Source organism: Budorcas taxicolor, chromosome 18, assembly GCF_023091745.1.
Source record: "Budorcas taxicolor isolate Tak-1 chromosome 18, Takin1.1, whole genome shotgun sequence".
NCBI classification, from domain to species: domain Eukaryota; kingdom Metazoa; phylum Chordata; class Mammalia; order Artiodactyla; family Bovidae; genus Budorcas; species Budorcas taxicolor.
In genome coordinates, this window is record NC_068927.1 from 46488788 (window position 1) to 46560876 (window position 72089).

The 72089-nt window shown below is 41.2% G+C and overlaps 2 protein-coding genes across 2 annotated transcripts; both read left to right on the top strand.

The window, feature by feature from the left end:
- Positions 1-2274: 2274 nt before the first annotated feature.
- Positions 2275-4326, top strand: LOC128064142 (major allergen I polypeptide chain 2-like). Its single transcript, XM_052656931.1, has 3 exons — positions 2275-2344; positions 2859-3040; positions 4258-4326. The coding sequence occupies exons 1-3, from the start codon at positions 2275-2277 to the stop codon at positions 4324-4326; spliced, it is 321 nt and encodes a 106-aa protein (XP_052512891.1).
- A 37213-nt stretch (positions 4327-41539) lies between these two features.
- Positions 41540-43571, top strand: LOC128063803 (secretoglobin family 2B member 2-like). Its single transcript, XM_052656619.1, has 3 exons — positions 41540-41609; positions 42105-42286; positions 43470-43571. The coding sequence occupies exons 1-3, from the start codon at positions 41540-41542 to the stop codon at positions 43569-43571; spliced, it is 354 nt and encodes a 117-aa protein (XP_052512579.1).
- Positions 43572-72089: the final 28518 nt, after the last annotated feature.

Consider the following 72089-nt stretch of genomic DNA (forward strand, 5'->3'; position numbering starts at 1 on the left):
TGCATCCTGTGCCTCTTGTCCTTCAGAAGACACTGTCCCCAATACCCTCTGCAGCTCTGTGAGGAGAGGAGTCAGGGCCTGGGTGCTGAGTAACAGAGGTGGCTGCAGTGGATCCAGCCCAGTGCCCTTCTGAGGGTGCTACAGGTTCCTCTGAGACATTTCTGTATCATGAGGACTTTTGGTGACATCAGGGTGAAGAGCTGGGCAAGGTCAATGGAGGAATGCACCGCATGTAGCCCTTTTCTAATGCATGTTGTTTTTAAAATAAAAATTTAACTTGGCATTATTGTAGATTTATAGAAAAGTTGCAAATATTTCTCACAGTGAGAAACAACATTGGAGCATTACTACTAACTAAACCTCACCCACTATTTGGATTTTACCAGGCTGTCCATTAATGTCTCTTTGGGTCCCAGCATCCAGTCCATAAGCTACACACGCTGCATTCATCGTCATGTGTCCCCAGTGTCTTCTGCTCTGTGGATTACTCATTCTCTTCTGGTCTGTCGTGGCCTTCACAGTCTTGAGGAGGACTGATCAGGGATGCTTAAGGACTGCCCAAAGCTTAGTTTGGCTGCTGTACTCATAATGTCGAATGTGGTTCAGACTTTGGATTTTGAGGAAGACACCACACAGGTGAGTCGCCCTTCCTGTTTCCTCACTCGGGGTACACAGGACAGCTGTGTGTCTTACCACTGGGGATATCAGCCTTGATTAGTTGATTATGTTGTGTTTGCCAGGTTTCTGCACTGTTTTCCCCTTCCCTACCTCTTCTCTTTGAAAATAAGCTACTCTATCTAGCCCACACTTGGGAGGGGAAGGGCTGTCAGTTAACCCTCCTGGAGCAGATGATTTCTGTCTGTTATTCGGGATGTTTCTATAAGGAATGTTTATCTCCTCTCCCACATCACTTCAGGTTAGTTTAGGGGTGCTGGGTCTTTGTCTTGCTGTGTTGGCTCTATGTTTCAGCACGAGGACCTTCTGTTTTCAGAGCACATTCTCTCTAGTTGGTGTGTGAGGGTTATAGTTGTCCCAGGGCATGTGGATTCTTAGTTTCCCTGACCAGGGCTTGAACCAGTGTCCACTGGTTCCACTGCATTGAATGGTGGGTTCTTAACCACTGGACCAGCCAGGAGAGTCTCTGTTTATTTGATCATTTATTTATGTCAGTATGGACTCAGAGGTATTAATTTATGCTTTGGGTTATCATCTAATACTCTGTTATTTATTTTGTTTCTCAAACAGTTTCCAGTTTGGCTGTTGGGGAGCTTTCTCAGACTTCCTTCAAGAATTTTTAAGGACCATCTCATCTTGTTTGAGCCAACAAACTGCTTTCCTAGCCTGAAAGGTTGAGTTTGACTTTTGAGAGAGTTTTCACACACGGAGAGCCACCTCTGGTGGACTTAGCTCTCTGGGCCTTAGAACTCCAGTCCCCATTGTCCTTTAGGGCTGTAGACCTCAGGGTCTCTGCCCCAGGAGCAGACCCCCAACCCCACAGATGCTCCCTGATGTTCCTGGATAGACTGTGCAGTGCAAGCACCTCCCAAGACCAGGCTCACTGTGGAGGAGGAAGGAGAGCCAGCAGAAGGGGCAAGGCTGGGCCCTGCTCAGGAGCTCGTTCCCTTAAGGGCCTGAGGAAAGCTGGTGGTATGATCCGAAACTACAGAATTACCAGTGCCTGATAAAACCCACGTGGCCTCAAGTCCTGCGAGTTCCCAGGTTGAAATGATTTGGAGCCCAAGGCTGCTGTCCACTAGTCCTCAGCCGTTTAGATATTTGGGGGCTTCAGTAAGGCCCAGCTCCACATTCTTATCTCCAGAACTTAAACTTGGGGGGAAAAGGAAGGATTTTCAATGACCTTTTTTCTTCCTGAGAGTAGTGTAGATCTGTCCTTGGCCCTCCTGTGATTCTATCCGCTCATTTTGGGACAGTGCTGACCTCAGAGCCAGGATAGGCTCGGGGAAGGTTGCCAGGAAAACAGAGGATGGTTGGGGCTGGGACAACAGAGCATTTGGCTCCAAATGGAATCGCTTGGAAATGTCAACTCCACTTGATCTTTGGCAAAGGTACTTCCACATTTTCTCCAGGAGCTCTGCTCTCAGAGCAGGAAATGCTTCCCACAGTAAACACCTCGAGGCCCCAGGGAGCCAACCGTGCCAGGTGCCTGGCCACAAGCCTGTGGTCCTCTTGAGAAGGTGTGGGCTGGGCTTGGGGAGCTAGTAGCGTATAAAGCAATAGATACCCTGTCCTGAGCAGCACACTCCAGCCACCGCCATGATGAAGGGAGCACTGCTTGTGCTGATCTTGATGGTGACCAGAGAGCTAATGTTCCAGACGAGTGAGGGTAAGAAGGAGGGAGCGAGGGGCCCTTCTAATCCTTGCCTGATGCCGTCTCACTGCGTCTTCCCCAGTCTTGTCCAAGCCGCTTCTAGGGTCTGATTCAGAGGGCAGCTGTTTGATCAGTGCCCAGGAGTCCTGCACAGACTGCCTTAGGCTTTCATTCTTTGTAGAGGGGATGGTGTGGAGCAGGAAGGGTCATTAGCTGTGCACACCCTTGGGGATAGTTCCCTCACGTTAGTGGTGCTTAATGGAAAAAGAGAAGCAGGCTGATGTTCTTGAGGGCAGTGGTCAAGGGTAGAGGGGTCTCCAGGCCCAGCCCCTCCTGCTGCTCCCTATGCTGGGAGTGCCTCATAGAGAAGGTTTTCTGTCTGGGATGTAAGCAGTCCAGGGAGAGGGTAGGTCTCTGGGGGAGGTGAGTTTGGAAGTTTTGGATGTGTGAGTTCCTATCAAGTGGTGGGAAAACAGCAACCTTCTGACATGGTGATCCTGTTGATAGGTGTTTTCTGTTGTGCCTTCAGCGGAAGCCTGCCCTATTTTTTATGAAGTGTTTGGCACAGTGAGCCTTGGAAGCAAAATGTTGTTGAATGCAACACTTGATTTGGTTGCTGCTACTGGTGAGGAAAAAGCAGCTCTAGGAAAAATCCAGGATTGCTACAATGAGGCGGGAGTTGATGGCAAGTTTTTGGATCTGCTCCTCATGGTAATTTACCCCTCCTTAACCCCCACCCTGAGAATTCACATGCAGGATAGTGTAATGTGCCATACGTAATAGATCATGCTGTCATGGGATATGCGACAGAGAAGACCTATGAACAAAGAAGCACAATAAAACCTTTGCTCCAGTGTGCATCACCTATAATATGCAAGCACAATCCACCTGCACATCCAGCATCCTGTTACCAAACCTGTTCATATCATGCCAATTAACTCACACCAAGTAGGGGACTGATATCAATGTAATATGCCAAGGGTGTTGACTTGTGTGATTTTTTTTTTTCTAGTGTGAGAGATGCTAGCATTGGAGGACTAGAATTTTAATCTTTGGCAGAAAACCAGCCATTTAATATACACATGTGTAGGAGTCATGTCAGCTCTATTTAAGGAATATTGAAATGGAGCCCCTGCCTTAAAAGTCTTTTTCCAGGATGAGATTCTTTGGGTTTGTAAGGTTTATGACTTATCGCCAATTCACTTCATCTTGTGCCCACTCTATTGGCCGTTGCTCTGGCTCAGACCCCCATTTCCACTGACATGGTCTCAGTGTCTACAAGCCTGATTTTCCACTGTGGTGTTTTGGTGCCTGAGGCTCCTGAGGAGGCTTCTGGGTACCTGTGGCTGCTCACCTGAGCTAGCAATGTATCTCCTAATGGCCTATCTCTTCTTTCTTGTTCTTGTCATACAGTATTGGAGATTGTGAATAGTCTGTCTCAGCATATTTTTCTCAAATTGTTAATTGTTCAAAATGAGAGGTTTTCAAGAACCGAAGTTTCATGCACTAAAGGAGGTCACAGGGCACATGGGGTTGTTTACAACACCTGTATGTACATTTTGTCCACCCAGCACACCTGACAGAAGAGGCTCAGGTGCAGAATATGTGACCCAAACCCAGACACCAGCACTTTGCTCCTCCATCAAGACCAACCCTGGCTGTGCCCTGCTAACCCCTGTCATCTTCTCCCCTCCCTGGTGTGGCTGGCGACTCTGTCTCCATCCTGACACCTGTGCCTTGGGCTATTAGGGAGCCATCTTCCCCCTGGTGCCTGATGGCAGCCCCCCTCCAGGGGTGGGTCTGTGGGCAGAGGTTCTTGCTGGGGATGGGGCTGAATCCCTGAGGGTGAGGGGTGATGTGATCCTGGGGAGACAGGATAGCCTGGCTGTGGGCTCAGATCCTGTCCCTCTCCTCCTACTCCCTTCCAGGTTTCCATCAACTTGAGTACGGATTGCATCAAACATTCAGTCTCCTCAGTGGTGAATTCCATTTTATGAGCCATACTCAGTGTGCTCTCTTTGTTGACATAGACTTTGCCAGGGATGCCTCATCTGCACTTGATCTTCCTGCCCTTTTTCCTTCTCAACTGAAGTTGGAATCTAGACACCTGTCTCCCCTGATGTGGTCTTTATCAGGTTGACTCTAATAAAATAACTGCAGCTTTGCCCAGTGTGACCAGTGTCTGTGTGCTGAGGGGAGGATGTGAGGCAGGAGATCTTGGATGATGGTGGGGAGAAGTGGCCCATATTGTCATTGAGAGCATGGGGACTGGGGTCAAATAGCGAAGGAGTAAACCTAGGCCCTGTCACTGGCAAGCTGAAGGAGCATGGGCAAGTTTGTTGTAAATTTCTCAAGTCAGTTTGTCATCTGTAAATAGGGATTATGTGTGAAGATTAAGCAAAATAGCAGATATGTAACCCCGACATATCTTGAAAGGATAAAATTGTTTTTTTTGTGGCCACAGATAGCTTATCTCCCACTCTGTCCTTTAGCATAGTGGCAGAGCCTCCAGTCCTTTAAATGTCCCTCTGGTTACTGACAGGAGACTCAGGAGATGACCTGAGCAGGCTCATCAGAGGTCCCCTCTTTGTCCCAGTGGCATTCACCATTTTCTGCTTCTTAGGTGGGTGACTTGAGGAGCCAGACCTTTTCTTAGGGACACTAAGTACCTCTGCTGTCTTTGGGTTCTTCCACAGGGACCAGTACCCACATTAAGTCTTAGACCAGGAGGAAGGGAGTAGATAGAAGAAGCTACCCCAGTGGGAATGTTGTTTCTATGGAAACATCTCATGCTGTGAAGTATAAATTGTAGTATTGCCACATGGGCACGTGTCCTGAACCCTCCAGCCTCCTTCTGAAATTATGAAATGTGTATTTTGCATTACCATAGAAGACTTGGAAGGATAGGACTAGGTTTTATCCCTGTTTCCCAGGGTCAAGGGTATTGTCAGACTACTGTCAGCATGGCCCACAAAAAGAGTGGCAAAACTGGTAAAATGTCTCAAACTTCAGGCCAGGCAGGCATAAGGTCACATCAGTTCAGTTCAGTTCAGTTCAGTTGCTTGGTTGTGACCAACTCTTTGCGACCCCATGAACCACAGCACATCAGGCCTCCCTGTCCATCACCAACTCCCGGAGTCCACCCAGACCCATATTCATTGTGTCAGTGATGCCATCCAACCATCTCAGCCTCTGTTGTCCCCTTCTCCTCCTGTCTTCAATCTTTCCCAGCATCAGGGTCTTTGCAAATGAGTCAGCGCTCCGCATCAGGTGGGCAGAGTATTGGAGTTTCAGCTTTAACATCAGTCCCTCCAGTGAACACCCAGGACTGATCTCCTTTAGAATGGACTGGTTGGATCTCCTTGCAGTCCAGGGGACTCTCAAGAGTCTTCTTCAGCACCACAGTTCAAAAGCATCAATTCTTCTGTGCTCAGCTTTCTTTATAGTCCAACTCTCACATCCATACATGACTGCTGGAAAAACCATAGCCTTGACTAGATGGACCTTTGTTGGCAAAGTAATGTCTCTGCTTTTTAATATGCTGTCTAGGTTGGTCATAACTTTTCTTCTAAGGAGTAAGCGTCTTTTAATTTCATGGCTGAGATCACCATCTGCAGTGATTTTGGAGCCCAGAAAAATAAAGTCTGACACTGTTTCCACTGTTTCCCTATCTATTTGCCATGAAGTGATGATGCCATGATCTTCGTTTTCTGAATGTTGAGCTTTAAGCCAACTTTTTCACTCTCCTCTCACTTTCATCAAGAGGCTCTTTAGTTTTCTTCTTCACTTTCTGCCATAAGGGTGGTATCATCTGCATATCTGAGGTTATTGATATTTCTCCAGCAATCTTGATTCCAGCTTGTGCTTCCTCCAGCCAAGCATTTCTCATGATGTACTCTGCATAGAAGTTAAATAAGCAGGGTGACAATATACAGCCTTGACATACTCCTTTTCCTATTTGGAACCAGTCTCTTGTTCCATGCCCAGTTCTAACAGTTGCTTCCTGACCTGCATACAGGTTTCTCAAGAGGCTGGTCAGGTGGTCTGGTATTCCCATCTCTTGAAGAATTTTCCACAGTTTATTGTGATCCACACAGTCAAAGGCCTTGGCATAGTCAATAAAGCAGAAATAGATGTTTTTCTGGAACCCTCTTGTTTTTTCAATGATCCAGCAGATGTTGGCAATTTGATCTCTGGTTCCTCTGCCTTTTCTAAAACTAGCTTGAACATCTGGAAGTTAGCTGTGCCCGTATTGCTGAAACCTGGCTTGGAAAATTTTGAGCACTAATTTACTAGCATGTGAAATGAGTGCAATTGTGGGGTAGTTTGAGCATTCTTTGGCATTGCCTTTCTTTGGGATTGGAATCAAAACTGACCTTCTCCAGTCCTGTGGCCACTGCTGAGTTTTCCAAATTTGCTGGCATATTGAGTGCAGCACTTTCACAGCATCATCTTTCAGGATTTGAAATAGTTCCACTGGAATTCCATCACCTCCACGAGCTTTGTTCATACTGATGCTTTCTAAGGGCCACTTGAATTCACATTCTAGGATGTCTGGCTCTAGGTGAGTGATCACACTATTGTGATTATCTTGGTCATGAAGATCTTTTTTGTACAGTTCTTCTGTGTATTCTTGCCACCTCTTCTTAATATCTTCTGCTTCTGTTAGGTCCATACCATTTCTGTCCTTTATTGAGTCCATCTTTGCATGAAGTGTTCCCTTGGTATCTCTAATTTTCTTGAAGAGATCTCTAGTCTTTCCCATTCTGTTGTTTTTCTCTATTTCTTTGCATTGATGGCTGAGGAAGGCTTTCTTATTTCTCCTTGCTATTCTTCGGAACTCTGCATTCAAATGGGTATATCTTTCCTTTGCTCCTTTGCTTTTCACTTCCCTTCTTTACATAGCTATATATAAGGCCTCCTCAGACAGCCATTTTGCTTTTTTGCATTTCTTTTTCTTGGGGATGGTCTTGATTCCTGTCTCCTGTACAATGTCATGAACCTCTGTCCACAGTTCATCAGATACTCTATCAGATCTAGTCCCTTAAATCTACTTGTCACTTCCACTGTATAGTCATAAGAGATTTGATTTAGGTCATACCTGAATGGTCTAATGGTTATCCCCACTTTCTTCAATTTAAGTCTGAATTTGCCAATAAGGGATTGGATCATGGTGGAAAGGTCTGACAGAATGTGGTCCACTGGAGAAGGGAGTGGCAAACCACTTCAGTATTCTTGCCTTGAGAAACCCATGAACAGTATGAAAGGGAAAACAGATAGGACACTGAAAGATGAACTCCCCAGGTCGGTAGGTGCCCAGTATGCCACTGGAGATCAGTGGAGAAATAATTTCAGAAAGAATGAAGGGATGGAGCCAAAGCAAAAACAACACCCAATTGTGGATTGTACTGGTGATAGAAGCAAGGTTCAATGCTGTAAAGAGCAATATTGAATAGGAACCTGGAATGTTAGGTCCATGAATCAAGGCAAATTGGAAGTGGTCAAACAGGAGACGGCAAGAGTGAGCATTGGCATTCTAGGAGTCAGCGAACTAAAATGGACTGGAATGGGTGAATTTAATTCATATGACCATTATATCTACTACTGTGGGCAAGAGTCCCTTAGAAGAGATGTAGTAGCCATCATGGTCAATAAAAGAGTCTGAAATGCAGTACTTGGATGCAATCTCAAAAACGACAGGATGATCTCTTTTCGTTTCCAAGGCAAACCATTCAATATCACAGTAATCCAAGTCTATGCCCCAACCAGTAACGCTGAAGAAGCTGAAGTTGAACGGTTCTACGAAGACCTACAAGACCTTCTAGAACTAACACCCAAAAAAAGATGTCCTTTTCATTATAGGGGACTGGAATGCAAAAGTAGGAAGTCAAGAAATACCTGGAGTAACAGGCAAATTTGCCCTTGGAATATAGAATGAAGCAGGGCAAAGACTAATAGAGTTTTGTCAAGAAAATTCACTGGTCGTAGCAAACACCCTCCTCCAACCACATAAGAGAAGACTCTACACATGGACATCACCAGATGGTCAACACCAAAATCAGATTGATTATATTCTATGCAGCCAAAGATGGAGAAGCTCTATACAGTTAGCAAAAACAAGACCAGGAGCTGACTACTGTGGGCTTGAAGTCCTTGAAGATCTTGAAGTCCTTATTGCCAAATTCTGACTAAAGGTTACATACTAGGAGCTAAACTTGGGACTTGGGGCTAAGTGGTAAGGGCTTTGAGTCCTGGCTCTTCTTTAACCTGCTACCTGAATTTGGGCCTTTAAATTCACTGATTCACTCTTTCTACACCTTGATTGTATGTGTGCCAAGTTATGTATGCTCTGCTAGAGTTAGTATTAAGTGTTCAGGTCATACTAAAGAGGTCTAAAATTTTGTTGAAAAGTACACAGTAAAAATCGAACAGATTAATGGCTAAATCGTATTCTTGTATGAGATGAACCGACCTGTAGAAATGTCAAATATTCCCAGATCCATCTCAATTAACCTTTGTTATAATGAAGATTATCTTAATGTTTACCCTGAAAACTAAATTCTCGAGCTCAACCAAAAAAAACTGAGATAAATAGGAACTATATGGAGGATTGTTCTCTCTAGGTACTACAACAGAAGTATTAGTCTCTATCAATAGTCTAGTTTTAGTAGAGGAATGAATACATGGTCACTGTAAGAGAATAACAGGTTTTTGATTATTGATGAAGGAATGGATTTTTTTTTTAAATGATGTTGCCAATGATAGCCCAGTTTATTTTTCTCCTGCTTTACTGGAAAATCCTCAGGTCCTCAAGGTTGTATCTTATAGCAATGATCTTTCTCTTTGCATCTCTTCTCTTTCTTATATATACTCACTTTCTCAGTGATAACATGTAGCTTCATCTTCACTTTATAAGTTTCAAATTTAAATCTTCAAGCCCATTACTAAAACATTACAAAGCACAGAATTGACCCCACTAAACATTTGTTAAATTAATGAATACATTTTTTAAAAAAAGCTCTAAAGTTTTCTTGGGGGACAAATGCCCACAAAATTTAAATAAATCAGTAGACTCTTCAAGGGAAATCTTCAATGGAATAAAAATATCATTTCCCTTTACAGTTAGTTTAATGTAATCTCAATGAAAGTTTTCTTGAAGAGATCTCTAGTCTTTCCCATTCTATTGTTTTCTTCTATTTCTTTGCATTTATCGCTGAGGAAGGCTTTCTTATCTCTCCTTGCTCTTCTTTGGAACTCTGCATTCAAATGGGTATATCTTTCCTTTTCTCCTTTGCTTTTTGCTTCCCTTCTTTTCAAAGCTATTTGTAAGGCCTCCTCAGACAGTCATTTTGCTTTTTTGCATTTCTTTTTCTTGGGGATGATCTTGATTCCTGTCTCCTGTTCAATGTCATGAACCTCTGTCCATAGTTCATCAGGCACTCTGACTATGCCAAAGCCTTTGACTGTGTGGATCACAATAAACAGTGGAAAATTCTGAAAGAGATGGGCATACCAGACCACCTGACTGGCCTCTTGAGAAACCTGAATGCAGGTCAGGAAGCAACTGTTAGAACTGGACATGGAACAGCAGGCTGATTCCAAATAGGAAAAGGAGTATGTCAAGGCTGTATATTGTCACCCTGCTTATTTAACTTCTATGCAGAGTACATCATGAGAAATGCTTGGCTGGAGGAAGCACAAGCTGGAATCAAGATTGCTGGAGAAATATCAATAACCTCAGATATGCAGATGATACCACCCTTATGGCAGAAAGTGAAGAAGAAAACTAAAGAGCCTCTTGATGAAAGTGAGAGGAGAGTGAAGAAGTTGGCTTAAAGCTCAACATTCAGAAAACGAAGATCATGGCATCCGGTCCCATCACTTCATGGCAAATAGATAGGGAAACAGTGGAAACAGTGACTGACTTTATTTTTCTGGGCTCCAAAATCACTGCAGATGGTGATCTCAGCCATGAAATTAAAAGACACTTACTCCTTGGAAGGAAAGCTATGACCAACCTAGACAGCATATTAAAAAGCAGAGACATTACTTTGCCAACAAAGGTCCATCTAGTCAAGGCTATGGTTTTTCCAGCAGTCATGTATGGATGTGAGAGTTGGACTATAAAGAAAGCTGAGCACAGAAGAATTGATGCTTTTGAACTGTGGTGCTGAAGAAGACTCTTGAGAGTCCCCTGGACTGCAAGGAGATCCAACCAGTCCATCCTAAAGGAGATCAGTCCTGGGTGTTCATTGGAAGGACTGATGTTGAAGCTGAAACTCCAATATTTGGCCACCTGATGCGGAGCACTGACTCATTTGCAAAGACCCTGATGCTGGGAAAGATTGAGGGCAGAAGGGGACAACAGAGGCTGAGATGGTTGGATGGCATCACCGACTCAATGGACATGGGTTTGGTTGGACTCAGGGAGTTGGTGATGGACAGGGAGGCCTGATGTGCTGCAGTTCATGGGATCGCAAAGAGTTGGTCACGACTGAGAGACTGAACTGAAGTGAACTGAACGATGAAAATAACAAGAGCATTTTTTGAAAGTTATTTTATTCTTATAAAATGAATCTTAACCATTATCATATGATCCAAAAATCTCCTTTCTAGGTTTACACTTGAAAGGAATGAAAATTTATGTTCACATAAAAACTTGCTCACCACTATTTATTGCAACTTTATTCAGTTTATCAAATCTGGAAAGCTACTTAAATGTCCTTCAACTAGTGAATAGATAAACAAAGCATGCCACATTCCTACAATTGAATCTACTCAGCAATTAAAAGGAAGAAGCAGGAAAAAACCCCTTGGAAATGCCATATTGTTGCATGTATGAATAGTTTGTTTTTTTATTGATAAGTAATGCTTCATTGAATTGATATATGTTAATTTATTTATCTACCCACAGAGTTAGGGCTACTGCAGTTGCTTTTCAAGTTTGAGGTGTTACAAATAAACCTGCTATGACCTGGTAATTCAGACAGAAAATATTCTGCCTGCAGTATGGGAGACCTAAGTTTGATCCCTGGGTTGGGAAGATCCCCTGGAGGAGGGCATGGCAACCCACTCAAGTATTCTTGCCTGGAGAATCCTGTGGACAGAGGAGCCTAGTGTGCAGTAGTCCACAGGGTCACACAGAGTCGGAAATGACTGAGCGACTAGGCATAGCACACACATGAGTATCTGTGTGTGTGTATATACATATACATATATATATATTTATTTAAAAAAGAACCTGTTGCCACATGCAACAACCTGGAGGAATCTCAAATGTATTCTGATAAGTTAAAGATTTGCAACTTAAAGATTACATTTCCTTGGTGGTCCAGTGGCTGGAACTCTGAGCTCCCAATGCAGGGGCCCGGTTTGGATCCCTGATCAGGGAACTGGATCCTGCATGTGGCAGCGAAAATCAAAGATCCCCCATGCCCCAACTAATACTCAGCACAGTCAAATAATAAAATTTAAAATGAACATTAAAGATGCTTGGGGCTGGTGCACTGGGACGACCCAGAGGGATGGTACAGGAAGGGAGGAGGGAGGGGGGTTCAAGATGGGGAACACATGTATACCTGTGGCAGATTCATGTTGATGTATGGCAAAACCAATACAATATTGTAAAGTAATTAACCTCCAATTAAAATAAATAAATTTATATAAAAGACTACAATCATATGGTTTATTTATATTTAATTTATTTTGTTGTATTTGGAAAAATCAGCAAGCATATGTTTGAAAAAAAATGTTAAGTAATTAGTAGTAAGCTGAGGAGATGCCTAAACATGCACACTCATATCATGGGCAGATAAATGAGCTAGTAAAGGAAAACCAGAAATAGATCCTAGTCATCATGGATTTTGTGAAAAAGATAACTCACCAAGCAGGAAATTTGCATTGTTTCATACATGAAATTTTGGTGCTGAATAAACTAATTGAATATTTGGGGAAATAAAACTGTTGCATCTGTATCTCTATAGCTTTCTCCAGAATTAATTTCAGAAAAGTTAAAGGTTTACACTTTCAAAGACTGGGATAGAAAATGTCATCAAATTCTTAGAAAATGTTATGGAAGACTTTTTTTTTTTTTAAATTTCAGAGTAGAGAAGACCTTTCTAAAGATGAAATGAAATCAGATTGATAATTTTGACTACATGAAAATTAAAATGTTACTGCATGGCAAAATGCACCACATACACCTTTTCAGGACATCACACAAATGTTATTTCATTGATGTCTTTGGTCATTCTGTTTAAATTATAATATGTGTACCACTCCACCTGCCCTCTGTATTGTCGATCTTTCCCTGATTCCTCTCCTAATGTGCTATATGTCTACCAAGCTTTCTTGCCTATTGATTTTCTAACACTATCAGACCTAATCTATATGGGAAAGAAATTTTAGTCATTAAAGAAATATTCTCCATTGAGAAAGTATCTCACCTATCTATCTATCTAGTCTGTCTCTTCTCCCTCCCCTCTCCACCTAGCCCCATTCATACTCTTTTAATCCAGATTCCACAATGTTCTTTGCTTACTCCAATGGAGAATTTATAATAAAACAATGCCCTTCTGAATTTGTAGTCAATGGAATATGCTAAGGCATTCAGACAAAACAAAATAAAAATATTAGTGGTTCTGGGCAGGAAATGGATTTATACTTCCACCTGGAACAACTAAAACTGGACAAAACATAGCAAAGAATGACATTTAGAAATTGAACTTCAGTCCACGGTGGCCAGTGTGGCCACATTTGCAGAGCAGATACTGAAGTGGAGAGAACTGCACAGAAAAACAATCCCAGGATTCTGCAAGAAGTCCCCAAGTCTTCACTGCATATTGCTCACTGTGTGTATGTGAGAAAACTGCCCAAAGTGAGGGAATAATCTGAAAGGAGCAGAGGAAACAATACTGGGAATTTGTACAGGTCTGAAAATAGTTTGTATTTCAGTCTTAGAGGAATACCTAGGTTATTCATAGGGAGTCAAGTATTTGATTCAGGAAGGGATCTTGGCAGTGGTATAAAATTTGCCTTTTCATGTGGATGATTATGTACCAGCTGCTGCTGCTGCTAAGTCACTTCAGTCGTGTCTGACTCTGTGTGACTCCAGAGACGGCAGCCCACCAGGCTCCCCTGTCCCTGGGATTCTCCAGGCAACAACACCGGAGTGTGTTGCCATTTCCTTCTCCAAAGCATGAAAGTGAAAAGTGAAAGTGAAGTCGCTCAGTCGTGTCCAACTCCTAGCGACCCCGTGGGCTGCAGCCCACCAGGCTTCTCCATCCATGGGATTTTCCAGGTGAGAGTACTGGAGTGGGTTGCCATTGCCTTCTCCAATGTACCAGCTAAACAAGGCTTAAAAGAAGCTTCAAATGGATCAGCCTATTTCAAAGTAAAAGAAAAAAGCTCAGGAATATCTATAGTATTACAGAGGTACCTAGTACATAAATTTTAAATTTTAGAATATACGGCATCAAAAAACTAGCTAGCAGCATGCAAAGCAGCAGAAAAATATGAACTATGATCAGAAATAATCAATATAAATGACTCATAGGAACAAAGTCATCAATACCAACAATTGGAGAATTGAAGAATAGAATCAATATAAATAATTGAAGAACTCAGTATAAACAAACCCAGAAAACACAAACATGATACAGTTGGTAGACAAAATATTAAAAGTTATTAAAATTGTATTCCAGATGTTAAGAGGTGAGAGGACCACTTGGGCATGTAAACTTGAAGCATAGATATCACGTGTACCCCAGTGTTCATCGCAGCACTGTTTATAATAGCCAGGACATGGAAGCAACCTAGATGTCCATCAGCAGATGAATGGATAAGAAAGCTGTGGTACATATACACAATGGAGTATTACTCAGCCATTAAAAAGAATACATTTGAATCCGTTCTAATGAGGTGGATGAAACTGGAGCCGATTATACAGAGTGAAGTAAGCCAGAAAGAAAAACACCAATACAGTATACTAACACATATATATGGAATTTAGAAAGATGGTAATGATAACCCTGTATGTGAGACAGCAAAAGAGACACAGATGTATAGAACAGACTTTTGGACTCTGTGGGAGAGGGAGAGGATGAGATGATTTGGGAGAATGGCATTGAAACATGTATACTATCATGTAAGAAATGTATCACCAGTCTAAGTTTGATACAGGATACAGGATGCTTGGGGCTGGTGCACTGGGATGACCCAGAGAGATGATATGGGGAGAGAGGTTGGGGGGGCGGGTTCAGGATTGGGAACTCATGTACACCCGTGACGGATTCATGTCAATGTATGGCAAAACCAATACAGTATTGTAAAGTAAAGTAAAAAAAAAAAAAAAAAAGACTAGGTTAAAAAATATATTCCACTAGATGGCACCATAGAAGAAAATATTAATAAGTTTGAAATAGACAATGACAGAAAACTATCCAAAATAAAAACCAGAAATAATTGAGTAATGATAAGAGGATCAGTGAGCTGTGAGATAACCTGGGGGAGGGGTAATACGTGATTAATTGGAATCTGTTAGGGAGTAAGTGCCAGAATCGTCCCATATTTGATGAAAAATATAAACCTATAGATCTATACTACTTAGTTAACTTTAAGCATAAGAAAAATGAAAAAAAAATGCACTTAGCCCATTGTAATCAGATTTCTTAAGTGTGGTGATAAAATGGAAATCTTCAAAGCAGCCAGGGAAACAGAAACAGAGAGAAGAACAGCAGCACACTTCTCTTAGGAAACAATGACATTTACCAAGTATTGAAAGCATTAAAAGAAAAAAATACCATGAACCTCTAATTCTCCACCTGATGAAACTGTTTTTTAAAAAATAAAGGAAGCACTTTTTCACATAAGCAAAAGCTTAAAGGATTCATCACCATCATACCTGCACTATAGGAAATACTAGAGGAAGGCCTGCAGGAGGGATTGATGTGGTGCAAGGTGGAAATCTCCAACTACCATGGAAGAGAGAGCATGGATGATTGTCAGTCTGAGGAGATCTATCTATTTCTCTATCACTATCCTACCTGGAGAATCCCATGGACAGAGGAGCCTGGTGGGCTACAAGTCCATAGGGTCACAAAGAGTCAGACACAACTGAGCACGCACGCATCCCTTATGTAGAGAGATTTAATACATTCACAATGGATTTTCTTGGACTAAAGTATTCAAATACTACATTCAAAAGCAGAAATTACAGCTGTTGATAAAATTAGTAAGTTGTAATTTAGCTCAAAGAACAATAACTTGATAAAACAGAGACATAAAGTGTAATGAAATATGGAAGAGTGTGTAAGAGATAACATGGGACACAGTGAAAAGACTCTCAGTATGTAGATACTGAAATTACTGGTAGGAGTCCTGTCACCTGCCTAGAGCTGACTGGCAGGAGGACTCCCAGGGAGCAGAAGCAGCAGTGTATGAGCCTACAGCTGTGGGTGTGGAGTAGGTCAGCAGGGATGCTGGTCTCAGTACACTGGGCGGCCAGCGCTGCTGCTTGTGTTGCTTTCTGCCGTACTTGTCTCAAGGATGGCTCTGGCTGGAGGGACCTAAGAGACATGGGCCAAAGCTCCCTCAGAGAGCTCCTTGGAAGGTAAAAGGGCAATCCTCTGGCAATACCTAGGTTGGGTGTACCGCCAAAGCCAAATGGGGTTTCCTGGATGAGGTATTAGCCAGCCTCCTGGGCACTGAGAGAACTTAGCATTGCCAGGAGAGGGTTTGTTGTTTTTTTTTTTTTTTACTTTATTGGATTATAGTTGCTGTACAGTGTTGTGTTTCTGCTGTACAGCAAAGTGAATCAGGTACCCATTTTATTTTGGATTTTCTTCCCATTTAGGTCACCAAAGAGCACTGAGTAGAGTTCCCTGTGCTATACAGTAGGTTCTCATTAGTTATCTATTTTATACATTGTCAATAGTGTATATATATATGAATCTAAATCTCCTTCATCCCACCCTCTCCTTCTTATATATATCTTTATTTTCTGTCTGTGTCTCTGTTTCTGCTTTGCAAAGAAGATAATCTATACCAAACCATCTTTCTGGGTTCCACATTTATGTGTTACTATATATTTGGTTTTCTCTTTCTGCCTTATTTCACTCCTTATGACTGTCCCTAGGCAGTCTCTCACAAATGGCACAGTTTTGTTCCCTTTCTGTTGTTTATATATACCACATCTTCTTCTTCTTTTTTTTTACAACTGCAGGGTTAGATTTGATCTTTATTTCAATGGTAAAAAATTAACATTTTTTTCTAGTTTGATATTTTTAATTAATTATTTTAATTGGAGGCTAATCACTTTACAATATTGTAGTGGTTTTTGCCATACATGGACATGAATCAGCCATAGGTGTACATGTGTCCCCCATCCTAAACCCCTCTCCCACCTCCCTCCCCATCCAATCCCTCAGGATCATCCCAGTGCACCAGCCCTGAGCGCCTGTCTCATGCATCGAACCTGGACTGACGATCTATTTCACATATGCTAATATACATGTTTCAATGCTATTCTCTCACATCATCTCACCCTTGCCTTCCCCCACAGAGTCCAAAAGACTGTTCTATACATCTGTGTCTCTTTTGCTGTCTTGCATACAGGGTCATCGTTACTATCTGTCTAAATTCCATATATATGTGTTAGTATACTGTATTGGTGTTTTTCTTTCTGACTTACTTCACTCTGTATAATAGGCTCTGGATTCATCCACCTGTTTAGAACTGATTCAGATGCATTCTTTTCAATGGCTGAGTAATATTCCATCATGTATATGTACCACAGCTTTCTTATCCATTCATCTGCTGATGAACATCTAGGTTGCTTCCATGTCTTGGCTATTATAAACAGTGCTGTGATGAACATTGGGGTACACGTGTCTCTTTCAATTCTGATTTCCTCAGTGTGTATGCCCAGCAGTGGGATTGCTGGGTCATATGGCAGTTCTATTTCCAGTTTTTTAAGGAATCTCCACACTGTTCTCCATAGTGGCTGTACTAGATTGTATTCCCACCAACAGTATAAGAGGGTTCCCTTTTCTTCACACCCTCTCCAGCATTTATTGTTTGTAGACGTTTGGCTCGCAGCCATTCTGACCAGCGTGAGATGGTACCTCATTGTGGTTTTGATTTGCATTTCTCTGATAATGAGTGATGTTGAGCATCTTTTCATGTGTTTGTCAGCCGTGTGTATGTCTTCTTTGGAGAAATGTCTGTTTAGTTCTTTGGCCTATTTTTTAAATTGGGTCATTTATTTTTGTGGAATTGAGCTGCAGGAGCTGCTTGTATATTTTTGAGATGAATTTTTTGTCAGTTATTTTGTTTGCTATTATTTTCTCCCATTCTGAAGGCTGTCTTTTCACCTTGCTTATAGTTTCCTTTGATGTGCAAAAGATTTTAAGTTTAATTAGGTCCCATTTATTTATTTTTGCTTTTATTTAATTATTCTAGGAGGTGAGTCATAGAGGATCCTGCTGTGACTTATGTTGGACAGTGTTTTGCCTATGTTCTCCTCTAGGAGTTTTATAGTTTCTGGTCTTACATTTAGATCTTTAATCCATTTTGAGTTTATTTTTGTGTATGGTGTTAGAAAGTGTTCTAGTTTTATTCTTTTACAAGTGGTTGACCAGTTTTCCTAGCACCACTTGTTAAAGAGATTGTCTTTCCTCCATTGTATATTCTGGCCTTTTTTGTCAAAGATAAGGTGTCCATAGGTGCGTGGATTTATCTCTGGGCTATTTTGTTCCATTGATCTATGTTTCTGTCTTTGTGCCAGTACCATACTGTCTTAATGACTGTAGCTTTGTAGTATAGTCTGAAGTCAGGCAGGTAGATTCCTTCAGTTCCATTTATCTTTCTCAAGATTGCTTTGGCTATTGGAAGTTTTTTGTATTTCCATACAAATTGTGAAATTATTTGTTCTAGTTCTCTGAAAAATACTGTTGGTAGCTTGATAGGGATTTCATTGAATCTAAAAATTGCTTTGGGTAATATACTCATTTTTATAATCATTTTCACTACATTGATTCTTCCAATCCATGAACACAGTATATTTTTCTATCTATTTGTGCCCTCTTTGATTTCTATCATCAGTGTTTTATAGTTTTCTATATATAGGTATTTTGTTTATTTAGGTAGATTTATTCCTAAGTATTTTATTCTTTTCTTTGCCATGGTGAATGGAATTGTTTCCTAAATTTCTCTTTCTGTTTTCTCATTGTTAGTGTATAGGAATGCAAGGGATTTCTGTTAATTTTATATCCTACAACTGTACTATATTCGTTGATTAGCTCTAGTAATTTTCTGGTGGAGTCTTTAGGGTTTTAAATGTAGAGGATCATGTCATCTGCAAACAGTGAGAGTTTTACTTCATCTTTTCCAATCTGGATTCCTTTTAGTTCTTTTTCTGCTCTGACTTCTGTGGCTAAAACTTCTAAAACTATGCTGAATAGTAGTGTTGAGAGTGGGCATCCTTGTCTTGTTCCAACTTTAGGGGAAATGCTTTCAAGTTTTCATGATTGAGGGTAATGTTTGCTGTGGGTCTATCATGTATGGCTTTTATTATATTGAGGTATGTTCCTTCTATTCCTGCTTTCTGGAGGGTTTTTTTTTTAAATCACAAATGGATGTTGAATTTTGTCAAAGGCTTTCTCTGCATCTATTGAGATAATCATATGGTTTTTATCTTTCAATTTCTTAATGTGGTGTATCACATTGATTGCATTGTGAATATTGAAGAATCCTTGCATCCCTGGGATAAAGCCCACTTGGTCATGATGTATGATCTTTTTAATACGTTGTTGGATTCTGTTTGCTAGAATTTTGTTAAGAATTTTTGTATCTATGTTCATCAGTGATATTGGCCTGTAGTTTTCTTTTTTTGTGGCATCTTTGTGTGGTTTTGGTATTAGGATAATGGTGGCTTTATGCAATGAGTTTTGAACTTTACCTTCCTCTTCAATTTTCTGGAATAGTTTGGGTAGGATCAGTTCAGTTCAGTTCAGTTCAGTCACTCAGTCGTGTCTGACTCTTTGCGACCCCATGAATCACAGCATGCCAGGCCTCTGTGTCCATCACCAACTCCCAGAGTTCACTCAAACTCATGTCCATTGAGTTGGTGATGCCATCCAGCCATCTCATCCTCTGTCATCCCCTTCACCTCCTGCCCCCAATCCCTCCCAGCATCAGGGTCTTTTCCAATGAGTCAACTCTTCGCATGAGGTGGCCAAAGTATTGGAGTTTCATCTTCTCTAAATTTTTGGTAGAATTCAGCTGTGAAGCCGTCTGGTCCTGGGCTTTTGTTTGCTGGAAGATTTCTGATTACAGTTTTCATTTCTGTGCTTGTGATGGGTCTGTTAAGATTTTCTATTTCTTCCTGGTTCAGTTTTGGAAAGTTACACTTTTCTGAGAATTTGTCCATTTCTTCCAAATTGTCTATTTTATTGGCATATAGTTGCTGACAGTAGTCTCTTATGATCCTTTGTATTTCTGTGTTGTCTGTTGTGATTTCTTTATTTTCATTTCTAGTTTTGTTGACTTGATTCTTCTCCCTTTTTTTCTTGATGAGTCTGGCTAATGGTTTGTCTATTTTATTTATCTTCTCAAATAACCAGCTTTTACCTTTGTTGATTTTTGCTATGGTCTCCTTGTTTCTTTTTCATTTATTTCTGCTCTAATTTTTATGATTTCTTTCCTTCTACTAACCCTGGGGTTCTTCATTTCTTCCTGTTCAAGTTGCTTTAGGTGTAGAGTTAGGTTATTTATTTGATTTTTCTCTTGTTTTGGGGGCTTCCCTGGTAGCTCAGCGGTTAAAACATCTGCCTGCAATGAGGGAGACTCAGGTTTGATACCTGGGTTGAGAAGATCCCCTGGGGAAGGAAATGGCAACCCACTCCAGTATACTTGCCTGGAGAATCCCATGGACGGAGGAGCCTGGTGGGCTACAGTCCACAGGGTTGCAAAGTGTCAGACACGACTGAGTGATTTCACTTCTTCACTTCACTTCACTTGTTTCTTGAGGTAAGCTTGTATTGCTATGAACCTTCCCCTTAGTACTGCTTTTACTGAATCCCATAGGTTTTGGGTGGTTGTGTTTTCATTTTCATTTGTTTCTATGCCTATTTTGATTTCTTTTTTAATTTCTTCTGTGATTTGTTGGTTATTCAGCAGCATGCTGTTTAGCCTCCATGTGTTTCTATTTTTAATAGTTTTTTCCCCCCTGTAGTTGATATTTAATCTTACCGCATTGTGATCAGAAAAGATGCTTGAGATGATTTCACTTTTTTTGAATATACCAAGGCTAGATTATGGCCAAGGATGTGATGTATCCCAGAGAAAGTTCCGTGTGCAGTTGAGAAAAAAGGTGAAATTCATTGTTTTAGGGTGAGATATCCTGTAGATACCAATTAGGTCTAACTGGTCCATTGTATCATTTGAAGTTTGTGTTTCCTTGCTAATTTTCTGTTTAGTTGATCTATCCATAGGTGTGAGTGGGGTATTAAAGTCTCCCACTATTATTGGGTTACTGTTAATTTCCCCTTTCATACGTGTTAGCATTTGCCTTGCATATTGCAGTGCTCTTAAGTTGGGTACATATATATTTATAGTTGTTATATCTTCTTCTTGGATTGATCCTTTGATCATTATGTAGTGTCCTTCTTTGTCTCTTTTCACAGCCTTTATTTCAAAGTCTATTTCATCTGATATGAGTATTGCTACTCCTGCTTTCTTTTGGTCTCCATTTGTGTGAAATATCTTTTTCCAGCCCTTCACTTTCAGTCTGTATGTGTCCCGTGGTTTGAGGTGGGTCTCTTGTAGGTGGTATATAGGGGGCCTTGTTTTTGTATCCATTCAGCCAGTCTTTGTCTTTTGGTTGGGGCATTCAACCATTTACATTTATGTTAATTATTGATAATTAAGGACTTCCCTGGTGGTTCAGATGGTTAAGCGTCTGCCTACAATGTGGGAGACCTGGGTTCAATCCCTGGGTTGGGAAGATCTTCTGGAGAAGGAAATGGCAACCCACTCCAGTATTCTTGCCTGGAAAATCCCATGGATGGAGGAGCCTGGTGGGCTACAGTTCATGGGGTTGCAAAGAGTCGGACACAACTGAGTGACTTCACTCACTCACTCATTGATAAGTATGATCCTGTTGCCATTTACTTTGTTGTTTGGGGTTCGAGTTTATGCACCTTTTCTGTGTTTCCTGTCTAGAGAAGATCTTTTAGCATTTGTTGAAGAGCTGGTTTGGTGGTGTTGAATTCTCTGAGCTTTTGCTTGTCTATAAAGCTTTTGATTTCTCCATCACATTTGAATGAGATCCTTGCTGGGTACAGTAATCTGAGTTGTAGGCTTTTCTCTTTCATCACTTCAAGTATGTCCTGCCATTCCCTTCTGGTCTGAAGAGTTTCTATTGAAAGATCATCTTTTATCCTTATGGGAATCCCCTTGTGTGTTATTTGTTGTCTTTCCCTTGCTGCTTTTAATATTTGTTCTTTGTGTTTGATCTTCATTAACTTGATTAATATGTGTCTTGGGGTGTTTCGCCTTGGGTTAGTCCTGTTTGGGACTCTCTGGGTTTCTTGGACTTGGGTGGATATTTCCTTCCCCATTTTAGGAAAGTTTTCAACTATTATCTCCTCAAGCATTTTCTCATGGCCTTTCTTTTTGTCTTCTTCTGGGACTCATATGATTTGAATGTTGGGGCATTTGACTTGTCCCAGAGGTCTCTGAGATTGTCCTCATTTCTTTTAATTCTTTTGTTCTTTTTTCCTCTCTGCTTCATTTATTTCCACTGTTCTATTTTCCACCTCAATTATCCTATCTTCTGCATCAGTTATTCTACTGTTGGTTCCCTCCAGAGTGCTTTTGATCTCAGTTATTGCATTATTCACTCTTGACTGACTCTTTTTTTATTTCTTCTAGGTCCTTGTTAAACTTTTCTTGCATCTTCTCAATCCGTCTCCAGACTATTTATCTATAAGTCCATTTTGTTTTCAAGACTTTGGATCATTGTCACTATCATTGTTCTGAATTATTTTTCAGGTAGACCCCCTATCTCTTCCTCTTTGGTTTGGTTTGGTGGGCATTTATCATGTTCCTTTACCTGTTGAACATTTCTCTGCCTTTTCATCTTGTTTAGATTGCTGTCTTTGGGGTGGCCTTTCTGTATGCTGGAAGTTTGTGCTTCCTCTTTATTGTGGAGGTTCCTCCCTGTGGGTAGGGTTGGACGAGTGGCTTGTCAAGGTTTCCTGGTTAGGGAAGCTTGTGTCAGTGTTCTTGTGGGTGGAGCTTTATCTCTTCTCTCTGGAGTGCAATGAAGTGTCCAGTAGTGAGTTTTGAGGTGTCTGTGGGTTTGGTGTGACTTTGAGTAGCCTGTATATTAATGCTCAAGGCTATGTTCCTGCATTGCTGGAGAATTAGCTTGGTTTGTCTTGGTCTGGAACTTGTTGGCTCTTGGTTGGAGCTTGGTTTCAGTGTAGGTATGGAGGCTTTTGGATGAGCGCATGTTGATTAATATTCCATGAAGTCAGGAAGTTTTCTGGTGTTCTCAGGTTTTGGATTTAAGCCTCCTGCCTTTGGTTTTCAGTCTTATTCTTACAGTAGACTCAAGATCTCCATCCATACAGCACTGATGATAGAACATCTAGGTTAATGGAGAAAAGATTCTTCACAGTGAGGGACACCCAGAAAGGTTCGCAGGGTTACATGGAGAAGAGAAGAGGGAGGAGGGAGATAGAGGTGACCAAGGGGAGAAGAGGGAGAATCAAAAGGAGAGAGAGCAATCTAGCCAGTAGTCAATTCCCTATGTGCTCTCCACAGCCTGGAACACCCAGAGAGGTTCACAGAGTTACACAGAAAAGAGAAAAGGGAGGAAGGAGATAGAGGTTACCAGAAGGAGAATAAGGGAAGTCAAAAGGAGAAAGACAGATCTAGCCAGTAATCAGTTCCCTAAGTGTTCTCCACAGCCTGGAGTACCGAAAGAGATTCACAGAGTTGGGTAGAGAAGAGAAGGTGGAGGGAGGAGATAGAGGTGACCTGGAGGAGAAAAAGGAAAGTCAAAAGGCGGAGCGGGCAATCAAGCCAGTAATCATGCCCTAAGTAAAAATGGGCACTAGAGATTGGATTCTTAAAGGTGCAAAATCAATAACAAATACCAAAAAGCAAAGATTAAAAATCTAGAGTTTAGACTCTCAAAAATACAATATTAAAAAAAGAAAACAAAATCACAAAAACATAAAAAATATATATGAAATTTGCTTTAAAAATAGGGCCTTTTGTTTTTTGCAAGGTAATAGTAGGTTATAAAAATGAAAAAGGAATAATAAAGGACTTTAAAATTTCTAAAAGTTAAAAAATTAAATGATAATAGTAAAATATATCTAGGATTTCTCTGGAGCTATTGCAGGCTGTGTGCGGTCAGTTCAGTTTCAGATAGTTCCTTGTTCCAGCTTATACTTCTCAAGGTCTATAGGCCCCTTCCAATGTAGTTTGTGCTAACTACAGGGTTTTAATCTGTTGTTCTCATCACTTCCAATGCGGTTCCCTCTGTATATTTTGGCTTCTGTTTGCAAGTCTCTTTACTGTCTAATTTCTGCCTGACAGAAGGGCACGAAGGTGGTCACTTATTTAGGCTCACTTGTTCATTTGTGCCATGGGGAGGGAGGAACACTGCAAAGAAATATCACTGGCATATATGGGGAGCACTCGCAGTGCCTGGGCCACATTGGGTTTGCCCCTGCTTATGGCGTCTGTGCTTTCCCAGTCTACACTGCTCAGGCTTCAGGGGAACTGTCTAAAGTGGGCCCTGGGTTGCATGCACTTCCCATGCCTAAGCTGCTGAGGTTCAGGTTCTCAGTACTCCACAAAGGCACAGACTCAGTTGGGCCTGCGTTTTGTGCCTTTCCCAGGTCCTAGCAACTCAGGCAACCATGTGCTTTGTGAGCGCACTCTCCCCAGGTGTGTGGTGCATCTTATCGCCTCCCCCGAGCCAGCCTCTCGGTTTCCTGGGTGTGCAGTGGGAGCGCTGTCTCAGGTGTGCCATGTGTATCTTCTGGGGAGCTGATCTCTGGCTGTGACCCTCTTTGCAGATGTCAACCATCCAGGATCCCAGGAAGACTTGGTTAGCAACTGAGACCCTGCTTGCCATTTGGTAGAGGATGCTGTCTCTGGGGCCGAGTTTGCCCCTTTCTGGCTCTGGCTGTCACCTGCTTGCCTCTCTGCCTCCAATGAGGGGAGGGGGCGGTCCGCAGCCAGCTAGCTCTCCTCCGGTATTAGCTCAGTCCTTTGTTCTGTTATGACCAACCTAATAGTATATTGAAAAGCAGAGATATTACTTTGCCAACAAAGGTCCGTCTAGTCAAGGCTATGGTTTTTCCAGTGGTCATGTATGGATGTGAGAGTTGGACTGTGAAGAAAGCTGAGTGCCGAAGAACTGATGCTTTTGAACGGTGGTGTTGGAGAAGACTCGTGAGAGTCCCTTGGACTGCAAGGAGATCCAACCAGTCCATTCTAAAGGAGATCAGTCCTGGGTGTTCATTGGAAGGACTGATGCTGAGGCTGAAATTCCAATACTTTGGCCACCTCGTGCGAAAAGTTGACTCATTTGAAAAGACCCTGATGCTGGGAGGGATTGGGGGCAGGAGAAGGGGACGACAGAGGATGAGATGGCTGGATGGCATCATCGACTCGATGGACATGAGTCTGAATGAAATCTGGGAGTTGGTGATGGACAGGGAGGCCTGGCGTGCTGTGATTCATGGGGTCACAAAGAGTCAGACATGGCTGAACGACTGAACTGAACTGAACTTTATTCTGTGAGCGGGCCCAGCAGTGCCTTATGTTAGAGCTTTTTGCGGGAAAGTTCTCTCTCTCTCTCTCTCTCTCTCTTTTTTCCCCCTCTCTCTGGCTATCCCATGGTTTGTGTAGCTATCTCACATTAGCTCCCTCAGATTGTCCTCATGGCATTCAGGCCCAGTCCTTACCCTAAGCAATGTAGCCCGCGCCTCCCTGTTCAGCCCCCGCTTGCTAGTGTCAGATACTTATGTCTGGGCTACTTCTCCTCTGGAAGTTGTGGTTAGGCATGTAATCTGTGGGTTTTATTTATTTATTTTTCCTCCTGGTTATGTTGCCCTCTGAGATTCCAAAACTCCCCACAGGCTCGCTGGTGACAGGCTTTCCTGGTGTTTGGAAACTTCTCTTTCATGACTCCCTTCCCGGGATGTGTCTCCATCCCTAACTCTTTTGTCTCTCTTTTTATCTTTTATATTTTGTCCTACCTCTTTTTGAAGACAATGGGCTGCCTTTCTGGGTGCCTGGTGTCCTCTACCAATATTCAGAAGTTGTTTTGTGAAATTTGCTCAGCATTCAAATGATCTTTCAATGAATTTGTGGGGAAGAAAGTAGTCTACCCATTCTATTCCTCTGCCATCTTAGGGCCACCTCCTTGTACCACATCTTCTTTACAGTAGAAAGTGTCTAAAGGGATTTACCATTTTGAGCAGTGATATATTAGAACTATAGTCAGCTGTTGCAGAGTCCTGGAAGCACACCAGTGTTCCACTTTTTAAAAGTTTAGTTGAGGAGTCAACAGTTGGTTTGGCAGGCACAGGAGGAATGGAACTAGGATACCTGAGACCATGGTCATGGTGGGACTCTTGGAACTCTTAGAAATGCAATTATTAAGAAAAGATATAGAAGTATTTCACCACTTTGCAAACCGACACAAATATACTGGAGTGAACCAACTTAATGTCAGGTCTTCCTGGAACCCATTCCTGTTTGCATGTGATTCTATCTTTGCTGACAGCATTCACCTCCCTAAGCAGCCTATATCCTTCAGGATGCCATATGCTTCCAAGGACCTGTTCATTGTACACTCACAGCACTTGCTGGGAACATCCTCATTTCATTAGTCCTACTGTTTCAGTTGAGCTGGAGCATTGTTATGGAAAGTCAGACAACTGGGTTGAATGGCTTCTATGTACTTTCTTGACTCCTAGTCTGTGCTTACTTTACATTTCTCCTCAACCATTTCTTTTAACTTTTATATTAATTCTCATCTTACTTCACTTTTTGGTCCCAGATATTTCCTATTCTTCCTTTAGCCCCCAGACAGATGCATGTTGACCATATAGGTGAAAGATTTAGAGCCAGTCCCATTCTGGGACACTTGCAGGCTGTATATTGTCACCTTGCTTATTTAACTTATATACAGAGTACATCATGAGAAATGCTGGGCTGGATGAAGCATAAGCTGGAATCAAGATTGCCAGGAGAAATATTAAGAACCTCAGATATGCAGATGACACCACCCTTATGGCAGAAAGCAAAGAACTAAAGAGCCTGTTGATGAAAGTGAAAGAGGAGAGTGAAAAACTTGGCTTAAAACTCAACATTCAGAAAACTAAGACCATGACATCTGGTCCCATCACTTCATGACAAATAGATGGGGAAACAATGGAAACAGTGACAGACTTTATTTTTTGGGCTCCAAAATCACTGCAGATGGTGACTGCAGCCATGAAATTAAAAGACACTTACTCCTTGGAAGAAAAGTTATGACCAACTTAGACAGCATATTAAAAATCAGAGATGTTACTTTGTCCACAATGGTCCATCTAGTCAAAGCTATGGTTTTTATAGTAGTCATGTATGGATGTGAGAGTTGGACTATAAAGAAAGCTGAGTGCTGAAGAATTGATGTTTTTGAACTCTGGTTTTGGAGAAGACTCTTGAGAGTCCCTTGGACTGCAAGGAGATCCAACCAGTCAATCCTAAAGTAAATCAGTCTTGAATATTCATTGGAAATACTGATGCTGAAGCTGAAACTCCAATACTTTGGTCACCTGATGCAAAGAACTGACTCATTTGAAAAGACCCTGATGCTGGGAAAGATTGAAGGTGGGAGGAGAAGGGGACAAATGAGGATGAGATGGTTGGATGGCATCATCGACTCAATGAACATGAGTTTGAGTAAACTCTGGGAGTTGGTGATAGACAGGGAGGCCTGGCATGCTTTTTACATTGATAAACACATATAATCAAGATATTAAACATTTCCATTATTTTACCCAAATAAATGAAATCATGCAAGATACACTCATTTATACCTAGTTTTTTGTTGAGTTATATTGTTGTGGGCAGCAGTAGTTCAGTTCTTTTGCTAAATAGTATTTCATCATATGGATATACCAAAATTTGTTACATATTGGTAGAAATTTCTATATATTTTTCAGAATTATATTCTTATTTTCATTGTAATGGAAAACACATGAAATCTGTAGTTTTTCTCTTTGATTCTTTATTTAGATTCCTAGTAAATATATATAGGTTAATATGAATCTTAAACACCCAGCCATGGAAGTTCCTCTGAGGTCACTGTTGTTATCAGGAAAACAGACCTGAGGAAATTGTTGGCTTTCCAGAACACCTCTAATCAATGACTTCTTTATTGAAATATTTACTGGCCACACGGCATGTGCTAGTTTATTTGTTCCCTGGCGTGCTCAGCTCTGTTCTTTTAACTAAACAACCAAGACAGCCACATCAGTCAGGCAGAATTACATTTCTTTCAGTGGCAAAAGAAATGGACCGGTGAACACACAGCCACAGCTATCACTCCAGTATCCTGGGTTCATGTATTGTCATTAGCTAAGTGAAATCAAAACTAGGAAACCACATCTTTAGAAAACTTAGACACACTAGTTTACAGAGTAGCAAAATTATAAACACCATCCCCAAAGGGGCAAAGAAAATGAAACTTTTAATTTTCCTCTAAGAGAGACAGTCCCAGTTTACACTTTTTGTGTCACAGTCCTAGCTGCCCAAACACTTCCCCCAGGGAATCTATATTCTTAATAACTCTAAGTATTATTAACTAGAAGTAGTTAAGAATTGTACAGTAGTTCTCTAGCAGCTTTATATTTTCCACATTGGATAACCTGTCAACAGAAATTTTCATTTCCCAACTATTCTCAGTCCTTGTTAACCACGATTCTGCTCTCTGTTTTTGTGGGTTTCAAACTTTATATATATATATATATATTAGTAAAAAAATGTGTTTTCTTGAAAATTTTATTTTTTGGCCATGCCATGCAGCTTGTGAGATCTTAGTTCCTTGACCAGAGATTGAACCCAGACCCTCAGCAATGAGAGATTGAGTCCTGACCTCTGAACTGCCAGGGAATTTCCTGGTATATCTACTCAAGATACTATCTCATGTAAGTGGGATTGTGCAGAATTTGTCTTTCTGTGACTGGCTTATTTGTCTTGCAATAATGTCCTTGGGGCTTCCCTGGTGGCTTAGATGGTAAAGAAACTGCCTACAATGCAGGAGACCTGGGTTCAATGCCCTGGAGAGAAGGGAATGGAAACCCACTCCAGTATTCTTGCCTGGAGAACCCCATGGACAGAGGAGACTGGGAGCCTACAGTTCATGGGGTCACAAAGAGTTGGACATGACTGAGCGACTAACACTTTCAACTTTCGGTGTCTTTAAGGTTCATCCATGTTGTATATAGTAAGATTTCCTTCTTTTTAAAGACTGAATAACACTGGACTGTATATATGTGTGTATATGTGTCTATATCACATTTTCTTTTTATATCTGTTGATGGATATTTGGCTTACCCCCATGTCTTGGCTATTGTGAATAATGCTACAGTGAACTGCATAGTGCTGTGCCTTTTGAGATCTTGATTTTAATTCTTTTCATTCGTTTTTCAGTTGTTTAGTCATGTCCGACCAGATGCCATGATCTTAGTTTTTAGAATGTTGAGTTTTAAGCCAGCCTTTTCACTTTCCTCTTTCATCCTCATCAAGAGGCTATTTAGTTCCTCTTCACTTTCTGCCACTAGAGTGGTATCATCTGCATATCTGAGATTGTTGATATTTCTCTTGGCAACATTGATTCCAGCTTGTGATTCATCCAACCCAGAATTTCACATGATGTACTCTGAATATAAGTTAAATAAGCAGGGTGACAATATACAGACTTGATGTACTCCTCTCCCAATTTTGAACTAGTCTGTTGTTTCATGTCTGATTCTAACTGTTGCTTCTTGATCTGCATATAGGTTTCTCAGGAGGCAGGTACGGTGATATTGATTTCCCATCTCTCTAAGGATTTTCCACACTTTATTGTGATCCACACAGTCAAAGGCTTTAGTCAATGCAGCAGAAGTTGATGTTTTTCTGGAATTTCCTTGCTTTTTAATGATCCAGTGGATAGTGGCAATTTGATCTCTGGTTCATCTGCCTCAAAATCCAGAACATCTTGAAGTCCTCAGTTCATGTACTGCTGAAGCCATACATGAAGGATTTGGAACATTACCTTGCTAGCATATGAAATGAGCTCAGTTGTATGGTAGTTTGAATATTCTTTGGCATTGCCCTTCTCTGGGATTGGAATGAAAACTGACCTCTTCCAGTTCTGTGGTCACTGCTGAGTTTTCCAAATTTGCTGACATATTGAATGCAGCACTTTAACACCATCATCTTTTAGGATCTGAAATAGCTCAGCTGGAATTCCATCACCTCCACTAGCTTTGTTTGTAGGTAATATATCCTAAGGCCTTCTTGATTTCAAACTCTAAGATGTCTGACTCTAGGTGAGTAACTGCACCATTATGGTTGTCTGGGTCATTAAGACCTTTTATGTATAGCTCTTCTGTGTATTCTTACCACCTCTTCTTAATATCTTCTGCTTCTGTAAGGTTCTTGCCATTTTTGTCCTTTATTGTGCCCATCTTTCATTAAATGTTCCCTTGGTATCTCCAATATTCATGAAGAGATCTCTAGTCTTTCCAGTTCTATTATTTTCCTCTTAATGCTTTTAAATAGATAAATACTCAGAAGTGAGGTTGGTAGATCATAATGAAAATTTTATTTTTCAATTTTTGTGGACCCTCAATACTGTGATCCATACTGACTGTGCCAGAATACATTCTCAATTTCTCAAAGTCCATGTCACTGCTTGTCTTTTTATAAAAATGACCTTCACAATAAGTAGGAGGTAATATCTCAGTGTGGTTTTTCTTTGTATTTCCCTCATAATTATTGATATTGAGCACCTTTTGGAAATCCAAATACCTGTTGGGTTTCCTTGGTGGCTCAGACTGTAAAGAATCTGCCTACAATGCAGGAGGCCTGGCTTCAATCCCAGGGTTGGGAAGATCCCCTTGAGAAGAGAATATCAACCCACACCAGTATTCTTGCTTAGAGAATTTCATGGACAGAGGAGCCTGGCAAGTTACAGTTCATGGGGTTCCGAAAGTTGGATGACTGAGCAACTTTCACTTTCCCTCTTCTCCATTATTGTATTTTCTCTGGAGATTATCTGTTCATATTCAATGCTCAGTTTTAATTGGGATTTTTGTGTTTTTATATGGAAATGTAGGAATTCCTTTTGTATTTTGAATATTTACTTCTTTTCAAATATGTGGTTTGAAAATATTTTCCCTTTATATATGTGGCCTTTTCACAGTGTTGATGATTTCCTTTGCTATGTAGAAGCTTTTTCTTTACATCATTTTCACTTGTCTACTCTTGCTTTTGTTGCCTTGCTTTGGGTGTAATATTCAAGAAATTATTGCCAAACCCATATCATACAGTTTCCCCCCAATGTTTCCTTCTAGTAATAAAGTTTCAGGCATATGTTTCAGTCTGTAATCTATTTTGAATTGTTTGTTTTGTGTGTAGTGTAAGATAAAAATCAAATTTTATTCTTTTTTCACTTATATATCCAGTGGTTCTCAGCACCATGTATTGAAGAGACCATCTTCCCCCATTATGTATTCCTGGCACCCTTGTCCAAGATCAGTTGACCCTGTGTGTGTGTGTGTATGTGTTTCCTTGGCTGTTTATTCTGATCCACTGGTCTATATGTCCAAATGTCGGTATCATACTGTTTTAATTACTGCAACTTTGTAATATGTTTTGAGATGAAGAGGTGTGCTGCCTCCAGCTTTGTTTTTTTCCCCTCAAGATTGTTTTGGCTATCCAGAGTCCTCGATGGTTGCATATGATTTTTAGGATTGTTTTTCTAGAACACCAAAAAATGCCTTGGAATTTAGACAGGGACTGCATTGACTGTTTATATAATTTTCCATGGTATGAATATCTTAACAATATTAATCTTTTTTTTAGGACTTGAATATCTCTTTTTAAAAAATTATTTTTATTATTATTACTTTACAATATTGTATTGGTTTTGCCACACATCAACATGAATCCGCCACGGGTGTACACGTGTTCCCAATCCTGAACGCCCCTCCAACTTCCCCCCCAACACCATCCCTCCGGGCCATCCCAGTACACCAGCCCCAAGCATCCTGCACCCTGCATCAAACCTAGACTGGCAATTCGTTTCTTATATGATATTATACATGTTTCAATGCCATTCTCCCAAATCATCCCACCCTCTCCCTCTCCCACAGAGTCCAAAAGACTGTTCTATACATCTGTGTCTCTTTTGCTGTCTCACATACAGGGTTATTGTTACCATCTTTCTAATTCCATATATATGCGGTAGTATATTGTATTGGTGTTTTTCTTTCTGGCTTACTTCACTCTGTATAATCGGCTCCAGTTTCATCCATGTTGGAGATTACGAGTGAAATGACACAAAACAAGACACACACACACACAGACGAGACAGACACTCTGGCCAGAGGAAAAAGAACTGCGCAAGTAAGCAAGCTTGCGGTTTACTTTTATATAGCCCCCCTGGGCAGAGTTCCAGACAGTATGACCAAGCCTCTTCAGTATAGCGCATGTGCATAAATGTTATCGTACAGCAAAAGGGAGTGAAATTCCGGCCTACTGCAGAGTCTGTCCAGAGCCCTTATCACAAGAAGGGAATGTTCCCTCGTTTGCAAGGGACCATTAATCTCAAGGCTGTGTCCGTCTCCTTGGCAGAACATCTTGTTTGCAAGCAGCACATCTCCACTTTCCCAATTTGGCTGCATTAACCCTTCAATCCACATCATTAGAATGGATTCAAATGTATTCTTTTTAGTGGCTGAGTAATACTCCATTGTGTATATGTACCACAGTTTTCTTATCCATCTATCTGCTGATGGACATCTAGGTTGCTTCCATGTCCTGGCTATTATAAACAGTGCTGCGATGAACACTGGGGTTAATCTTTCAGTCCATGAATGTTGGGTATTGTTCTACCTATCATGTCTTCTTTAATGTTTTTCATTAATGTTTTGTAGGTTTCCATGTGTAAGTCTTTCCCCTCTGTGATTCAGTCTATTCTTAAGTATTTTATCTTTTATTAATTTCCCTTTGAACTTTTCATTGTTCAGTTCAGTTCAGTCACTCAGTTGTGTCCGACTCTTTATGACCCCATGAATCGCAGCATGCCAGGCCTCCCTGTCCATCACCAACTCCCAAAGTGCTGGAGTTTCAGCTTCAGCATCATTCCTTCCAAAAAACCCCAGGGCTGATCTCCTTTAGAATGGACTGGTTGGAGTTCCTTGCAGTCCAAGGGACTCTCAAAAGTCTCCAACATCACAGTTCAAAAGCATCAATTCTTTGGCGCTCAGCCTTCTTCACAGTCCAACTCTCACATCCATACATGACTACTGGAAAAACCATAGCCTTGACTAGATGGACCTTAGTCAGCAAAGTTAGTGTATGGACACATAACTGTTGTGGTCCTCTGGGTACAGCAATAAGCGACTAGGGCAGACACTGGTGATTGCTAGTGGCAGGAGTGTGCATATGCTCAGCTATGGGGCTGTAGGTGAATGCACAGGGGCAGTGATGCATGCATTGTGGTGAGGGTGGGCCCCGTGCAGGATCTGGGTCTGATATTAGGCATAAGTTCAGTTGCTGAGGTCAGAGCTAGTGCCATGTACATGCCTGACTTCAGGACCGGGACTAACTTCGCAGCATCCATGATGGCTGTGCTGAGTTTCAAGGAGGCACTAACTGTCCTGGCTCCTGTTAGGGAGGGTGGAGGGACTCAGCATCGGGAGTCTGGGACATAAAAACCTGTGGACCTTCTGTGCTGAGAGTTGTGGGCACATGGCAGTGGTTGTGCTGGCTGTTGGCTTCCTGCATAGCTTTCCCTCATTTTATTTTGCACTACTTTGTTGCTGCAGCTTCTTAAGTGGACCCCTGAGCTCTGTCAGAGCTGTTTCATTCACATCTGTTTGTCCAATTGTTGTTTTCATTATGAGGGTAGAGACTGGGATCTCCGGCTAAACCATCTTGCTGACATTACTCTCTTTATACATTTTAGAATCAGTTTGTCACTTTCTACAAACTTCCCACTGGCATATGAGTCAGGATTTCATTGAAACTGAAGATCAATAGAATTGAAATCTTAGCAATATTAAGTCTTTCAATATAGAATCGTGGTGTATGTCTCCATTTATTTATGAATTTTATTTCTCTCACAAATTAGTTTTCATCATACAGGTCTTGCATGTATTTTATTAATTTTGTACCACAACATGTTTTTGGTGCTGTTCTGGATGATAAATGAAAGTGTTAGTCACTCAGTTGTGTCCAACTCTTTGCGACTCCATGGGCTGTACTCCACCAGAATCCTGTCTCCATAGACTTCTCTAGGCAAGAATAGTGGAGTGGGTAACCATTCCTTTCTCCAGGGGATCTTCCCAACCCAGGGATTGAACCTGGGTCTCCTACATTGCAGGCAGATTCTTTACCATCTGAGCCACCAGGGAAACTCCATTTTGCATGATATTGTACTTCAATTTCCAATTGTTTGTTTCCAGTATGTAAAATAATCTTGATTTTTATATATTGACTTTTATTTTAGAAATATATTCAACTCACTTATATGCATAATCATGTTTTTGTAAATTCATAGGATTTTCTCTGTATATTATATTTTACTCTGTATATTTAATGTTTTCTCTGAAAGAAGAGAATTTGAATTTGTCTCTTCCAACTGTGCTTTGTTTATTTTTTCTTGCCTTAATGTAGTTTTGTGAGCTTCCAGTCCATTGTTTAATAGAAATAGAAAGCATAGGCCTCTTTGCCTTATCCTTAATCATAGGGGGAAAAACTCAGTCTCTTCTTTAAATGCAATGTTAGTTAAAGTCTGCCTTGTTATTTTTGGTGCCTTTTAGTAGTTTGAGGAAATTTTCTTCTATTGCTACTGTACTGAAAGTCTTAATGAATTTTGAATGTTTTCAGTTTCTTTCCTGCATATTTTGATATTTGATAAACACTATTAGCTGTTTCAGTTATGCTAAGTACCAATCATATCAAAATATGAACTTCTCTTCCCTTGGCAATGCTTGCAATAGAAAGCTGTATTTCGTGACTAAATTCCTCAGCAAAAATTTTACAAAAATGTTGGCAGACTGAGGTAGATGGAGTGTGGTGGAAAACAGAGTAACATTCTGCTGAAATTGCTTGTAAAACAGGCACTGTCCCTGTGAAATGTGATATGTACATGGCCCCACCCTTTCTAACTTGAGCCAGAATACTTCCCTCCCTCTTGAGATTCTCTTACTGTTCTGTGAGGAATAGTGAGCTCATTACTAATTCAGAGCTTACTGGGCCTGTCTGCTTTCTGCCTTTCTTTCCAAAAAGTAGCTGCCTTATCTATAACTCATTCAGCAAACTGTGAATTAGGTACTAGTTTATCAGTGTAAGGAAATATTTACCAATTGGGAATTGAATGCAAAACAATCAAACAAACAAAAAGACCAACATACTAGAGTGAGTTTCCTCAGGTAAATGTGAGCCTTAAAGAATCTGCAGATTTATAGCAGTTTATTTTGGGAAGCAATACAATACCTTCAAGTGTGGACTTTACCAAGCACTCATGTACATGAAGAAATAAAACAACAGTGCTGAAGTAAAAGACACTTTACTGACATGACAGCTGAGAATATCAATCCAAACAAGCCAGAAAAGAGAAACAAAATGAAGGTATATTTTAAAGTTCTTAGGTAGGTAGGATTATTATTTCAAAAGCCTCCAAGAATTTCTAGCAAGTTTTAAGACTGTTCATTCTTGGTGACTCATATGCAAAAGAAATGGCTATTCTTGAATAATACCTGTTTGAAATTCTTATTCTTTTATGAAAAATAAGATTATGCATAAATCTTTTTTTGGCTATTGAAATTATTCTGCTAATTGTTACTCTCACTGTTGTAGTGTGCAGTCCTAACTGGCTGAAGAATTTTATTCAGGCTTCCACATATTATTGAGCAGAGTTCCCTGTGCTTATGCAGCTGGACCTTTTTGGTTATCCATTCTAAATATAGTAGGGTGCACCTATCCATTCCAAACTTCTAATATCCTTTCCCTCTATCCTTACCCTCAGCAACAATAGTTTGTTCTCTAAAACCGTGAGTTTCTGTTTTGCAAATAAGGTCATTTGTATCATGTCTTTTCAGATTCCTCATATAAGACATGTTATGTTTCTGTTACTCTAAGTTATATCACTCAGTATGACAGTCTCTAGGTCCATCCATTTTCTGCAGCCTCTTTCTACTCTTGAGTGTCTCTGTACTGTTTCCACTATTTCCTTTCCTTCTCCACTTGAGGAAAAGCCAAGCCCCTTCTAGGTCACAATCTCTGGGCCAGTTGCACAGTCATGCCTGCACTGCTGCTGCCTCTATGAATTTATCCCTGCCTTTCTCTCCTCCCTCAGTGCCTCCTGTCTGCTTCTTGACCTGACCAAGTGTTCTCCTGCAGCAGGGACTCTGCACATGGAGCCCTCCCAGCCTGGAAGGTTCTTCCTCCAGTGGCTGCATGATTCATTCCCTCATCCTCAGGTGTCTTCGAGTATCACAGGGAAGATTTCCCCAGACTCTTGAGAACTCCTATCAAAGCATTCTGCCTCCGTCCTTCCCCCAAGGCCCTCTGTCTTCTCCCCCTGCTTCATCTTTGCCCAGAGTGCCTTTTCCCGTGGGGTCACTGTCTCTCACTCCCTCTTAGGTGATGAGGGGCTGCAGGAGAGCGAGAGCTGTGCTGTGTGCTGCCGCATCCCAGGACTAGGGGAGGGCCCCGCATTCGGTAGATGTTGCACATTTGTTAGAATAATGGCAGGAATATTCCATTTCTCTGGAGTCAATAAACAAGAATATTTTTATTTTTATTTACTATATATGTGCTTATGAATATTGCTTAGGATTAAATAAATAAGGTAAACATTTAAAATGTTTGATCAGAATTAAGTAGCTTTTGGCTGGAGGCACCTGGCTGTTCCTTTTCTGAGTCACCTTCAGGTTTACTGAAGACCTGATCTGAAGCTGAGACACAAGGTGTGATCACAGTCAGAACCCTATGCCAAATAGGATTAACATCCGGTAACTGCTCTTGGCAAAGAGGCACCGAGTACTGAGCTGCAGTGTCAGCTGACCTCCGTGGAGCCCCTCCTCACCATGGCTCCTGCTGCCTAGGGGCCACTGCTCTGAAGGTCACCCCATGAGGGGCTCAGGTGGCTGCAGATGTGTCTCAGAGGTTCCCGGGCAGGAAGGTGAACACCCCAAGGCCCAGGCTGCACATGCTAGCTCTTTGTCTTTGGTGGAAGGACTTCTGTGTGGTGGGACCCCTGTCCGTGTATCCCATGCCTCTTGTCCTTCAGAAGACACTGCCCCTAATGCCCTCTGCAGCCCTGTGAGAAGACGAGTCAGGGCTTGGAGTGCTGAATTACAGGTAGCTGCTAGGGATCCAGCCCGGTGCCCTTCCAAGGGTAGCACAGGATCCTCTGAGACGTCCTCGGATTGTGGGGATAGTTGGTGACTTCAGGACGAAGTCATGGTCAGAGTCAATGGAATACAGCACATGTAGCCCATTCCTAATGCCAGTTGTATTTTTAAAATGTATTTTTAATTGGAGGATAGTTACTTTACAATATTATGTTGGCTTTTGCCATACAAGATGATTCAGCTGTAAGCATACATATGTCTCTTGCCTCTTGAACCTCCCCCCATGTCCCACCCAATTATACTCCTATCCTGAAAGATGATGCTGTGAAAGTGCTGCACTCAATATGCCAGCAAATTTGGAAAACTCAGCAGTGGCCACAGGACTGGAAAATGTCAATTTTCATTCCAATCTCAAAGAAAGCCAATGCCAAAGAATGCTCAAACTACTGCACAATTGCACTCATCTCACATGCTAGTAAAGTAATGCTCAAAATTCTCCAGGCCAGGCTCCAGCAATACGTGCACAGCTAACTTCCAGATGTTCAAGCTGGTTTTAGAAAAGGCAGAGGAACCAGAGATCAAATTGCCAACATATGCTGGATCATGGAAAAAGCAAGAGAGTTCCAGAAAAACATCCATTTCTGCTTTATTGACTATGCCAAAGCCTTTGACTGTGTGGATCACAATAAACTGTGGAAAATTCTGAAAGAGATGGGAATACCAGACCACCTGACCTGCCTCTTGAGAAACCTATATGCAGGTCAGGAAGCAACAGTTAGAACTGGACATGGAACAACAGACTGGTTCCAAATAAGAAAAGGAGAACATCAAGGCTGTATATTGTCACCCTGTTTATTTAACTTATCTGCAGAGTACATCATGAGAAACGCTGGGCTGGAAGAAGCACAAGCTGGAATCAAGATGGCCGGGAGAAATATCAATAATCTCGGATATGCAGATGACACCACCCTTATGGCAGAAAGTGAAGAGGAACTAAAAAGCCTCTTGATGAAAGTGGAATTGGAGGGAGAAAAAGTTGGCTTAAAGCTCAACATTCAGAAAACAAAGATCATGGCATCTGGTCCCATCACTTCATGGGAAATAGATGGGGAAACAGTGGAAACAGTGTCCGACTTAATTTTTGGGGGTTCCAAAATCACTGCAGATGGTGATTGCAGCCATGAAATTAAAAGACGCTTACTCCTTAGAAGGAAAGTTATGACCAACCTAGATAGCATGTTGAAAAGCAGAGACATTACTTTGCCAACAAAGGTCCATCTAGTCAAGGCTATGGTTTTTTCAGTGGTCATGTATGAATGTGAGATTTGGACTGTGAAGAAAGCTGAGCACCGAAGAATTGATGCTTTTGAATTACGGTGTTAGAGAAGACTCTTGAGAGTCCCTTGGACTGCAAGGAGATCCAACCAGTCCATTCTGAAGGAGATCAGCCCTGGGATTTCCTTGGAAGGAATGATGCTAAAGCTGAAACTTCAGTACTTTGGCCGCCTCATGCAAAGTGTTAACTCATTGGAAAAGACTCTGATGCTGGGAGGGATTGGAGGCAGGAGGAGGAGGGGATGACCGAGGATGAGATGGCTGGATGGCATCACTGACTCGATGGACGTGAGTCTGAGTGAACTCCGGGAGTTGGTGATGGACAGGGAGGCCTGGCGTGCTGCGATTCATGGGGTTGCAAAGAGTCGGACCCGACTGAGCGACTGAACTCAACTGAACTGAACTGAAGTTGTCATAGAGTACCACATTGAACTCCTTGTGTCAAGTTGTTTTTCAATAAAATTTTACTTTGGAATAATTTTAGATTAATGGAAGAGTTGAAAACATTTGTCAAAACTGATAAGCAAGTTTGGAGCATTACTTCTAACTTAACCTCACATATTATTTTTATTTAACCAGGTTGTCCATTAGGTGCTTTTGGATTTCAGAATCCAACCCACAACCTACACACACTGCATTAATTGTCATGTGTCTCCAGTGTCCTCTGCCCTGTGGAGTCCCTCATTCTCTCCTTGTAATAGCTTACACATATGGTGTTTGGTACTGAGTTTGCGGTCTCTGAAGAAGATTTGACTCCAGGACCAAAGACACAGTTTCAGTAACTCAAAGGTTTGTGCAGCAAAGATTTTTATTTAAAATGACAGGACAGAGAAAGCTTCTGACATGGACATAAGAAGGGGTAGAAAGAGTACCCACCTTCACTATTTTAAGAATGGCATTATATATTTCTCAACTGGCTGGTGAGAACAGATACATAGAATACCTCAAGGTTGTAAGAGTTCCATGAGACCCTTTCTGAAGGCATACATCCTGAGATAACTTCAGCACAAGATTAGCCAGAGAGCACGGGTCTTGCCAGGGAGAATGCTTCCATACAACTTCTCTGGGTGAGATACACTGTTGCTGTGTAATCAGCCGAAGTCTTGAGTAACAGGTTCCCTGACAAGCCTTGTTACAATTATAATCTTTAACATAGAGGGTCAGAAGAACATTTCCCTGTTCACGGGTTCTGGACCTAAAGAAAGGCCAGTTCTTGGGTAAGATACATTGTTGCACAAGGCTTAAGGAAAGCATGAGGGAGAGTGTTCACCTCCTCCTTAAAGGGCCCTGGATTGCCTAAGCTTTAACTCTCTTATGGGTCTGTCATGGTCTTGGCCATCCCAGGAGGACTGGCTAGGGATGGCAGAAGGACCTCCAAGCTGAATTTGTCTGCTGTTTTATAGCAGACAAATGTAGAGTGGAGGAGGAAACAGCAGCTCTTTCTTGCCTGGAGAAACCCATGGACACAGGAGCCTCACGGGCTACAGTCCACGGGGTCGCAAAGAGTGGGACATGACTGAAGCAACTGAGCATAGCAGAAAGTGGAGTTTAGACTTTGGGTTTTGAGAAAGACAGAGGTGAAGCACCCTTCCTGTCTCCTTACATCAGGGTACACGTGACAGCTGTGTGTCTTACCGCTGGGCGTGTCAGCTTTGACTATTGATTAACACTGTGTTTGTTAGACCTGCACTCTTTCCCCCTTCTCCTCCTCTCCTCTTTTCTTTGGAGATGAGTTACTAAGTCAAGCCCACGCTCAGGGAGTGCAGGGCAGTATGTTCTCCATCCTTGAGGGGATAATCTAGCTCTGTTATTAGGGATGTTTCAGTAAGGAATGATAGTCTCTTCACCCACATTATTTTAGTTTAGTTTTGTTTAAATGGGCTAGGTCTTTGTGGGGTGTGTGGGCCTTCTCTTTGCAGAGCATGTTCTCTCTAGTTGCAGTAGGAAGGTTTTTAGTTGCCCCAGGGCAGGTGGGAGCTTATTTCCCTGACCAGGGGTTAAACCAATTACTGCTGCATTGGAGGGCAGATTCTTAACTACTGGACCTCCAGGGAAGTCCTCATTTATTTACTTAATCATTTGTTTGTATCAGTATGGACTCAAACATATTGCTTTATACTTTGGGTATCATCCAATACTCTGTTACATATTTTGTCTGTCAGAACGTTTCTAGTTTGGCCATTGGGAGCGTCTCACACTTCCTTTTAGAGTTTCAAGGTCCCTTTCATCTTTTGTGCAAACAAACTGCTCTCCTAATGTGGAAGGTTGAGTTTGACACTGAGAGAGTTTTCACATGTGGAATGCCACCTCTGATGGACCCAGCCCTCTGGGCCTTAGAACTCCTATCCTCAGTGTCCTTTAGGGCTGTGGACCTCAGAGTCTCTGATGCATGAGACAAACCACACAGCCTCACAGCTGCTCACTGATGTTTCTGGATAGACTGTGCAGTGCTAGTACCTCTTGAGACCAGGTTCACGGATGGAAGAGGGTGAGACAATCAGAAAGGGCAAGTCTGGACCACTGGGAGTCCAGGATGTTTCCAGGAACTTGCTTCTTTAAGTGTTTGAGAATGGTTGGAAGCATGATCTGAAATTATCAGAATTATCTGTGCTGGAGAAAATCCTCCTGGGGCAGGTCCTGTGAATTCCTTCTTGGGAATGATTTGGAGGCCAAGCCTGCTGTCCAGCAGTGCTCAGGGCCCTGTCTAGGGACTGCAGATGTTAAGATATTTGAAGATGCAGGAAGGCCCAACTCCCCATTCTTATCCCCAGGACTTGACCTTGGGAATAAAGGAAGGATTCTGGATGACCTTTTTTCTACCTGAGAGTGGTGTACACCTGTGCTTGGCCCTCCTGTGATTCCATCTGCTTTGTCTGGGAGATTGTTGCATCAAAGCCAGGATAGGGGGAAGGATGACCAGGAAAACAGGTCACAGTTGGGGCTGGGATAACAGAGCATTTGGCTCCAAATGGAGTCACTTAGAAATGTCAGCTCCACTTGATCTTTGGCAAAGATGCTACCACAAAATCTCCCTGAGCACTGTTCTCAGAGCAGGATGGGCTTCCAAGTAAACACTCCAAGGTCCAAGAGAACCACCTTTGCCAGATTCTTGGCCACAGGCCCGTGGTCCTTCTGGGAGGGATGTGGGTTGGGCTTGGGGAGCTAGTGGTTTATAATGCTGCAGAAACCCTGCCCTGAGCAGAGCACTCCAGCTGCCGCCATGATGAAGGGAGCACTGCTTGTGCTGGCCTTGCTGGTGACCAGAGAGCTGACCTTCAAGATGACTGAGGGTAGGAAGGAGGGTCCAGATGACCCTTCTGATCCTTGCCCCTTGTTGTCTCACTGCATCCTCCACAGTGCTGTCCAAGCCGCTTCTAGGGACAGAGTCCGAGGGCAGCTGACAGATCAGTGCCCAGGAGCCCTGCAGAAATTCCTTGAGCCTGTCAGTCTTTGAATGTAGAGGGTGGTGTACCTGGAGGGATCATTAGCTGTGCAAACCCTGGGGAATATTTTGTTGGCATTGGTGCTCATTGGGAGGGAGGAAGAAGGCTGATATGCCCGGGGATGGTGGTCAAGGCCAGAGGGGCCTCCAGGGCTCACCCCTCTTGCTGCTCCCTCTGCTGGGAGGTTTTCTGTCTGGGATGTTAAGCAGTCCTGGGAGAGGCCGGGTCTCTGTGGGAGATGATTCTGGAAGCTTTGGATATGTGACTTCCTATCAAGTGGTGAAAACAGGAACTTCCTACTCTGGTTATTCTTTGACAAGATATTTTCTGTCTTTCCTTCAGTGGAAGCCTGCCCTGTGTTTTATGGCGGGGTTGCTGCATTGTTACTTGGAAGCAAAACATTATTGAATTCAACGCTCGATTTGGTTGATACTACTGATGAGGAAAAGGCAGCCTTTGGAAAAGCCCAGGATTGCTTCAATGAGGCGGGACTTGACGCCAAGCTGAAGATGGTAGAACTCGTGGTAATTTACTCTCCTGACCCCGACTCTGCCCTTCCCACTCACATGCATAGTGTGGTATGCCACATGGGAATAGATCATGCAGTCATGGGATATGTGACAGACAAGATCTATAAGCAAAGAAGCACATGAACAAACCTTTGCTCCACCCTACAGCACCTGTAATATGCAAGGGCAGTCCACGTGCACATCCAGCCTCTGTTGTTGTCAAAGATGCCCACAGCATGTGGATCAACTCACATACAGAATAGGGTTGCGAGGCAAGTGTGTTGAGACAGGTGATTGTTTTTTTCCTCAGTGAGTGGAACTAGCATTGGAGCAGTAGAATTTTAATGTTTGGCAGGAAAGGAAGCTTTCAGCTCACACACATGTAGGAGTCATGTCAGCTCTACTTTAGGAATATTGAAAAGGAGCCCCTGGCTTTAGAATCTCTTTCCAGCATGGGGCTCCCTGGCTTTGTAAGATTTCATCACCTCCTTTTCTTCCCACTGTGTGGGCCTTGGGTCTGGCTCAGAGCCCCATTTCTACTGACATATCTACAAGCCTGTTTTTCCACTGTGGTGTTTTGGTGCCTGAGGCTCCTGAGGAGGCTTCTAGAAACCTGTGACTGCTCACCTTGGCTAGCAGTATATCTCCCGAAGAACCATTTTCCTTTATACTTCTTGTCAAACAATCCTGGAGATTTTGGATAGTCTGTCTCAACATTTTTTCCCTCAAATTGTCTGTTTAAAATGAGAGGTTTTTTGCAAACAGAGTTTCATGCACTAATAGGAGCACGCAGAGCACATGGGTTTGTTTACGACACCTGCAAGCACATTAGTCCACCCAGCACACCTGACAGAAGAGGCTCATTTGCAGGAGGTGTGACCCAAACCCAGGCTCCAGCACCTTGCTCCTCCCTCAGGACCCACCCGAGCTGTGCCTTGATGACCCTTATTATCTCCTCCTCTTCCTGGGGTGGCTGGTGCCTAGTTTCCATCCTGACACCTGTGCCTGGGCTATTAGGGAGCCATCCTCCCCCTGGTCCCTGATGGCAGCCTTCTCTCCATTGGTGGGTCTATGGGCAGAGTTTCTTCCTGGGGAGGGAGCTGAATCCCTGAGGGTATAGCATGTGGTGATGCTTGGTAGACAGGATAGCCCTGCTGTGGGCTCAGGTGTTGTCCCTCCTCCTCCTACTCCCTCCCAGGGTTCCATCATCTTTGACGAGGATTGTATCGGCTATCAAGTGTCCACGGTTGTGAATAGTCTTTTTGGAATAACTCTCAGTGCAGTCTCTTTGGTGAAATAGTCTTTGCCAGTGATGTCTGGTCTACGCTCCATGTGCCACCCTGTTCTTCTCAACTGAAGCTGGAATCCTGACACCTGTCCCACCTATGTGGTCTCAATCAGTCTTACTCTAATAAAATGACTGCAGCATTGCTCAGTGTGCCCAGTGTCTGTCTGTTGTGGGGAGGGTGTGAAGCAGGAGGTCTTGGGGGAATGGTGAGAGTGACCCACGTGGTTACTGTGGATGGGGGCTGGGTTACTATGGGGACTGGGATCAGACAGAATGAGGTAAACCTAGGCCCTGTCCTGACAAACTGTGGAACCATGGGCAGGTTTATTGTAACTTTCTCAAGTCATTCTGTCATCTGCTTAATAGGGATTGTGTATGAAGATTAAGCGAAAGAAGATATAGGTAACCCTTGCTATCACAGGCCCGGAGGGATAAAGTTGTTGTTTGTGGCCACAGATAGCATATCTCACTCTGGTCTTTAGCACGGTGGCAGAGCCTCCAATCCTTTAAGTGTCCTTTCAGTTACTCATGAGTGACTCAGGAGATGCCCTGAGCAAGCTTGTAACAGGTCCCCTCTTCCTGCTAGTGGCATTCACCATTTTCTAATTGTTAGGTGGGTGACTTTTGAGGAGCCAGACCTTTTGTTTTCAGGGACACTTAGTACCACTGTTGTTCCTGGGTTCTGCCACGGGGACCAGGACCCCCAGGAAGTCTTGGACCAGGAGGAAGGGAGTGGATGGAAGAAGCTACTCCAGCAGGAATGTTGTTTCCATGGAAACACCTCATGCTGTCAAGTGTGAATTGCAGGATGTGCCACATGACTGAATGTTCCGAATGCCCCAGCCTAGTTCTAGGAGCATGAAATAGGCAGCTGCATTACCAGTAGGACATTTGTGAGGGTACAAGGAAAGGACTAGGTTTTATCCTAGGGTCTAAGCCTCTGTAGGCTACTCTTAGCATAACCACAAAAAGAGTGGCACTGCTGGTAAAATGTCTCTACCTTCTGGCCGAGCAGGTGAAATCAGGTCACATTTTGGGAGCTGAAGTTTGGACTTGGGGTAAGGGGTGAGGGCCTTGAGTCCTGGCTCTTTTTTGACTTGCTACCTGAATTTAGGCCTTTAAATTCACTTTTGTTCTTTCTACAACTTGATTTTACATATACCAAGGCCTGGATGCTCTCCCAGACTTAGTATTAAGTGTTCAGGTCATACTAAAGAGGTCTAAAATGTTGTTGAAAAGTACAAAGTAAAAATTGAACAGATTAAGGGCTGCAAGGAGATCCAACCAGTCCATTCTGAAGGAGATCAGCCCTGGGATTTCCTTGGAAGGAATGATGCTAAAGCTGAAACTCCAGTACTTTGGCCACCTCATGCGAAGAGTTGACTCATTGGAAAAGACTCTGATGCTGGGAGGGATTGGGGGCAGGAGGAGAAGGGGACGACAGAGGATGAGATGGCTGGATGGCATCACTGACTCAATGGACATGAGTCTGAGTGAACTCCGGGAGTTGGTGATGGACAAGAGGCCTGGCGTGCTGCGATTCATGGGGTCGCAAAGAGTTGGACACGACTGAGCGACTGAACTGAACTGAAGGGCTAAATTGTATTCTTGTATGAGATGAATTGATATCTAGATTTTCAGATATTCCCAAATATGTCTAAAACAATCCTTGTTCTAATGAAGGTAACTTAATGTTGACCCAGCAAACTGAATTCTTGGAGTCAACCAAAAAATTTGAGATCCATAGGAACTGTAAGAAGGATTGTTCTCACCACGTAATACAACAGAAGTGTGAGTCTCCATAAATAATCCAGTTGTAGTCAAGGATTAAATAGATGGTCACTGTGAGAGAAGAGAAAACCCATTTATAGAGTCACAGATAGTTTAAGATATAATAAGAACAGTTTATTGAATCTTGAAGAAGGAATGGATTTTAAAATAAGAGTGTTGAGGAAAATGAGCAGACGTTAAAACAGTCTAGATGGATCTGCAGAGCTGTTTCCTGTGGATTTACATGGAGTAATGATTTAATTGTCATAATTCTAATGTTTATTCATTTGTCACAGGTCACTTCTCCTCCACCCTCCAGTTTCTCTTTCAGTTTGACTTTCATGACATCACAGTTTCTTGTTTTTCTCCTGTTTTACTGGAAGATCCTTCTCAGGTTCTCAAGGCTGTATCCTATATCAAGGGTCATTCTCTTTGCATCTCTTTTCTTTCTCATGTATGCTCACTTTCTCAGTGATACTATCCCACTTCATCTTCACCTTATAAGTTTCATATTAAAATCTCCAAGCCCTTTACTAAAACATTGCAAAACACAGAATTGATCCTCAGTAAGCATTCATTAAATGAATGGATACTTTTTAAAGAAACCGCTACAATTTTTGGGGGTGATAAATATCCACAAAATTTAAATAAATCAGTGGACAATTCAAGGGGAATTTTCTGTGGAATAGGAATGTCATTTCCTCTTACAAATAGCCACAAGTTTAATGTAATCTCAATGAATATAACAAGAGCATTTTTTGAAAGGCATGTTATTCTTATCAAATTGATCTTAGCTGTTATCTTATGATCCAGAAATCTCCTTCCCAGGTTTACAATAAAAAGAAATTAAAATTTGTTTTCTCATAAAACCTGCCCACGGATCTTATGGCCCCTTTTTTTCAGATCAGTTATCAAAACTAGAAAACTCCCTAAGTGTCCTTCAGCTGGTGCATAGATAAACAAAGTATGCCACATTCCTACAATTGAATCTATGCAACAATTTAAAGGAAGAAACAAAAAACCAATGTAAATAAATGCCTTATTATTGCATATATCAGTAATTTATTCTTATTTATGAATAATGTTGCATTATATTGGTATAGCTTAATTTGCTTATCCACCCACATAGTGAGGACTATTGGAGTTGCTTTTCAATTTTGAGTGTTATAAATAAAGCTGCTATGAATATCTATGTATATTTAAAAAATAGGAAAAACCTGTTGACACATGCAACAACGTGAATGAATCTCAAATGTATTATGATCAGTAAGAGATTTGGAACTAACCGGCTACAATCAAGAGCTTCCCTGGTGGCCCAGTGACTGGGACTCCATGCTCCCTATGCAGGGACCCAGGCTGGATCTCTGATCAGGGAACTCGATCCCACACATGCAGTGAAGATCCCACATACTCCAGTTAAGACGTGGCACAGCCAAATAATAAATAAGTGAACATTAATGAAGAAGACTGTAGTCATAAGGTTTATTTATATGCTATTTATTCTATTTGGGAAAATAAGAATAGCTGTAAAAATGTCAAGTAATTAGGGGTAATAAACCCAGGAGATGCTGAAATATGCACCCTTATATCATGGGCAGATAAATGGGCTATTAAAGGAAGACCAGAAATAGATCCTAAGTCATCACGGATTTTATGAAAAAGGTAATTTGCCAATCAGTGAGGAAATTTGTGTCACTTCATAGATGAAATGGTAGCGGACAAACTAATGGAATATGTGGGGAAATAAAAGTGTTGCATCTATGTCTCACAGCCATCTCCAAAATTAATTTCAGAAAAGTTAAATATTTACACATTCAAAGACTGGGATAGAAAATGACATAAAATCCTTAGAAAATATTATGGAAATATTTTATAGTTAAAAAATAATATATTTTTTAACTTCAGGGTAAGAAAGACCTTTCTAAAGATGAAATGAAACCAGAGTGATAATTTTGACTGCATTAGAAATAAAATGTTATGTATATTACCATATGTGAAATAGATTGCCAGTCCAGGTTTGATGCATGAGAGAGGGTGATCAGGGCTGGTGCTCTGGGATGACCCTGAGGGATGGGGTGGGGAGGGAGGTGGGAGGAGGGGTTCAGGATGGGCGACACATGTACACCCATGGCTGATTCATGTCAGTGTATGGCAAAAACCACTACAATATTGTAAAGTAATTAGCCTCCAATTAAAATAATTTACAAAAAAAGAAACAAAAAATATTAAAAATAAAAAGCACAATCATATTAAAAAATAAATAAATGTTATTGCATGGCAAAATGTACCACATACACCTTTTCAGGACATCAGTCAAATGTTATTTCATTGATGTCTTCTTCTTATTTTTACGTTTGGCTTTTCTGGGTCTTCATTACTGTATGGGCATTTCTCTCGTTGTGGTGAGTGGGCTTCTCATTGCCGTGGCTTTTCTTGTGCCAGAGCACAGACTCCAGGCCTGTGGGCTTCAGTCTTTGCAGCACATGGGCTCAATAGTTAGGGCTGCCTAAATCTAGAGCATAGGCTCGGTAGTTGTGGTGCACAGGTTTTGTTGTTCCGCAGCAAATAGGATCGTCTCGGACCAGGGATAGATCAAACTGTGTCTCCTGCATTGGCAGGTGGACTCTTTACCAGTGAGCCACCAGGGAAGCCCCTCATTGATGAGTTTGTCAATTCTGTTTAAATTATAACAAGTCTACCCCTTCCTCTGTCTTCTATCACCCATCTTCTTTCCCTGATTTCTTTTCTAATGTGCTATGTATTTACCAGGTATAGGGAAAGAGAAAATTAGCCAAGATGGCACCCTCTTGCTCTTGCCCCACGTTTTATAAACAATGATTATGAAACAGCCAAGATTGCTTATACTACTGTGCATGAACATTATGAGGTACTCAGTTGGCCAGGGCTACTTTTGTTCTTCAAGCATATATAAACTTCACCTGAAAAAGCTCTGGAGGTTGTGTTGTGTTATGTCCACCTTGTGGCTACGTTAGGTGGTGGTGAGGCTGCATTACGGCTGTGTACACGCGGTGCACGAGAGGAGAGATTATAGCATGTCTGCTGCTTCTACGGCTGCCAGTGCCAGCCCAGAGAGAATAAGTGTGTCTGCAGATCATAGAGCTCTTCATGTTTTCTTCCAGCTTCCCCTCTCATGCCTTGCCTACCCTTTCAACGAACAGTGTGCACGGTGAGGTACAGATCAGCAAGACACCAGGCTTTCTTGTTTGTTATTTTTCAACCAGCATCAGGCATAAGCTGCATAGGTAAAGAAAATTTAGTCATTAAGGAAATAGTCTCCGTTTGGAAATTATCTGTCATCTGTCTTCTACTATGTATTATCCCTTCTTTTCTAAGCCAAATTCCAGAATGTACTTTGCTTACTCCAGTGTGAAATATCTAATTAAAACAATGCCTTTCCCATGCTGATAGTCAATGGAATATCCTAAGACAGTAATACCAAATACATGTGTGTGTATATATATATATATTACTGACTCAGCAGGAAGTGGACTTACCCTTCCACCTGAAACAACTAAACCTGGAGAAAATATAGGGAAGAATGATGTCCGTAAATTGAACTTCAGGTAGCACAGGAGAGTGGTCTCTGAGAGAGGGGGAAAAAGTTGCACTCTATGATTGCCCACCTTTACTGCCTGGACAGAGTACCCAGATTGCCCTGCAGAAGGGAGGAGTTCAAGGAGAGAAAAGAGCAGTCTCTCTGAGTTCATGAGAATGAGTTGGGAGTCCAAGATGGTCAGTGTGGTGACATTTTCAGGAGAGAATACTGAAGAGGAGAGAGTTGCGCAGAAATAGGACTCCTGGGTTCTACAACAAGTCTCCATCCTATTCACTGAATACTGCCTAGTGTGTGCATGTGAGAACACTCCCCAATGTGTGCATGTGAGAAAACCGCCCAAAGTGAGGAAATGACAACCTGAAACGAACAGAAGAAATAATACCAAGAATTTATACAAATCTGAAAATAATTTGTATTTCTAACAGCCTTTTTATAGGAGTACTATGGTTATTCATGGAGTGTCAAGCCGTTTACTCAGGAAGGTATCTTGGCAGTGGCATAAAATTTACCTTTACATATGGATGCTTTTGTGTCATCTTAACAATGCTTAAATGGCTTCCCTTGTGTCTCAGTGGGAAAGAACCCACCTGCTAATGCAGGAGACATGGGTTCAATCCCAAGTTAGGAAGATACCCTGGAGAGGGAAATAACAATGACTTCAGTATTCTTGCCTTGGAAATTTGGAAATCCCACGGACAGAGGAGCCTGGCCGGCTATAGTTCATGGAGTCATAAGAGTCAGACATGACTTCGTGACTGAAAACAGCAACAGCAGTACTTAAAAGAAGCTGCAAATGGATCAAGATATTTATAATAAAAGAAACATGGCTGAAAAATATCTACAGAACTATAGAGGTACCTAGCAAATAAAAGTTTAAATTTTAGAATATTTGAAATCCAAAAAGTTAGTTGCAGGCATGTAAAGCAGCAGAAAAGTATGAGCTTTTATCAGAAGTAGTCAATATAAATGAATCAATATAAAGAAATCATTAATATAAACAGTTGAAGAATAGCATCAATATAAACCACTGAAGAAGAAATCAATATAAACAAACCCAGAATATTAGATAAAATATTAAAGGTTATTAAAAATTGTATTCCAAATGTTTAAGAAGGGAGCGTATGGACATGTAAGCTAGAAGCATAGATATACTTTTTAAAAACAAAGTAAACTTGGATAGATAATAAGTACATTCCACTGAATGCAATTAACAATGGATTAGTAATTGTAAAAGAAGAAAACATTAATGACTTTGAAATAGACAGTGGCAGAAACTATCCAATTAAAAACAGAAAAATGATAAAAAGCAGATCAATGAACTGTGAGACAAACCTGGGCAAGGGGAAAAACATGATTAATTCAAAATCTCTTAGGGAGTAATGCTCAAAGTCTGCCCTTGTTTGATGAAAAGTATAAACTTATAGATATACAACTCTTGGTTAACTTTAAGCATAAGAAAAATGAATAAAACTGCACTTAACACCCTGTAATCAGATTTCTTGAATGTAGTGATAAAATAGAAATCTTCAAAGCAGCCAGAGAAACAGACAAAGATAAGAGGACAGCACACTTCTCTTAGGAAACAATGTGATTTAGTGAAGTATTGAAAATATTAAAAGAAAAATATTGAGAATCTCTAATTATCGGCCTGGTGAAACTAGTTTTAAAAAATAAAGGAAAAACAAACATTTTTTTCACATATGCAAAAGCTTTAAGTATTCATCATCATTATACATGCACTATAGAAAGTAATAGAGGCTGGGTTGCAGGAAGGACAGACGTGGTACAGCCTAGAAATCTAAAACTATACTGGGGGAATGGAGAGCAGGGAAAACTGTTACTACGAGATCTATCTATATCGCCATGTTTATCCCCAATATAGAGATTTTTTTATACATTCACAGTGGATTTTCTTGGACTAAAATATTCAAATAATACATTAAAAAGCAGAAGTTAACAGCTGTTGAGAAAATCAGTAAATTGTAGTTTAGCTCAAAGAACAATATCCAGAATAAAACAAGGAATATAATAAAATATGAAAGTGTATAAGAGATACCATGGGACGCAGTGAAAAGACTGGTCGCAAAGAGTCGGACATGACTGAGTGACTGAACTGAACTGAGCTGAACTGAAGTAGATACTGAAATTACTGGTAGGAGTCCTATCTCCTGCCTAGAGCTGACTGGCAGGAGGACTCCCAGGGAGCAGAAGCTGCAGTGTGTGAGCCCCCAGCTGTGGGCGTGGAGAAGGTCAGCGGGGATGCTGGCCTCAGTACACTGGGCGGCCAGCGCTGCTGCTTGTGTTGCTTTCTGCCGTACTTGTCTCAAGGATGGCTCTGGCTGGAGGAACTTAAGAGACATGGGTCAAACAAAGCAGAGGACACTCAGCGAGCTCCATGGAAGGTAAAAGAGTGATCCTCTGGCAATTCCTAGATTGGGTGTATCACTGAAGCCAAATGGAGTTTCCTGGATGAGATATTAGACAGCCTCTTGGGCACCAAGAGAACTCCTTAGCAGTGCCCGGAGAGGGTGTCATGCTTTTTCCCTCCTTCTTTATTGAGGTATATTTGCTTTACAATGTTGTGTTAGCTTCTGCTGTACAGCAAAGTGAATCAGGTATCCATTTATATATACCTTCTTTCTTGGATTTCCTTCCCATTTAGGTCACCATACAGCATTGAGTAGAGTTACTTGTTCTATACAGTAGGCTCTCTTAGTTATCCACTTTCTACATACTGTCAATAGTGCATATATCCAAGTCTCCCAGTTGATCCCAGTTGCCCTTCTCCCATTGGTGTCCATATGTGTTCTCTATGTCTTTGTCTCTATTTTGGTTTGCAAATAAGTACACTATACTATTTTTCTAGATTCCACATATATATATTATTATACGGTATTTGTTTTTCTCTTTCTGCTTTTTTAAAACCTTTATTTTTATTTGGAGGATAATTGCTTAACAATAGTGTATTAGTTTCTGCAATATAGCAACATGAATCAGCTATAGGTATACGTATGTCCCCTTCCCCTTTATCCTCCCTCCCACCTCCCACCTCCCACCCCGTCCCACTCTTGTATGTTATCACACAGCACAAGATGTGAGCTCCCTGTGTTGTATAGCAAATTTCCACGGGCTGTCTAATTTTACATATGATGTTTTTCTGGAATTCTCTTCCTTTTTCTGTGATCCACCGGATGTTAGCAATTTGATCTCTGGGTCCTCTGCCTTTTCTAAATGCATCCTGTGCATGTGGAAGTTTTCGGTTCACATATTATTGAAGCCTAGCTTGGAGGATTTTGAGTATGACCTTGCTAGCATATGAAATGAGTGCAGTTGTGTGGTAGTTTGCAGTTCTTTGACATTGCCCTTCTTTGGTACTAGAATGAAAATTGACCTTTCACAGTCCTGTGTCCACTGCTGTTTTCTAAATTTGCTGGCATATGGATTGCAGCACTTTAACAGCATCATGTTTTAGGATTTTTAAATTGCTCAGCTGGAATTCCATCACCTCTACTAGCTTTGTAGTGATGCTTCCTAAGGCCCACTCGACTTCACACTCCAGAATGTCTGGCTTTAGGTGAGTGACCATACCATCGTGGTTATCTGGATCATTAAGATCTTTTTTGCATAGCTATTTTGTGTATTCTTGCCACCTCTTCTTAATATCTTCTGCTTCTATTTGGTCTATACTGTTTCTGTCTTTTATTGTACCCATGTTTGCAGGAAATATTCCCTTGGTATCTCTAATTTTCTTGAAGAGATCTCGTCTTTCCCATTCAATTGCTTTCCTCTGTCTCTTTGCCTTGTTCACTTAGGAAGCCTTTCTTATCTCTCCTTGCTGTTCTGTGGAACTCCATATTCATATGGATATATCTTTTCTTTTATGTTTCAGTGTATATGTAGCATATCTTTCTTGTCTTGAAAGAAATATTTATTCATTTGGCTGTGCCAGTTCTTAGTTGCAGCATGCAAGATTTTTGCTGGGGTATGCAAAATCTTTCCTGGGGCCTGAGGGCTCTTCATTGTGCCATATTGGCTTAGTTGTTCCATGGCAGGTGGGATCTTAGTTCCCATATCAGGGATCAAACCCTAGTGCCCTGCATTGGGCAGTGTGGCAGTGTTTGTCACTCATTCGTGTCCAACTCTTTGCAGCCCCACGAACTGTAGCCCACCAGGCTCCTCTGTCCATGGGATTCTCCAGGCAAGAATACTGGAGTGGATTGCCAGTCCCTTCTCCAGAGGATCATCTTGACCCAGATATCAAACTCAGGGCTCCTGCACTGCAGGCAGATTCTTTACCATCTGAGCTACAGGGAAAACCTGGGTTCGATCCCTGGGTTGGGTAGATACCCTGGAGAAGGGAAAAGTTACCCATTCCAGTGTCCTGGCCTGGAGAATTCCATGGAATATAGTCAGTGGGGTTGCAAAGAGCCGGACACGACTGAGCGACTTTCACTGCATTGAATGGCAGATTCTTAATCACTCACTGGACCACCAGGAAAGTCCATATCTTCTTTATAGGAGAGGCAGTCTTGAGGGACTTAGCAGATTAAGTAGTGATAAATTAAAACTGCATGTAAGCCTATTGCAGAGTCCTTGAAAGATTTCAGTGTTCCACTTGTTAAAAGTTTAGTTGAGGGCTTCCCTGGTGGCTCAGTGGTAAATAATCTGCTTGTCAATGCAAAAGAGCAGGTTCGATCCCTGCTCCAGCAAGATCTCATATGCTGCAGAGCAACTAAGCCCACGGGCCACAGCTATTGAGCCTATGCTCTAGAGCTTGGGAGCCCAAGTGCTAAGCCCACAAACCCTAGAGCCCATGCTCTGAAGAAGATAAGCTATTGCAATGAGAAGCCTGCCACTCACAGTAACTAGAGAAAAGCCCATGCAACAATTAAGACCCAGCACAGCCAAAAATAAATATAAATACTAAAAATAAATAAATAAAAATATAAAATATAAATAATAAAAAATAAAAAAATATATATATATAAAGTTGAGGAATCAACAGTTGGTTTGGCAGGCACAGAAGGCATGGAACTAGGATATCTGAGACCACAGTGGTGGAGAGACTCTTGGAATGCTTGAAACAGCAGTTATTAGGCAAAATTGTACAAGATTCACCATTTTGCAAACCAGAAAAAATCCACTGGAAGGAGCCAGGTGAATGTCAGCTCTCCCTGGAACCCATGCTGTTTACACATGATCCTATTTTTGCTGAGATCATTCCACCTCCCTAACCAGCCTGTATCCTCTTGGAAGCTATATGCTCATGAGTTTCTTCCACACTTAAAACACTTGCTAAAAACATCCTCATTTCATGGTAAGTCCTACTGTTTTAGTTGGGTTGGGAGCATTGTTAGGGAAAGTGAAAATGTTTGGACACCTAATTTCAGTTTAGCTCACATTTCTCTTCAACCATCTCTTTTAACTTTTATATTCTCATCTTACTCCATTTTTTGATCCAAAATATTTCCCATTCTACTCAATATGCCAGCAAATTTGGAAAACTCAGCAGTGGCCACAGGACTGGAAAAAGTCAGTTTTCATTCCAAAGAAAGGCAATGCAAAAGAATGCTCAAACTACCACACAATTGCACTCATCTCACACGCTAGTAAAGTAATGCTCAAAATTCTCCAAGCCAGGCTTCAGCAATACATGAACCGTGAACTTCCAGATGTTCAAGCTGGTTTTAGAAAAGGCAGAGGAACCAGAGATCAAATTGTCAACATCCTCTGGATCATGGAAAAAGCAAGAGAGTTCCAGAAAAACATCTATTTCTGCTTTATTGACTATGCCAAAGCCTTTGACTGTGTGGATCACAATAAACTGTGGAAAATTCTGAAAGAGATGGAAATACCAGACCACCTGACCTGCCTCTTGAGAAACCTATATGCAGGTCAGGAAGCAACAGTTAGAACTGGACATGGAACAACAGACTGGTTCCAAATAGGAAAAGGAGTATGTCAAGGTTGTATATTGTCACCCTGCTTATTTAAGTTATATGCAGAGTACATCATGAGAAATGCTGGGCTGGAAGAAACGCAAGCTGGAATCAAGATTGCCAGGAGAAATATCAATGACCTCAGATATGCAGATGACACCACCCTTATGGCAGAAAGTGAAGAGGAACTAAAAAGCCTCTTGAGGAAAGTGAAAGAGGAAAGTGAAAACGTTGGCTTAAAGCTCAACATTCAGAAAACTAAGATCATGGCATCTGGTCCCATCACTTCATGGGAAATAGATGAGGAAACAGTGGAAACAGTGTCAGACTTTATTTTGGGGGGCTCCAAAATCACTGCAGATGGTGACTGCAGCCATGAAATTAAAAGACGCTTACTTCTTGGAAGGAAAGTTATGACCAACCTAGACAGCATATTGAAAAGCAGAGACATTACTTTGCCAACAAAGGTCCGTCTAGTCAAGGCTATGGTTTTTCCAGTGGTCATGTATGGATGTGAGAGTTGGACTGTGAAGAAAGCTGAGTGCTGAAGAATTGATGCTTTTGAACTGTGGTGTTGGAGAAGACCCTTGAGAGTCCCTTGGACTGCAAGGAGATCCAACCAATCCGTTATAAAGGAGATCAGCCCTGGGTGTTCTTTGGAAGGAATGATGCTAAAGCTGAAACTCCAGTACTTTGGCCACCTCATGCGAAGAGTTGACTCATTGGAAAAGACTCTGATTCTGGGAGGGATTGGGGGCAGGAGGAGAAGGGGACGACAGAGGATGAGATGGCTGGATGGCATCACTGACTCGATGGATGTGAGTTTGAGTGAAGTCTGGGATTTGGTGATGGACAGGGAGGCCTGGCGTGCTGCAATTCATGGAGTCGCAAAGAGTCGAACACGACTGAGCAACTGAACTGAACTGAACATTTAGACTCCAAACAGATGCATTTTGACTACAGAAGTAGAAGCTTTACGGCTCCTCCCCCTACTGGCACACTTTGAGTTATTAAAGATGGACATAGTAGTGTGTTGACATGATTACCTAAAATTTTAAAATAAAATTTGACAAGTAAGGTATTTTAAGTACTGTTCACATAGCTCTTCGTTTTATTCTGATTTGCCTTCCTTTACATTTTTTGAATGCTTGCAGTTACTTTTTTTTAGTTTTGTGGGTTTTGGTTGTTTTTCTTCTTGTTTTTGATAATGGGACTATAGAGTCTTTTCCAAATAATTTATTCGTAAATAATTCATGTATCATAAATGCACTCATTTTTAGTATACATTGTTATGAGTTTTGAGTTATTCTGTACTGATAAACCCATATAATCAAGACATTAAGCATGTCTATTGTTTTATCCATATAAATGATATTATGTAAAATATGATCTTTTCTATCTAGTCCTTTTATTGAAGTACCTTGTTGTACATAGTAGTTTATTGCCAAGTAATATTTTATCATATGGATATGCCAAAATTTGTTAATCCAACTACATGATGGCAGTGATTTCTGTTCTTTTTATTTTTATTTTTTTGTTGTTCAATTGCCAAGCTGTGTCTGACTCTGTGACACCATGGTCTGGAGCATGTCAGGAATCTCTATCCCTCACCATCTCCCAGAGTTTGCCCAATTTCATGACCAGTGAATCAGTGATACCATCCAGGCTTCTCATCCTCTGTTACTCTCTTCTTCTTATTTTAATGGACAGCCACATGAAATCTCTATTTTTTACTTTTTGATTCTTTCTTCAGAAATCTATTAAATATGTATATATATATATATATGTTTATATGAGTCATAAACACACAGCCACAGAATCTCCTCTAAGGTCAGTGTTATTACAAGAAAATCAGACCTGAGGAAGTTGGTGGCTTTCAAGAGCATCTCCAACAATGACTCCTTTATTGAACTAGTTCTTGACCACATAGCATGTGCTAGGTCTTTTGTGCTTTGGCTTGCTCAGCTGTCCTTATATCTAAATGACTGGGACAGCCTAGTCAATCAGGGAGCTTTTAAATTATGTTCAATGACAAATGAAATAAATAGATGGTCACAAAGCCACAGATACCAAGTTGGCATACTTGGTTCATGTATTGTCATTAACTTAGTGAACTCAAACCTAGGAAACCACACCTTTAGAAAACTCAGACACATTGGTGTACCACGTAGAAGAATTAAAAATACCATCCACAGAGGGGCGAGGAAAAAGGAGCTTCTTTATTTTCCTGTAAATGGGACAATCCCAGTTGATACCTGTTGTGCCAGAGTCCCCAGCTGCCCTAACATTTATCTCTGGAAATCTATATTCCTAATGACTGTTTGGGTATTGTTAGCTGTCAGCACAATATTGTACATTAGTTCTCTAGAATTTTTCATTTTGCACATTGAATAAACCTGTCAACAGAAATTCCCACTTTCCGACTAGCTTCAGTTCTTGGTAAACAGCATTCTATTTTCTATTTCTATGGGTTTAAATACTTTTTTCCTTTTTTAATGAAAATGCTTTAAATTTTGAAGAAAAATTTTAGCATGCCATGCAGCTTGTGGGATCTTAGTTCTCCACCAGGCATTGAACCCAGGCCCTCAGCAATCAGAGCACAGAGTCCTAACCACTGGACTGCCAGTGAATCCCTGGATTTACCTGCTTTACATACTACCTCATATAAGTGTGATCATGCAGAATTTGTCTTTCTGTGATAGGATAATTTTACTTGGAATAATGTCCTTAAAGATTCATCTATGTTGTTGCATATAGTAAGAGTTCCTTCTTTTTAAAGACTGAATAATATTCCCCTGTGTATATATGTCTGTGTGTGTGTGTGTGTGTGTGTGTGTGTGTGTGTATGCAGGTGTGTGTGTTAGTCGTTTAGTCGTGTTCGACTCTTTGCGACCCTGTGGACTATAGCCCACTAGGCTTGTCTTTCCATGTGCTTCTCCAGACAAGAATACTGGAGTGGGTTGCCATTCCCTTCTCCAGGGAATCTTCCTCACCCAGGGATTGAATCCAGGTCTCTGCATTGCAGGCAGATTCTTTACCTACTGAACTCCCAGGGAAGTCTGTGTCTCTGTGTGTATACATATGTGTTTGTGTGTGTGTGTGTGTGTGTGTGTGTGTATCACAATTTCTTTATTCATTTATCTGTTGCTGGATATTTAGCTTGCCCCTATGTCTTTGCACCTATGAATAATGCTACGATGAGATCCTGATTTTCATTCTAGGTAGATACCCAAAAGTCGGCTGCTAGATCATATGGCCATTGCGTTTTTCAATTTTTGAGGACTCTTCATACTGTTATCCATAATGGCTGCCCCAGCATATGTTCTGTGTTTCTCAATACACATGCCAGTACTAGTCTTTTTTCAAAAATGATTTTCATAACAAGTCTGAGGTGGTATCTGACTGTGGTTTTCCTTTGTATTTCCATTACAGTTATTGATATTAAGCACCTTTTATATCCCCGTTGGCTTATTTTTTTAATCTTCTTTGGAGAATTGTTTCTTTAGGTTCTTAGCTTATTTTAAATTGAGAGATTTCCTTGTTTTACATGCAGGTGTAGGAATTACTTGCATATTTTACATGTTAACTTCTGATCAGATATGTGGTTCAAAAGTATTTTTTCATTCTGTATGTGGCCTTTTACTCTGTTGATGATTTCCTTTGCGAAGCCTTTTAGTTTTATGTAATCCCACTTGTCTACTTTTGCTTTTGTTGCCTGTTCTTTGGGTGGAATATCCAAGAAATCATTGCCAAAACCCATGTCATAATGTTTTTCCCCTATGTTTCCTTCTAGTAATTTTAATTTTAGGTGTTATGTTTCAGTCTTTAATCTGCTTTGAGTGGTTTTGTGTTTGTGGTATAAGAAAGTCACATTTCATTATTTTTCATCTATCTATCCAGTGGTTCCCAACACCATTTATGGAAGAAACTGTCTTTCCCCACTGTGTATTCCTGGCACCCTTGTCCCAGATCACTTGACTGTATGTGTGTGTGCATTTTCTGGGCTCTCTAATCTGTTCCAGTGGACTATATGTCTGCATGTAAGTATCATACTGTTTCAGTTACTGCAGCTTTGTAATATGTTTTGAAATGAAGAGGTGTAGTGCCTCTAGCTTTGTTTCTCTTTCTCCAGATTGTTTTGGATATTCAGAATCCTTTGTGGTTGCATGTGATTTTTAGGATCATTTTTCTAGTTCTGTAAAAAATGCCTTGTGATTTCGATTAGGGACTTCATTTGGTGTTGTATGGATATTACCACAATTAGGCTTCCAGTTCATGAATGTGGGGTATTGGTCTTCTTATTTGTGTCTTCTTTAATGTTTTTCATCAGTGTTTTCTAGTTTTCAGTGTAGTAGTCTTTCACTTATGTAATTCATTGTATTCTAAGCATCTTATCTTTTGTTAATTTCCTTATGGAGTTTTCATTGTTAGTGTGGAAGTACAGCTGTAATGGTTGTCCTCAGCGTCTCTAGGTTCAGCAATAGGAAAACAGGGCAGGTAGTGGTGATTGCTAGTGCCAGGAATGTGCACAGGCTCATCTGTGGGACTGAGGTAAATGCACAGGGCAGTGGTGTATGCATCATGGCAAGAGCAGGGCCTGTGTTAGGACCTTGGACTGATCACAGCACACAAGTTCAGTTGCTGAGTCAGAGCTGGTGGCATGTACATGCCTGGCTTCAGGACTAGGACTGGCTTTGCTGCATCTGTGATGGCTGTGCTGAGTTCCAGGGAGGCACTAGCTCTCATGGTTCCTGTTAGGGAGGGTAGAGGGACTCAGCACCAGGAGTCTGAGACCATAAAACCTGTGGGACCTTCTGTTGGGAGAGCTGTGGGCACATGCGGTGGTTGTGCTGGCTGTTGGTTTCCTGCACAGCTTTGCCTCATCTTACTTGCAGTGCTTGCAGCACTGCTGCGTTGCTGCAGCTTCTTAAGAGGACCCCTGAGCTCTGTCAGAGCTGTTTCACCCACATCTGTCTGTCCAATTGTTGTTTTTATTGTGGGGATAGAGAGTGGGATCTCCTACTAAACCATCTTGCTGACATTACTCTCTACATACATTTTAGAATCAGTTTGTCAATTTCTACAAACTTCCTGCTGGCATATGAATCAGGATTGCTTTGAAACTAAAGATCAATATAATTGAAATCTTACCAATATCGAGTCCTTCAATATAGAAGCATGGTATATGTCTCCAGTTCTTTATGACCTTTTATTTCCCTCAGTAATTAATGTTTTGTTGTTTCCATTCTACAGATCTTACATGTATTTTACTGATTCCATACCACATTATTTTTATGTTTTTGGTAGTCTTACAGATGATATTTTGCTTCATTTTCTGGTTGTATTTTGCCTGTATGTCAAATACACTTGATTTTTATATATTGAGTTGTAATTTGCAAATATGTTCTCACTTTTATGCATAATAATGTTTTTGTAGATTCTTTAGAATGTTCTCTGTATATTATAATTTAGCCTGTATATTTAGTGTTTTCTGTGAATGAGAAGAGTTTGATTTCTTCCCTTCCAAGTGTACTTTGTTTACACATTTTCTTGCCTTATTGCAGTTGTGAGAGCTCTCAGTCCAGTGTTGACTAGAAATAGAAAAAAGTAGACTTTTTTCATTGTCCTTCATTAAATGTGATGTTAGATGAAGTCTTTTTGTTAGTTTTGATGCACTTTATTACATTGAGGAAGTTTTCTTCTATTAATATTGTACTAAAGGCTTAATGAATGTTGATTTTTCCACTTCTTTTCCACATGTTTTGATGTTTGATATACAGTTTACCTCTTCCTTTACAGTCTGTATATATATATTTAAAAATTTTTTTCCTTCACTTCTCAGAACTGCCAGTAAAATGTTCCAAAATATTTTTGAAGTTCGCATCTTTGCCTTCTTTTCCATTTTAGGAGGAAAGCTCTCAGTCTTTCACCGTTTATTTTTATGCCAGTTGTAGGTGGTTTTATTGGATGGAACTCATAATGTTGAAGAAGTTTCCTTTTCATCTTAATTTATCAATATGACTTATTATGAAAGTTTGATTTTAAAGTATATTTTCTCTTCAGTTGAGATGATCATATGACTCTTCTCCATTATTCTGTTAATATGGTGGATTTCCTTGACTGACTTTGAATGTTAAAGCAACCATACGTTCCTGGGATAAAGAGCCTTTTGTCATTATGTTTCACTCCTTTATCTGTTGCTGGATTTACTTTGCTAAAGTGTTAATTTTGGGGGGTATATGCTTATGACAGCTATGGCTCTATAGTTTTCTTGTGATATTTTTTTCTTGAAAATATGATGAGATTTTACTGACCTCAAGAGATGAGCTGGAAAGTTTGTCTTTCATTTTCTTAAGCCATTTATATAAGATCATTATTTCTATCTTCTTTAAATATTTTATAATATTTACCAGTGTAACTTTATTGGCCTGGAACTTCTATGTGAGACAGTTTAATTAAAGGTTATATTTTTCTTTTGCATTGAGTCACTGTGTAATTTTTGTCTTCCTTAAAGTTGTTATTTTCATCTAAGCCGTTTAGTTAATGGCCAGGGATTTTTGCATCCATGTTCATCAGTGATACTTGCCTGTAGTTTTCTTTTTTTGTGGCATCTTTGTCAGGTTTTGGTGTTAGGGTGATGGTGGCCTCATAGAATGAGTTTGGAAGTTTACCTTCCTCTGCAGTTTTCTGGAAGAGTTTGAGTAGGATAGGTGTTAGCTCTTCTCTAAATTTTTGGTAGAATTCATTTGTGAAGCCATCTGGACCAGAGCTTTTGTTTGTTGGAAGATTCTGATTACAGTTTCAATTTCCGTGCTTGTGATGGGTCTGTTGAGATTTTTCTATTTCTTCCTGGTTCAGTTTTGGAAAGCTATGCTTTTCTAAGAATTTTTCCATTTCTTCTAAGTTGTCCATTTTATTGGCATATAATTGCTGATAGTAGTCTCTAATGATTCTTTGTATTTCTGTGTTGTCTGTTGTGATCTCTCCATTTTCATTTCTAATTTTTTTATTTGATTTTTCTCCCTTCGTTTCTTGATGAGTCTGGCTAATGGCATGTCAATTTTATTTATCCTTTCAAAGAACCAGCTTTTGGCTTTGTTGATTTTTGCTATGGTCTCTTTTGTTTCTTGTGCATTTATTTCTGCCCCAATTTTTAAGATTTCTTTCCTTCTACTAACCCTGGGGTTCTTCATTTCTTCCTTTTCTAGTTGCTTTAGGTGTAGAGTTAGGTTATTGATTTGACTTTTTTCTTGTTTCTTGAGGTATGCCTGTATTGCTATGAACTTTCCCCTTAGCACTGCTTTTACAGTGTCCCACAGGTTTTGGGTTGTTGTGTTTTCATTTTCAGTCATTTCTATGCATATTTTGATTTCTTTTTTGTTTTCTTCTGTGATTTGTCAGTTATTCAGCAGCGTGTTGTTCAGCTTCCATATGTTGGAATTTTTAATAGTTTTTCTCCTGTAATTGAGATCTAATCTTACTGCATTGTGATCAGAAAAGATGCTTGGAATGATTTCAATTTTTTAAAATTTACCAAGGCTAGATTTATGGCCCAGGATGTGATCTATCCTGGAGAAGGTTCTGTGTGCGCTTGTGAAAAAGGTGAAATTCATCGTTTTGGGGTTAAATGTCCTATAGATATCAACGAGGTCTAACTGGTCTATTGTATCATTTATAGTTTGTGTTCCCTTGTTAATTTTCTGTTTAGTTGATCTGTCCATAGGTGTGAGTGGAGTAGTAAAATCTCCCACTATTATTGTGTTATTGTTAATTTCCCATTTCATGCTGGTTAGCATTTGTCTTACAAATTGTGGTGCTCCTATGTTGGGTGCATATATATTGATAATTGTTATATCTTCTTGGATTGATCCTTTGATCATTATGTAGTGTCCTTCTTTATCTCTTTTCACAGCCTTTGTTTTAAAGTCTATTTTATCTGATATGAGTACTGCTACTCCTGCTTTCTTTTGATCTCTGTTTGCGTGGAATATTTTTTTCCAGCCCTTCACTTTCAGTCTGTATGTGTCCCCTGTTTTGAGGTGGGTCTCTTGTAGACAACGTATATAGGGGTCTTGTTTTTGTATCCATTCAGCCAGTCTTTGTGTTTTGGTTGGGGCATTCAACCCATTTACGTTTAAATTAATTATTGATATATATGATGCCATTGAATACTTTATTGTTTTGGGTTCGAGTTTGAACACCCTTTTTGTGTTTCTTGTCTAGAGAAGATCCTTTAACGTTTGTTGGAGAGCTGGTTTGGTGGTGGTGAATTCTCTCAGCTTTTGCTTGTCTGTAAAGCTTTTGATTTCTCCTTCATATTTGAATGAGATCCTTGCTAGGTACAGTAATCTGGGCTGTAGGTTATTTTCTTTCATCACTTTAAGTATGTCCTGCCATTCCCTCCTGGCCTGAAGAGTTTCTATTGAAAGATCAGCTGTTATCCTTATGGGAATCCCCTTGTGTGTTATTTGTTGTTTTTCTCTTGCTGCTTTTAATATTGTTCTTTGTGTTTGATCCTTGTTAATTTGATTAATATGTGTCTTGGGGTGTTTTGCCTTGGGTTTATCCTGTTTGGGATTCTCTGGGTTTCTTGAACTTGGGTGATTATTTCCTTCCCCATTTTAGGAAAGTTTTCAACTATTATCTCCTCAAGTATTTTCTCATGGTCTTTCTTTTTGTCTTCTTCTTCTGGGACTCTATGATTCGAATGTTGGGGCATTTAACATTGTCCTGTAGGTCTCTGAGATTTTCCCCATTTCTTTTAATTTGTTTTTCTTTTTTCCTCTCTGCTTCATTCATTTCTACCATTCTATCTTCTACTTCACTAATTCTATCTTCTGCCTCTGTTATTCTATTATTTGTTCCCTCCAGAGTGTTTTTGATCTCATTTATTACATTATTCATTATATATTGGCTCTTTTTTATTTCTTCTAGGTCCTCCTTGTTAAACCTTTCTTGCATCTTCTCAATCCTTGTCTCCAGGCTATTTATCTGTGATTCCATTTGATTTCAAGATTTTAGAACATTTTCACTATCATGATTTGGAATTTTTTGTCAGGTAGATTCCCTATCTCTTCCTCTTTTGTTTGGTTTGGTGGGCATTTATGCTGTTCCTTTACCTGCTGGGTATTCCTCTGTCTCTTCATCTTGTTTATATTGCCGTGTTTGGGGTGGCCTTTCTGTATTCTGGCAGTTTGTGGAGTTCTCTATTGTGGAGTTTCCTCGCTGTGGATGAGGTTGTACAGGTGGCTTGTCAAGGTTTCCTGAAATTAGGGAAGCTTGTGTCGGTGTTCTGGTGGGTGGAGCTGGATTTCTCCTCCCCAGAGTGCAATGAAGTGTCCAGTAATGAGTTATGAGATGCCAGTGGGTTCGGAGTAGCTTTGGGCAGCCTGTATATTGAAGCTCAGGGCTGTGTTCCTGTGTTGCTGGAGAATTTGAGTGGTATGTCTTGCTCTGGAACTTGTTGGCCTTTGGGTGGTGCTTGGTTTCAGTGTAGGTATGGAGGCGTTTGATGAGTTCCTATTGATTATTGTTCCCTGGAGTCAGGAGTTCTCTGGTGTTCTCAGGATTTGGACTTAAGTGTCCAGCTTCTGGTTTTCAGTCTTTTACAGTAATCTCAAGACTTCTCCATCTATACAGCACCATTGATAAAACATCTAGGTTAAAGATGAAAAGTTTCTCCACAGTGAGGGACACCCAGAGAGGTTCACAGAGTTACATGGAGAAGAGAAGAGGGAGGAGGGAGTTAGAGGTGACCCAAATGAGATGAGGTGGAATCAAAAGAGGAGAGAGCAAGCTAGCCAGTTATCACTTCCTTATGTGCGCTCCACAGTCTGGACCACTCAGAGATGTTCATGGAGTTATACTGAGAAGAGAAGAGGGAGGAAAGAGACAGAGATGGCCAGGAAGATAAAGGGGGGAATCAAAAGGAGAGAGACACATTCAGCCAGTAATCAGTTTCCTAAGTGTTCTCCACCATCTGGAATACACAAAGAGATTCACAGAGTTGGGTAGAGAAGAGAAGGGGGAGGGAAGAGATAGAGGTGACCTGGTGGAGAAAAAGGAGAGTCCAAAGGGGGAGAGAGCAGTCAAGCCAGTAATCTCGCTCGCAAGTAAAATGGGTACTTAAGATTGAGTTCTTAAATGTACAAAATTGAAAACAAATACCAAAAAGTTAAAATTAAAAATCTAGAGTAGAGGTTGGATTTTCAAAAATACAATATTAAAGAAAAGAAAAAAAAAACAGTCACAAAAATTATTTAAAAAAATATATATGAAGTGTGCTTTAAAAAATAGAGTCTCTTTTTTTTTTGCAAAGTAATAGTAGGTTATAAAAATGAAAATTAAAGGAATAATAGAGGACTTAAAATTTAAAAAATTTAAGAAAAAAAGAATGATAGTAAAAATAGTAAAAATATATCTAGGACTTTCTCTGGTGTTGTTGTGGGCAGTGTGGGGTCAATTCATTTTTGGATAGTTCCTTGGTCGAGCTTATATTTCTCAAGATCTATAGGCCCCTTCATATGTAGTCGGTACTAACTACAGGGTTTTAATCTATTGCTCCTGTCACTTCCCTCTGTTTTAGCTTCTTCTGTTTGCTAGTCTCTTCAGTGTCTGATTTCTGCCCTGACACAAGGAGACGGTAGTGGACACTTTTTTAGGCTCACTTGTTTAGTCACGCTTTGGGGAGGGAGGGACGCTGCAAACAAATAACACTGGCATGTGGTCGCAGTGTCTCAGCCACACTGGGCCTGCCCCTGCTCACGGCACGTGTGCCCTCCCTGCCCACACTGCTCAGGCTCTAGGTTGCTCCACCGGGTACCATCTGAGGCCGGCCCTGGGCTGCATGCACCTCCCAGGTCTAAGCCGCTCAGGTTCAGGCACTCAGGTAGTCTTCAGAGACCCAGACTTGGTTGGGGCTGCGTTTTGTGCCCTTCCTAGGTCTGAACAGCTCAGGTGATGAGGTGTTTGGCTAGCATGGTTGCTGTGACTTATCGCCTCCCCCATCCCTGCTGCTCGATTTTCTGGGTGTACAACCGGCGCACCTTCTTAGGCGGATTTTGACCGTCCAGAACCCCAAGAAGTCTTAGTTAGCAAAGAAGCCTGCTTGCAGTTTGGTAGATAATGTCTCTCTTGGACTGCGATTGCCCCCTTCTGGATCTGGCTGCCTGTCACCCGAGGGGGATGGTCTGCAGCCGGCTAGCTCTGTTCGGTCCTTTGTTCTGTGAGCGGGCCTGGTGGTGTCTTAGGTTAGGGCTTTTCACGTGGTAGCTATCCCACAGTCTGGTTTGCTAGCCCAAGTTAGTTCCCTCAGATTGCCCTCGGGGCATTCAGGCCTGTCTTTACTCTAAGCAATGCAGCCCGCGCCTCCCTCCCCCAGCCCCCGCTTGCTAATGGCGGGTGCAGGCGTCTGTGCTGCTTCTCCGCTGGGGGAGTAACCATTGGGCACGTAATCTGTGGGTTTTGATTATTTATTTATTTTTCCTCCCAGTTATGTTGCCCTCTGTGGTTCCAAAGCTCTCCACAGACTCAGCAGTGAGAGTGTTTCCTGGTGTTTGGAAACTTCTCTCTTTTTAAGACTCCCTTCCCGGGATGGAGCTCCGTCCCTACCTCTTTTGCCTCTCTTTTTGTCTTTTATATTTTTTCCTACCTCCTTTTGAAGACAGTGGCCTACTTTTCTGGGTACCTGATGTCCTCTGCCGGCATTCAGAAGTTGTTTTGTGGAATTTACTCAGCATTTAAATGTTCTTTTGATGAATTTGTGGAGGAGAAAGTGGTCTTCCCATTCTATTCCTCCGCCATCTTAGGACCGCCCCCAGCAATTTTTTTTCCTTAAAGATCCTGGTTTTGATGGTTCTTGACATTCTTTCTCTCTCTCTCTCTCTCTTTTTTTTAACTGCAGTGGGTCTTCATCAGCGACCGCATGCTTTCTCTCTGGTGAGCAGAGCAACTGTGTGTTTCTGTTACATGGACTTCTCATTGCTGTGACTTCATTTGCCGCAGAGCACATGCTCTAGGGTGTGTGGACTTTGGTAGTTGTCACCAATAGGCTCAGTAGTTGTGGCTTGTGAGGTCTGGAATTCAGGATCAGTAGTTATAGCACAGGAGCTATAGAATTTGTTTGTAGAATTTGTGATGGTCATTTTGATTGGTGTGAGGTGATACCTCACTGTAGTTTTGTTTTGCAGTTCTCTAATAAGAAGCAATGAGCATTTTTTTCATGTGTTGATTATCCATTGCGATGTCTTCTTTGAAGAAATGTCTCTAGATCTTCTGCCCATTTTTGATTACATTGTTTGTTTTTCTGATGTTGAGTACATGAGCTGCTTGTATATTTTGGAGATTAACCCTTTGTCAGTTGCTTCATTTGCAATTAGTTTTCTTCCCATTCCGAGGGTTGTCTTCTCATCTTGCTTATGGTTTCCTTTGCTGTGCAAAAGCTTTTAAGTTTAATTAGGTCCCATTTGTTTATTTTTGTTTTTACTTCCATTATTCATGAGGGTGAGTCATTGAGGATCTTTCCATGATTTATGTCAAAGAGTTTTCTGCCTGTTTTCCTCTAAGAGTTTTATAATTTCTGGCCTTACATTTAGGTCTTTAATCCATTTTGAGTTTATCTTTGTGTATGGTGTTAGGAAGTTCTAATTTCATGCTTCTATAGTACAGGTAGTTGTCCAGTTTCCCTAACATCACTTACTGAAGAGACTTTTTTCCATTGTACTGTCTTGCCTCCTTTGTCAAAGATAAGCTGCCCATAGGTGTGTGGGTTTATGTCTCAGCTTTCTATCTTGTTTCATTGGTCTATACTTCTGTTTTCTGCTAGTGCCATATTGTCTTGATGACTGTAGCTTTGTACTGTAGTCTGAAATGGGGACGGTTGATTCCTCCAGCTCCATTCTTCTTTCTCAAGATTGCTTTGCCTATAATGGTTCTTTTGTGTTTCCATATGAATTGTGAGGTTATTTTGTCCTAGTTTTGTGAAAAATGCCATTGGTAAACGGATAGGGATTGCAGTGAATTTATAGATTGCTTTAAGTAGTATACTATTTTCACAATACTGATTCTTCCCTTCCAAGAATATGTTATATCTCTTCATCTGTTTATGTCATCTTTGATTCTTTCATCAGTTTCTTATAGTTTTCTGTATTTAGCTCATTTGTCTCCTTGGGCAGGTTTATTGCTGGGTATTTTATTCTTTTTATGTCAATGGTGAATGGAATTGATTCCGTAATTTCTCTTTCTGAGTATTGATTGTTAGTGTATAGGAAGTCAAGGGATTCCTGCGTGTTGATTCTGTGTTGTGTGATTTTACTAAATTCACTGATTACCTCTAGTAAATTTTGATAGTATCTTCAGAATATTCTGTGTATGGTGTCATGTCATCTGCAAAACACTGAGAGTTTTCTTTCTTGTTTTCCAATTTGGATTCCTTTATTTTTGCTTCCTCTCGGATTGTTGTGTCTAGAATGTCCAAAACTATGTTGAATAATAACAGTCAAAGTGGGCACTTTTGTATTGTTTCTGATCTTAGAAGAAATGTTTTCAGGTTGTCACCATTGAGAACAATGTCTCCTGTGTGTTTATTGTACATGATCTTTATTATATTTAGGTAGGCTCCTTCTATGCTGATTTTCTGGAGAGTTTCTATCATAAATGGGTGCTGAATTTTGTTGGACACTTTTATTACATCTATCAGTCAGTCCATTCAGTTGCTCAGTCATGTCCGACTCTTTGTGACCCCACGGACTGCAGCATGCCCGGCTTCCCTGTCCATCATGAACTCCCAGAGCATGCTTAAACTCACATCCATTGAGTCAGTGATGCCATGCAACCATCTCACCCTCTGTTGTCCCCTTCTCCTCCTGCCTTCAATTTTTCCTAGCATCAGGATCTTTTCCAATGAGTCAATTCTTCTCATCAGGTGACTAAATTATTGGAGCTTCAACTTCAGCATCAGTCCGTCCAATGAATATTCAGGACTGATTTACTTTAGAATTAACTGATTTGATCTCCTTGCAGTCCAAGGGACTCTCAAGAGTCTTCGCCAACACCACAGTTCTAAAGCATCAATTCTTTGGCGCTCAGCTTTCTTTATAGTACAACTCTCACATCCATACATAACTATGGAAAAGCCAGTCCTTTGACTAGATGGATCTTTGTCAGCACAATAATGTCTCTGCATTTTAATATGCTGTCTAGGTTGGTCATAGCTTTTCTTCCAAGGAGGAAGCGTTTTTTAATTTCATGGCTGCAGTCACCATCTGCAGTGATTTTGGAGCCCCCCAAAATAAAGTCTGACACTGTTTCCACTGTTTCCTCATCTATTTCCCATGAAGTGATGGGACCAGATACCCTAATCTTCATTTTCTGAATGTTGAGCTTTAAGCCAACGTTTTCACTCTCCTCTTTCACTTTCATCAAGAGGCTTTTTAGTTCCTCTTCACTTTCTGCCATAAGGGTGGTGTCATCTGCATATCTGAGGTTATTGATATTTCTCCCGGCAATCTTGATTCCAGCTTGTGTTTCTTCCAGTCCAGCGTTTCTCATGATGTACTCTGCAGATAATTCAAATGAGCAGGGTGACAATATACAGCTTGATGTACTCCTTTTCCTATTTGGAACCAGTCTGTTGTTCCATGTCCAGTTCTAACTGTTGCTTCCTGACCTGCATATAGGTTTCTCAAGAGGCAGGTCAGGTGGTCTGGTATTTCCATCTCTTTCAGAATTTTCCACAGTTTATTGTGATCCACACAGTCAAAGGCTTTGGCATAGTCAATAAAGCAGAAATGGATGTTTTTCTGGAACTCTCTTGCTTTTTCCATGATCCAGCGTATGTTGGCAATTTGATCTCTGGTTCCTCTGCCTTTTCTAAAACCAGCTTGAACATCTGGAAGTTAGCTGTGCACGTATTGCTGAAGCCTGGCTTGGAGAATTTTGAGCATTACTTTACTAGTGTGTGTGATGAGTGCAATTGTGTGGTAGTTTGAGCATTCTTTGGCATTGCCTTTCTTTGGGATTGGAATGAAAACTGACCTTTTCCAGTCCTGTGGTCACTGCTGAGTTTTCCAAATTTGCTGGCATATTGAGTACAGCACTTTCACAGCATCATCTTTCAGGATCTGAAATAGCTCCACTGGAATTCCATCACCTCCACTAGCTTTGTTTGTAGTGATGCTTTCTAAGGCCCACTTGACTTCAAATTCCAGGATGTCTGGCTCTAGATGAGTGATCACACCATCGTGATTATCTTGGTCGTGAAGCTCTTTTTGTACAGTTCTTCTGTGTATTCTTTCCACCTCTTCTTAATATCTTCTGCTTTTGTTAGGTCCATACCATTTCTGTCCTTTATTGAGCCTATCTTTGCATGAAATATTCCCTTGGTATCTCTTATCTTTCCCATTTTGTTATTTTCCTCTATTTCTTGCATTGATCGCTGAGGAAGGCTTTTTTATCTCTTCTTGCTATTCTTTGGAACTCTGCATTCATTTGCTTGTATGTTTCCTTTTCTCCTTTGCTTTTCACTTCTCTTCTTTTCACAGCTATTTGTAAGGCCTCCCCAGACAGCCATTTTGTTTTTTTGCATTTCTTTTCCATGGGGATGGTCTTGATCCCTGTCTCCTGTACAATGTCATGAACCACTATCCACAGTTCTTCAGGCACTCTGTCTATCAGATCTAATCCCTTGAATCTATTAATCACTTCCACTGTATAATCATAAGGGATTTGATTTATGTCATACCTGAATTGTCTAGTGGTTTTCCCTACTTTCTTCAATTTGAGTCTGAATTTGGCAATAAGGAGTTCATGATCTGAGCCACAGTCAGCTTCTGGTCTTGTTTTTGCTGACTGTATAGAGCTTCTCCATCTTTGGCTGCAAAGAATATAACCAATCTGATTTTGGTGTTGACCATCTGGTGATGTCCATGTGTAGTCTTCTCTTGTGTCATTGGAAGAGGGTGTTTGCTATGACCAGTGCGTTCTCTTGGCAAAACTCTATTAGCCTTTGCCCTGCTTCATTCCGTATCCCAAGGCCAAATTTGCCTGTTACCCCAGGTGTTTCTTGACTTCCTACTTTTGCATTCCAGTCCCCTATAATGAAAAGGACATCTTTTTTGGGTGTTAGTTCTAGAAGGTCTTGTAGGTCTTCATAGAACCCTTCAACCTCAGCTTCTTCAGCATTACTGGTTGGGGCATAGACTTGGATAACTGTGTTATTGAATGGTTTGTCTTGGAAATGAACAGAAATCATTCTGTCATTTTTGAGACTGCATCGAAGTACTGCATTTCAAACTGTTGTTGACCATGATGGCTACTCCATTTCTTCTATGGCATTCCTGCCCACAGGAGTAGATATAATGGTTATCTGAATTAAATTCACCCATTCCAGACCATTTTAGTTTGCGGATTCGTAGAATGTCGACGTTCACTCTTGCCATCTCCTGTTTGACTGCTTCCAATTTGCCTTGATTCATGGACCTAACATTCCAGGTTCCTATGCAATATTGCTCTTTACAGCATGGAACCTTGCTTCTGTCACCAGTCACATCCACAACTGGCGATTGTTTTTGCTTTGACTCCATCCCTTCATTCTTCCTGAAGTTATTTCTCCACTGATCTTCAGTATCATATTGGGCACCTACCGACCTGGGGAGTTCCCCTTTTAGTATCCTATCATTTTGCCTTTTCATACTGCTCATGGGGTTCTCGAGGCAAGAATACTGAAGTAGTTTGCCATTCTTCTCCAGTGGACACATTCTGTCAGACCTCTCCACCATGACCCGCCCGTCTTGGTTCGCCCCACACAGCATGGTTTAGTTTCATTGAGTTAGACAAGGCTGTGGTCTGTGTGATCAGATTGACTAGTTTTCTGTGATTGTGGTTTGTGTGTCTGCCCTCTGATGCCTCTCGCAACACCTACCGTCTTACTTGGGTTTCTCTTACCTTGGACGTGGGGTATCTCTTCTTGGCTGCTCCAGCAAAGTGCAGCTGCTGCTCCTTACCTCGGACGAGTGGAATCTCCTCACAGCCGCCCCTTCTGATCTTGAACATGGAGTAGCTCCTCTTGGCCCTCCTGCGCCTGCGCAGCCACCACTCCTTGGATGTAGGGTTGCTCCTCTTGGTCGCCTGTAGGTCCATCCATTTTCTACAGCCTTTCTACCCTTGAGTGTCTCTGTACTGTTCCTCGCATCTCCTCTACAGTGCTTCCATTTGATGAAAAGTGAAGCCTCTTCTAGGCCATTATCT

Excerpts from the sequence above, each read along its gene's own strand:
- LOC128064142 (XM_052656931.1), top strand. The coding sequence starts at position 2,275 with ATGATGAAGGGAGCACTGCTTGTGCTGATCTTGATGGTGACCAGAGAG. Across the intron at positions 2,345-2,858 it reads AATGTTCCAGACGAGTGAGG|CGGAAGCCTGCCCTATTTTT; the intron begins GTAAGAAGGAGG and ends TTGTGCCTTCAG. Across the intron at positions 3,041-4,257 it reads TTTTGGATCTGCTCCTCATG|GTTTCCATCAACTTGAGTAC; the intron begins GTAATTTACCCC and ends ACTCCCTTCCAG.
- LOC128063803 (XM_052656619.1), top strand. The coding sequence starts at position 41,540 with ATGATGAAGGGAGCACTGCTTGTGCTGGCCTTGCTGGTGACCAGAGAG. Across the intron at positions 41,610-42,104 it reads GACCTTCAAGATGACTGAGG|TGGAAGCCTGCCCTGTGTTT; the intron begins GTAGGAAGGAGG and ends TCTTTCCTTCAG. Across the intron at positions 42,287-43,469 it reads TGAAGATGGTAGAACTCGTG|GGTTCCATCATCTTTGACGA; the intron begins GTAATTTACTCT and ends ACTCCCTCCCAG.